General features: G+C 38.8%; 1 protein-coding gene across 2 annotated transcripts; it reads left to right on the top strand.

Moving 5' to 3' along the window:
* The first annotated feature begins 7,063 nt into the window (after window positions 1–7,063).
* SPECC1L (sperm antigen with calponin homology and coiled-coil domains 1 like) lies at window positions 7,064–57,816 on the top strand. 2 transcript variants are annotated; one of them, XM_086474117.1, is made up of 15 exons: window positions 7,064–7,246; window positions 13,625–13,787; window positions 14,774–16,407; window positions 18,271–18,478; window positions 25,394–25,467; window positions 26,002–26,177; window positions 28,052–28,215; window positions 29,899–29,990; window positions 35,885–35,975; window positions 37,884–37,967; window positions 39,616–39,772; window positions 43,252–43,354; window positions 54,481–54,597; window positions 55,518–55,577; window positions 57,698–57,816. In XM_086474117.1, the coding sequence occupies exons 1-15, from the start codon at window positions 7,094–7,096 to the stop codon at window positions 57,785–57,787; spliced, it is 3,366 nt and encodes a 1,121-aa protein (XP_086330243.1). In that variant the 5' UTR covers window positions 7,064–7,093; the 3' UTR covers window positions 57,788–57,816. The 2 variants fall into 2 exon arrangements, with proteins under 2 accessions (XP_086330243.1, XP_086330242.1); XM_086474116.1 differs by lacking the exon at window positions 54,481–54,597 and having other exon boundaries at window positions 7,094–7,246.
* The last annotated feature ends 14,273 nt before the right edge of the window (window positions 57,817–72,089 follow it).

Genomic DNA, 72,089 nt, shown 5'->3' on the forward strand with positions numbered 1-72,089 from the left:
TTGGTTGTATTTTATTGGAATATAAACCTAAGGGTTTTACAGAGAAGGTTGATATTTCTGCTAAGTTTGTTTAAGTCTTTAAAGGTGTAATTACAATCTAGGAAATAGGTATACATTACATCATCTGTTAGTGCACAGCTTAAAATTTGGATGCAACTGTGAAATTTACCAAAAGGTAAATACCGTAGCCAAAACCAGGTTTTAATGTCTGTCCATGTTTATCATGCTAATATTCTACATATTATATTCCCTCTTCTGTTTCCTTTATCATGTTCTGCCTGTTAAGGTTTATCTCAGCTTGCACTGTAAGGGACACGCAGACTGCCTTCACATAGAAGGATATTTTTCGTTGTGTGTATTATCAACACCAATGAAATGAAATGAAATGCAGTAACGTGGATGGTATTCTCATCTATAGAGTGGGCAGCCACAGTTAAGGGGTGTGCTATGGAGTACTTAGCCCTTAGAATAATTTTTTAATCAGCTCTAGGATGGATACCAATAAGGTGTAGATTTACCTCGTCTTTTGTTCTGGTTTCCAAAACTGCGATTCAAAAAAACCCCCCAAAATTCTGAAGGTGCAGTCAATGTAGAAGTTAGTGCTGAAACTGTGTTTTAGACAGTGCTCCCCTTGTGGAACAGATTCCCCACGCGAGGAAGAATCAGTTGGATTTAGCTGATGAACAGTTGCTTTCTCTTCCTCGGCAGTGTTTTGAAACCGGTTGTTTAAAGTAGGAGCTTGAAAACAAGACTACATTATTTAATTTTGTCATGAAAAGCCTTTTAGAGCACAGTTCATAAGTTTAGGAGTTCTTCTGTAAATGTTCCTGTCACTTGTCTGGAATGTTAAGTATTGCAACGGTTACACATTGCTCACAGCAGTTACAGCTCTGAAGTTTTCTCCAAAGAAGGAGTAGAGAAATTTAGGTGTATAACAGCCAATTCTTGCCGAAAGCTCTGGTCTTTCTTCCATTCTGCTTACAAGAGAAGTAGCAATAGCAAATTTGGCTTGAAAACAGTGGATGGATAAGATAACTTACAGGTAGAATTCCTATTTTTGTAATTCCACAACTTGCAATGGAAAACTGTGAAGGCCCTTTTGATTTTTTTTTTTTTTTCTTTTAATTTAAGAAAGTAATAGGAAAGTCTCCTCTCTAAATAACTACCTGCAGCAGTTGTTCCAAAGTTGCAGCACACATAAATCATTGACGTCTGTCTATTTTCCTCACAGCATAAGACCGTAGCAGACACCACCCTGGCTGGAGCAGGGATCCATCCCACCTGGTGCTCTGGGTCCAGCTGCGGCTGTGAGCAGAAGCCTCAAGAAAAAAACCTAAACCCGAAGTCTTCCTTCATACCCTGTCTGCTTTCTCACCCTGCAATTATTTTTGGCTCAGAGGGGTTTCTGAGCCCTTTGTGCTCAGCTATTTAGCATCCGTTGGGGAATTTCTCTACTTTGTGCATGTCCAGTCTCCCCTTCCACTCACAGCCACAGCATTCTTTCAATCTGCATTAAAAATATGGCTCATTTTTCTTACTTTGAACCTGGCTATAATTTCGTTGTTTGGTCCCTAGTTTCAGTACTGGAAGGGATGATTAACAGCCAGTTCCCGTCTGCCTTCTTGATGCCCTTCAAAATTTGATAGGCGTCATATTCCCTGGGAGATAGCTCATGGGAGCTATTATATACCTTTGATCTTATTTTTGCCCCTTGCTGAACCTTTTTCAGGTCTGTAAGAGATTAATTTTTTTGAGGTTGAGAGACCAGAACTGCACATACCAATTAAAGTGTGGGTAGATGGGCATAAAAATGATCTGTTGAGTGCGATATTTGTGGTTTATGGTTTGTTCTCTATTCCTTTCTTTAATAATTCCTGGAATTGCTTTGCTTTTTTTGCCTTGTTCCAAGTACTATACCAATAGTTTAATGAAGCTGTGAATCAAAACACTGAAGACTTGCTGAGCAACACTGATGAGTTGAGAGCACATATGTATATGTGAAGCTGAGGTTGCTTTTCCCCAAGAGATAAACTGCTTTGTGTTTACCTACAGTTAATTTGATTTGCTGTTTTTATTGTCCAGTTAGTCTCATAAGGGTCTTCTGTGATTCCGTGTAGTTTCCTGTTATCCTTGGTGTCTTAACCCTCTAGCACCAGCAAACTTTCAAGTCACTGGAACTGATGTCTTGATCCCAAGCAATAACACAAATGCACTGCTTGCTCGGGCTTCTGGAATCCTGTGGTTAATGGGTTATGGTTTTGGAATTATTAGGCAAGAGCCATCGTTTTAGAGTGCTTGTGCAGCTCGCGGGCTGAAAGTTTGAGCTGTGGACGTTATAAATGTAGAGAACGCCGTCGCTTAGTATGTGGCGTGTTTCACACACATCCCAGACGTTAAGTTGTTGGTGGCTGTGCTTACCGCCCTGCAGAGGCTTGGGGAGGTTCTGAATCTGTGTTTTACAGGGGGCTGAAGAGGCTGTATTTCATAATCTTGTCGTCACAGTTCTGCCTTGTGGGACTGTCAAAGTGACTCAGAAATGTCATTCCCTAATTATTTAAGCAAAAGTTGTCAGCCTAAATATGTCAAAACCAAAGAACTTGTATAAATAGAATGAAAGTGTACTGACTCTATTGCTCTTAGATGTGAATGTTTATATTTTTCCTCTGTATTTTGGGTATTTGATGTTTCAAAAATGTTCGGTGTCCTCGTATTTGAGGGATCAGTTGTTCCTATTTTTCTGGAACTCTTAAAAGAGAATTGTAAGATTACTTATAATTTTCTTAATTCACAATTTTTTAATTTATAAAACTGCTCGGTACTACTTGACAACTTTGTATTTTCAACCGAAGGCAAAAGGCCAATACCTTCTTTGCTGCTTAACCCTCTCACAGGCGCAGGAAACTGTTTTTTGTGCTCTTGTAATTGAGCCTTACTTTTGTGACAGCAATATTAGCATAAATAAGCGTATTAAATAATGGATGAGATGAAAATAATCACAGTAAGAAATCATACACACACGCCCTTCAGTTTTCAGGTTTCTAAAGAGCACGTAAGAGTAACCCTGAAAGCATTTCATGTTGGCTGGGAGGATGTATCATATCAGTTTACAGTAAAGAGCAGAGCCATGCTATTGGGCAAAACACTTTTAAATTATTATTTATGGAGTTGTGTTTGCAGTTGGTATAAAATGCAGGACTGGTTTCCCATGCCTCCACCAGAGCAAGGAGAGCACGCTCCTGAACAAGATTCCCTTTTGTTTCCTGTACTATGTGTGCTGTGGAGAGAGAGACGTCTGGGAAAGGGTACAGGTTAGAGCAAATAGTTACATTTTAGTTTAGGAATGCAGTCTTTCTATCTGATATTTTGGGCTCGTTTTGGCTTTTTTCCATCCTGATTAGTTTTATAATGGATGCTGTAGTGCTAGCATTAATCAAATGTTTTCCAGTAACAACTTGTGTCATCTGATAGATGAGTATTTTGTTTAGTAGAGTGATATGAGGAACCTCTGAAAGTCTCTCTTGACTGTTTTGTGGAGCTACAACTCTTAATTCCACTGCAAATTTTTAGTGTTAAGCTTCTACTTCACTTTTTTCCTTCTTTTTTTTTTCCTTTTTCTTTTTTTTTTTGTTTTTTGTTTTGAGGTAGAAGGTGGTGTGCGTAAAGGGAAAGGAAGTCTTCAGTAGTTCCTCATTCTCCCTAGGGCAAAATATAGGCTACAGTTTTATATGCAGTGTTTGGTTTTTAAAACAATAGTGAAATCATATTTCAGCTCTCATTTGAATTATTAGTGTTCTTTGTTAATCTTCAGAAACCTTCATTTGTCTTGTGAGCATTTTATTTCTTATTTTAAAATTTAGTGTTAGGCAGAGACAAATTTATTGTTGATTCGTAGTACTGTGCCTTGCTAAGGAATGTGCTGTTCTTTAGGAGCATAAAGGTAGTCTTTATCTGCTATACCTGCCTTTTGAGAAGCTGGGTGAGGTAGGGCTTATTCCACTCACAATTCAATGATATTGGTGTCTTCTGTTTTCAGTGCTGAAACACCATCATCCTCCTCCTCTTGCCTGGAGAAGGCAGGAGGGGAGAAATTGGCACTCAGAGGTCGTAAATTCACTTTAGGAGCCTGAGTGAGCGTCTGCTTTTAGAACCTGTAATGCTAGTTAATGTCTTGTCTAAGTTAAGTTGGACTAATTTGTATCTTTTTCTCAGTTTTTAAACTATAATTACACAATCTTCTCTCTGTAAGGAAGTAACTACTAGAGCTTAGTTTCTCTGGAAGAAAAACAGGAACAGCAGTACCTAATCCTCCCTGTCCTCTAAGTGTCTTTGAAGTTTCGGGAAAGGTGGTTCTACCTTTGAGTTTCAGTAAATCACAAATAGTGGTTTTCAATGTTGAATTTGTGGATATTTTAAAGTAATACTGTGATGAAACATGAGGATTATATTTAGTTACTTTGTTTAGTTTCAGTTATTTACATCGCTTTGCTGTGCAGTTGCTGTTCTTGAAGCAAATGCTGTTGCATGTTTTCAGGAACACTTCTAAAACATGCATTATGGATGAGGAACATTTGACTTCACAGTCTGTTGTCACTGATGACCTCTGTGATATATTCGTAGGAGTATAAATGGTTTGTACTGTAAAAGCTACTGTTATCCTGTATTTGTTTTTGAGGTTATACATCCAGTGGGTTATGTTACTGTATTTACTAGCTGTAATAAGCAGATCCCAAATGTACCGATCTTTTACTGTGCGTGCAAAGATCATGTGTGCAGTGTGTATCTGGCACGTTACAAGGTGTGTCAGACTTGATGAATGTGCTCTGTAGACTTGATAAATGTCTATTGCAAATGGCCATTGCTGGATGGCTGCAGGCCAGCTGGAGCTACCCCTTTATCTAGATTGCCAGGCACGGTTGTCAAGCTCTGCCCAAATGTATGCTAGTCAGATTGTTGCCAGTGCCCTAACCTTCGTTATGCACTGGTTTACTAGCTCTGTGAGCTGTCAAAAAGCCATGGTTCTGATTTACTGGGTTTGTTGCAAGAGTTTTTTCTTTGAGGTAATTTTTTTAAAAGTAGTCACCTCCCCACAAGCTGTGCGCTGGAATTTGTTTGATTGTTTCTCAAGCATGCTATGGACAACTTTTTTTATGTAGTCTGTAGACCATCAAGAATACCGTTCAACCTTAATGATGCCAGTCTTACTAAACAGCTCTATCCTCTTTGGTCTTCTTAGTTCTAGTTTTCAGTTGACTAAGATCAAAAGCACAAGTGTTCAACTCATAAACATGAAAAAGGCAAGAAGTGTAAGTGTGGCAACTTGGTCCTACGTGTAAACATTAGCGTCTGCTTCTGGAATCTAGTAGGCAGTTGTACCACTTAAAATTATGTGTGTATAGCAAACGTATTATCATCACGGGGCTTTTCTGGTTTAGGTTTTGGTTTTCTTAGGAGTGTCTCATTTCAAATTATCTCTCAGTTATTTAATCTTCTCTGAAGGCGTTCTGATTACTAGTAGCCGTATGGCAGGACTGGTGCATTTTTGACATTCTGATGATGAAACTGCAACAGTAAACAAAGTTTTCTGTGTCTGTTCATGCCAGCTTTCAGAGCTAAGGGGAATCTGGAAGCTATAAACAAATATTTTCAGTGTCTTAAAATGGAACTTCCTGTTGCTTCTGTTAACAGCACTTAGGGGTCTGAGGAGGCAAAATTCCTGGAGTTTTACTGACTTTTATCACAGTCAGACTTGAAGTATACTTGTGCTCAGCTGAGGTGGTGATGGGGAGAAAGGAGTGTATGTAAGTGTATGGTGTTAATTTTGTTAGCTAAAATGAATTAGTGTTCCTGGTCACTGTGGTTTTGTGTTGCACATCTCGTGCACTCGATCATCAGTCTGCTTTTTGTGCCTTTGAAATGCTTCACTTAAGAGATGGAAACAACTGGATGCGTTTCATGTTTCTAATCAGCCGCAGGATATTTGACTCAGATAAACCTGATCATTTACTTCCACCCAGAATCAGTAAGACTGAAAGGGGAGTGGAAGTTTCCTCCTCATAATCTTCCATCCTATGTCTTCTGACTCAGGGGAGGTGAAGAAAACAGCTGCCAACTATCTCACTCTTGCAAGAGGGAAGATCCTGATGTGTCTAGTCTTTCTGGTAGTCCACACTTCAAATTATGGCTCTTGGCTAGTCTGCCCTTTCTTAGGTTGTCTTCCAGAATTAGCAGTTCTTATAACTGCAGTGTTCGGGTCTGCTGCAGCTGTTCCTAGTTTGAGTAAAGTCAACTTTGTTTTCTGTGGTTTCATTTATTTGCTCGTGGTTGGAATGACAGTATTGACAGTTGTCTGCTGTTTGAGAAAACCTGAAGACAAGGTAAAGATGCTGAAGTGTCCTGACTGCAGACCGTGGAATGCAGTGGGTTACTTCTGGTTTCTTCTCAGAGATAATCCTCATAATCATATGATTAGTATTAAATTTTGTAAAATGTAAAATTAAATTTTGTAAATGTGTTTATTAACGTGATTTTTAATAATAAATGGTTTCAAGGAATCTGAATTTTTCAGCTGCTTTTAGTTTTTATAAAATACTTTTCTCTGCAACTGCTGTTACCCTCTCAGTACTTTAGTTACCAAACTGGTGGTAATCTTTTCTCAGATCCAGTGTTGTTGGTAGTCAGCCTGTTGCCTGAATACTCCCACGGTATTTTCCTTCCCACAGTCAGAAATAAAGAACATTGCTGCCCTAATAAGCCTCTCTTTTGCTAGCTAACGAGTGAGCTCAGCAACATGGGTCACTTATAAAATATCCTCAGTTCAGTGCCATTTGTGGAAAGAGAACTGAAAAAAATATTGCAATTGGTAAGTGCTTAGTTCTTTGTAAAAATTCCCTTTTAAAAAAAGCGAAAGCTATTCATCAGTCTCATGCATTCTGTTTGGTTCTAATTTGTGGTCTTTACTGCAGTTCTGGAGTTCTGGTCTTAAGTAGAGCATGATAAAACAAGACGTTGCTTTTTATTTCTATTTTATACTTAAAGTTTCTTCCTTTCTGCTTGTAGATTTGTTTGTAAATGCATCATAAACAGACAGCCCAGAATGAAGAAAGCAAGCAGGAGTGTTGGCTCAGTGCCCAAAGTGCCTGGAGTAAATAAAACTCAAACAACTGAAAAAGTCAAACCAGAAAACGGCTCCTCTGTGTCGGCAGTAACAAAACTCTCCAAAACCGGGACATCATCATCTCTTTTGAAGGTAATAACCAATAGAACATTCTGATAATTTATATTTTTTACAATAAAGCTTTAAAAAGAATTTTAAGACAGGTCTTTAACGCAGCTTAGAGGTTTGTTATACAGGTAACTAAAGGGAATTTGTGTAGTTACATAGCACTGGGCAGGGTGATAGGACCTTGCGTGGCATTTGTGCTATGTTTTTCATATATTTTCAACGTGTGATGTGATGGAAAGCAATATACTTTGCAGAACTTGGTGGTTCTATAAAAGGAGCAGAGTGGAAGTTGCATTCTGATGAATGTTATTAGTAGTGTCGTGTTATGCTTGAATGGCCTGTCAGTGACTAATGGGATTTGATAAGAGTTATTTACTGATTCTGAAAAAAGAACTAATGAGGTGTCTAACATGAGAAAATTTTGATATCAGTGATCCGTGTCAGGTCAGTGCAGCTGCATTCTTCTAGCTGTTTTGGCCTTTGCTTTGTGTGAAGTATTGCTTGAGCTGAATTTTCACAAGTTGATTCTTGCTCCTAGAACAAGTTCAAAGGTAGAGGTTTTCTCTTATATTAGCAAAACAGGGCAGTAGATTTAGGAGCATATGGTTTTCAACAACCAAGAAAAATAAGATGTACAGAGGTGTGCTGGTGTGGAGTTTTCACCTGGAAGCGAACATGTCTGGGTTAGGTGGATGGTATGAGCCTGCCTGGTCTGCCCCCTCTCCTGGCTGGACCCACCTCCTTTTGCCTTTCTGCAGCACGGTATGCAGAGCTGTGGCATTGCTGCTGCTGCCCTGGAGCAAATAAATAGATTGAGGAAGAGGGCTGGTGTCTGCAACTGGGACCTGAACCACTGTTACCCACAGGAAGCCAGATAGGCCATTTAAATAACTGGCAAATAAAGACATAAAATTAAAGAAGTGGTAAGGGTTGAGGTCTCTCTGTAATAGCTATGCAGGATTACTAAAGTCATAGAATCGTAGAATGGTTTGGGTTGGAAGGGAACTTAAAGACCATTTAGTTCCAACCCCTGGCCATGGGCAGGGACACCTTCCACCAGACCAGGTTGCTCCAAGCCCCATCCAACCTGGCCTTGAACACTGCCGGGGAGGGGGCAGCCACAGCTTCTCTGGACAACCTGTCCAAGTGCTTCACCACCCTCACCATAAAGAATTTCTTCCTAATATCTAATCTAAATCTTCCCTCTTTCAGTTTGTAAACGTTACCCCTCATCCCATCAATACCCTCCCTGATCACAAGTCCCTCCCGACCTTTCCCGTAGGCCCCCTTTCAGCCCTGCAAGGCCGCTGTAAGGTCTCCCTGGAGCTTTCTCTTCTCCAGGCTGAACAACCCCAACTCTCTCAGCCTGTCCTCACAGGGGAGCTGCTCCAGCCTTCTTTGTGATCCTCCTCTGTGCTTACTTGAGCAGGTCCATGTCTGTCTTGTGCTGGGATCCCCAGAGCTGAACACAGCCCTGCAGGTGGGGTCTCACCAGAGCGGAGCAGAGGAGGAGAATCCCCTCCCTGGACCTGCTGGCCACGCTGCTCTGGATGCAGCCCAGGATGCCATTGGCTTTCTGGGCCATGAGCAGAAAGTGACCCAGCACGTTGCTGGATCATATGTGTTTTTTCACCCACCAACACCCCCAAGTCCTCCTCCCCAGGGCTGCTCTCGATCCACTCATCGCCCAGCCTGTATCTGTGCTTGGGATGGCCTTGACCCAGGTGCAGGACTTTGCACTTGGCCTTGTCGAACTCTATGAGATTCACACAGGCCCACCTCTCCAGCCTGTCAAAGTCCCTCTGGATGGCCTCCCTTCCCTCCAGTGTGTTGACCACACCACACAGCTTGGTGTTGTTGGCAAATGACAAAGTCAAAAGGTGTGTTCCTTTTCTCTCTTCTTGCTTTTGTTATATGGAAGAATGGTTAATTCTTTTGCTGATGAACTTGCAAGCCAGGTTTCCGCTAGCTTTTCTCATGGTGCTCCCCCTTTCCTCTGCCACCAAACGTATCTTGAAGTTTTCTTAACTTTAAATAATCTTTTGATGCTTGTTGACACCACTTATTTTGTATTTCTAGAAACCTCTCAAAGAATATGGAAACAAAAGTCCTTTGTAGTTTACTTATCAAGTCTCTTATGTCATACTTCTCGGTGAGATAAAGAAGGATGATCTAACACTGAAGAAATTCGACCCAGTATGCTTTCACAATTTTACTTATATTAGTAACACTTCTGGGTGTTTGGGTGTAGGATTAGAATTTAACAGTTGTGTGTTTGAGGCACAAGTGAAAGTTTTTCTCTTGATTGCTAAGACTTACCTTTATGTTACAGCCAGGCTTACTCATACACTTGGATGCCTTTTACTTGTTGAGCTGCTGTTTTGCCAACTGTGTGACTTAGTAATAATGACGAATCTTATCTTCTTTGAGTGTTCCATACTTATAGTTGTTTGCATTTTTTAGACTTACTGATACTGGCAAACCACACTTAGAATTACTGGCTTGAAGGAAGTCTCTGTAATAAGCTGTATTTTTTTATAAATAATTTCTTGTATAGTTTTATGTTTGATCTTGTTGAAGCATTTGGCACATTGTTTTCCTTGTAGTAGGATCTTCTCTTAGACTTGATGAATTGGTGTGTGTATTAAGAATTTTATTTAATATTCTTTGACCCCCTCCCCCCCAAAAAAAAAGCTGGCATTAAACAGCTTTCATTGCAACAGCTGACTAATTTATTTAATCCTCAAAGTAAGTATGCATATAGATCAGAAAACTTTGAGTTGGCTATTGAATGAAAGGCCGCTATTAAGGAGCAGAAATACACACTTGCGGTACTGTACTAATCTTAATTCAGTCAGTAATAATGTTGCAAAACTGAAAATTACTTTGTAATTATAGTACTTTTTTTTTTTTTTTTTTTTTCCTGTCCCCTTGATGATATAACCACAGGCCAGTGTTCGGCTTTGGGTGGGCTTCTTTCACTATGCATTGTTCCTTAGACTTGTCCTTTTTTGTGGAGTTTTCAAAGTGTGTGGACAGTGAGCACAGGAAGAAACTGAGAGACCCGCCCTTCTGTACAGCTGAACACTGTTCCAGAGGTCGGTTTGTCCGTCTGCTTCAGAACACCCTTTTGTTGGTTACTTCTTTGTAGGTTTTTTGGCTCCCAGTTTGCCCAGGAATTTGGTAAGTGTTCAGCACCTACCACCACCCCACACATGTTATTACAGCAGAAGTTAACTGCCAGCCACTTCTAGTTTTTAATCTGTCCAAAAATACTCTGCAAATAACAATATGTTCTTATTTTTAAGGTCATTATTTTTCGACTTCTTTAGCTAATGAGCTTGTGATCATGCTAACGCTCACAACTGTAATTAGGTGGCAGCTGTACTTCATACAAATGAATTGCAAAATCTAGTGTCCCTGAAAAGCCAGGACTTGGACACCAATATTTGAATATTAAAAATTAGAATGTGTTTTCGGTACTCATGTGTCTAGGCTTCAGTATGCTGTTTGCAAAATGCAGTAACTTAATTACAGATCGTTGTGAAGTTTGATGTTTGAAGTGCTCAAATGTAGCGACAGCGAGCATCAAAGAAAATCCCAGGTAGGAATAATCAGATATATATATAAAAAGGGATTTGAATGAGGTGCGGTAAATAGGATATACATGTTGAGAAACAAAGATGAAATGAATTGTAGAGGTGATCATTCAAGTTTCATTGCACTGAAAGAAAGATGTGAGGCAAGACGGAATATGAATTGTATAATTATATAGTGGTTTTTTAATATAGCAAATCAAAATAGGTCTGGATGATCGTTTCTAATGATGATATTTTCAGTTTTTCATATTTTAATGTAGGGTTTTAATGCTAAGCAGGATTGCACTGTTCTCAGTAAATGGAAGAACCTGTTCCTCTCTGAGGAAAAAGCTGTTTAATAAACATTCAACATTGATTTTTGCTTCCATTTAAAATATACGCTACAAAAATACTATGATTGTTAAAGTCAAGAATGATTGCCATTGTGAAGCATTAAGAAAAGAGAGCTGCTGGTTTGTAATTTTTCCAAAGCTTTGCTAAATAGTTTTCTTTGCCAGGAGTATAGTGTTACAGTTTTGAGAAACTGTTTACTAATTGGCTGCAGAGGAGGCAGTACCTTCCAACCTAGACTAGAAATAGTTTATGGGTAAGTCAGAAGAAGACTGCCTGTCTTAAATTCCTTTGTTCAGCAAGGACTGGAGATGACTAATGTCAGAAAGTGTGTATTTTACTTAGCTCTTTTTTTTTTTTTTTTCAAGCTGAGTCACATCTTGACCTATTTGGCTTGATAACATGTACTTGTACTAAGTGTCTTAATGCTTAATCTAATTTCCCCACTCTTTCAACGGGGTAAAAATGCTGACAGCTAATAGTCTGTTTAAACTACTGACTGATTAGCAGATTCAGCAGCAGAACAGAAAAGCACTGTTACACGCCTTTTTGTAATACCTTGTTTAGGTGATTGTTGCATCACAAGGTTGTTTCCCTCCCCATCTACCCCCATGCCCACAAAATTAGTTTAGATTAGATATGAAATCTGATTAGATTACAGGTTAATGGAGGATTGTCATACAGTAGTAGTTTGTGCTCAGCTTTCCCCCCCACCCCCCCGCACAAGTAGCGTGGGCTTTATTGAGTTTGTAGCCCTCCAACATTTTTATTTTCCCGTTGGTACTTACATTGCGTCCGCTGTTCTGCGCGGCTGTGTGCCACAGCAGGTCAAGGAACTGGTGTGGCTCCTGGGAGGAAGGAGCCCTTTGGAAAGGTTTCGGTTTACACAGCACAGTGCGTCAGCGCATGGAGAAGAGCGGGGTGGAACAATGGTGGCTTTTTCATAGCAGAAAAGGCAGCTTAGATGCGCATCAAACTAGAGCCTCAGAGTAATGTGTTTTCTTCCAGCCTTTTGTACATCTTTTTAGAAGGGTGTACCATTTCCTACGTGATTCAGTTAAAACATTCTTGTCCTAGAGGATTTTGCCCTTACAAATCATCTGTGTTGCTAACAACTGCGTGCAGAACAAGTATGTTCTCTTCCCAAGCTCCCTTTTGTTTTGCAGCTGCTCTTTGTAAATGGCACAAATCCCACTGATGGCCTTCCCACAGTACCATGATCAGTGTTCCTAACAGTTCTGAAATTCACACTTGCAAAAAGAAACTATATAGAATGAAGTGAGAGGCAAGGGTTTTTTAATTAAGCAAGTGCACCTTCATTCTTAATGTATAGAATTGTAAGGTCTGGCATATAGTTTTTAACAGGAAAATGTGTGGAAGCTAGAAGTTACAAACCTGCAGAATTTGAAAGTCGTGATGTAAAGCATCTGGTTAATTCCTAAGCACTGCCTTTTAGCTGGGACGCTGGTTGAGACTTCAAATGTGTTATCCAGCTGAATAATACGGTTACTCAAGGAATGCTGCTAACACAGCTGTTTTCTTTTACTTTTTCTTGCCCTTATAATGGAAAAAATGTTTAGCATATTTTGATTGTTTCACCGTTTGAAAAAAATGTATTTTAAGGAGCTGTAAAGTCTGCCAATTAATATTTAATAACTTAGCATTTCTAGACTTTGTTTTATTGTGAAAGATGTATTCTCTATTTGGAAATCTGGTTCTTGAGACTCCCGTGCTTACTGCCTTGTCCCATTCCAAGCAGCTTTTGTGGCTAACAGTAGTTTCACGAGTGATTTTTACGAGGTCAGGCAGTCCACCAAACGAATATCACATCTCTGAGAGTGCCTAGTAAAGAGCATAAAAACAGGGCAAGGATGTATGGTGAGGGGAGCTTTTTTTCCCCGCACTGAATATTGTCTTAGTCTCTAGTGATTTGCAGCTTAGTATTTTGAGCTAGAAAGATTATTTTATTAATGTTGGATTGATTTTTTTTTTTTTGGTTGTTGTTTCGTTTGATCTTTGTGGTGAACTTGTCCACCAGAAAATGCTTGATCATATTCTGCTGAAGGGTGTTATGCAAAATTCCTAGGATTTGGTGGTTTAGTTGTCTTAAGAATTGTCTGCAATTTTATGCTTAAGCAAACTTTGAATCAAAATTGGGTAGTGTGACACTGATTGTGTTACTGTGCTTTCCTTAATTTTACTTTTTTTTCTCTTTGGTATTGAGATGTCATTCATTTTGTTTGGGAGAGAGAAGACTCAGTTTCTATGCTCGATCCTACATGAGGAGTTGAAGTTCACTTTCAACTTACCAGCTCTGCAGTGTAGTGCATTTAGACTTTTCAGCTTTCTTGCATAGACATATGACTAGTCAAATATGTACTTTTTAAACCGATGGAATCTTTCACAGAAGAAATGTTGACTATGCAGACTTCTCAGCCAGCTGTCTTAAAGCTGCTTCTCCCCTTGCTTTCAGACCAAGAGTAATGATGACCTCTTAGCGGGGATGGCTGGTGGCGGTGGAGTGGCAATGACCAATGGTGTCAAGGCAAAGAAGAGCACTTGTGTATCATCAACAGCATCTTCAGCTTCAGGGACAGCCATGAATAGTCTGGAAAATAAACCCAAAACTATTGCAGGTAAATGGATATATTGATCCTTAAAGATAATAGTTGGGTGGCTTTTTATTTTCCTGTTGTGTATTGAGGATCCAGGCTGCCTAATGAAGTGGTCAGTAAGGCCACAGTCATGTCAAACACCTCCTGTGCTCTTTTCCTGTTTTATAATAATGTAATTGTCTTTTCAGAGGGTGTTCCTTTTAATCTTTTCCATACTGATTATGCAACTACTATGTAAAACTAGATAATGTAATTAATCTAGAGAATCGTCAATTTGTCTAAAAAAAAATTTAATTTGTCAAAAAAAAATCCATGCCACAAGCACCACATTTTTAAGAAGTGGTCACTTGTTGCAGTCAACATTTTTGGCATGCTGTACTGCTTTATAGAAATAAAGTAAGAGACTTCCAGAAACTGTTCAGAAAAGTGAAATTATTTAGTGTTTTATCAGTATGGATGGAAATATGTCTTGCCTTCCGCTGCTGTATTTTGGATTCAGTAATGCTTGCAAAGCTGTAAAGCATCTGGAAATATAGTAGTAATAATCTGTCCTCATCTTTATGAAATGAAATTAAAATACAGAAAAACTTAACTTTCATTTTGGGGAATCATAATACACAATTCATCACTTAAAAGCCTGCATTCATATCTACTGAAAAGAGACACCAGTTTGAACTTGTAGGAATAGCACAGCTGCAGTTTTTGTATAATTTATCAGAAGCTGTTGAAGACAAAAAAAGAAACTTGCAAATGTTAAACTTTAAGGTCTAACTCATTTTCAAAATACTGATAAAGCATAGCAATTGGTAAAACATGTGTCAATTAAAATGTAACTGCACTGATTCATGATTAAGATTGTATAAAAGTTTACTCTAAATGTGTTTTATGAAATATATTTACCACTGTGATTCAGAAAATCAGCCACTGTATTGCTGATACAAAATACACGGTCTTCTGTTTAAGATACTGTATTTTAAATTAATGTTCCTAACTTTCAAAAAACATAGGTACAAGTTCCACAACTAAGCGTAGCACATCAGCTGGAAATAAAGAGTCAAGCTCTTCTAGAGAAAGAATACGCGATCGTTCTCGTTTAAGCCAGAGCAAAAAGCTGCCTTTGGCTGGACAGGGGACCAACGATACGGTACTGGCAAAACGCTCCCGTAGTCGCACCAATCCGGAATCGGATATTCGGATGAGCAAGTCCAAATCGGATAATCAAATCAGCGACAAAGCTGCATTGGAAGCAAAGGTGAACGATCTTTTGACATTAGCAAAAACTAAAGATGTGGAAATCTTGCATCTGAGGAATGAACTAAGGGATATGCGTGCTCAGCTGGGACTCAATGAAGATCAGCTTGAAGGTGACGAAAAATCTGAGGAAAAAGAGGCTGTTGTTGTCCATCAGCCAACTGATGTAGAGTCTACGTTGCTACAGTTACAGGAGCAGAACACTGCCATCCGAGAGGAGCTCAACCAGCTGAAGAATGAGAATCGAATGTTAAAAGACAGACTAAATGCATTAGGCTTTTCTTTGGAACAAAGGCTGGACAACTCTGAAAAACTCTTTGGCTATCAGTCTTTGAGTCCAGAGATAACAGCTGGCAACCACAGTGATGGTGGTGGCACTCTGACATCTTCAGTGGAAGGTTCTGCTCCGGGATCAATGGAAGACTTGTTAAGTCAGGATGAAAACACTTTGATGGACAACCAACATAGTAATTCCATGGATAATTTAGACAGTGAGTGCAGTGAAGTTTATCAGCCGCTGACATCAAGCGATGATGCCTTAGATGCTCCGTCATCTTCGGAATCTGAAGGTGTACCAAGTATAGAAAGATCTAGGAAGGGAAGCAGTGGCAATGCAAGTGAAGTGTCTGTAGCTTGTCTGACAGAACGGATACATCAGATGGAAGAAAATCAACACAGTACGGCTGAAGAGCTCCAAGCCACACTTCAAGAGCTTGCAGATTTGCAACAAATAACACAAGAGCTAAACAGTGAGAATGAAAGACTTGGAGAGGAAAAAGTAATCCTTATGGAATCTTTGTGCCAGCAAAGTGACAAGTTAGAACACTTCAGCCGTCAGATTGAGTATTTTCGGTCCCTTTTAGATGAACACCATATTTCATATGTTATTGATGAGGATATGAAAAGTGGTCGCTACATGGAGTTAGAGCAACGCTATATGGACCTTGCAGAGAACGCTCGGTTTGAGCGAGAGCAGCTGTTAGGTGTTCAGCAGCACTTGAGCAACACTTTGAAGATGGCAGAGCAAGACAACAAGGAGGCCCAAGAAATGATAGGGGCATTAAAAGAACGAAATCACCACATGGAACGGATTATTGAGTCAGAGCAGAAAAGCAAAACAGCGATAGCATCTACCTTAGAGGAGTACAAAGCCACAGTAGCCAGTGACCAGATTGAGATGAACAGACTGAAAGCTCAGTTAGAGCATGAAAAGCAGAAAGTGGCTGAGCTGTATTCTATACACAACTCTGGAGATAAATCAGATATACAAGATTTGCTGGAGAGTGTCAGGCTGGATAAAGAAAAAGCGGAGACGTTGGCCAGCGGTCTGCAAGAAGAGCTGGCACACACTCGCAATGATGCCAATCGTCTGCAGGATGCCATTGCTAAGGTAGCATTTAAAACAAACTGTTGTATTTTAACATCCCATATACACCATGACTTCCTGTTGGAAGCAGAGGATTAATTGTGAGGTTCATCAGATTGCAGTAGTGTTAGGACTGACTGCTTCCGCTTAACCTTGGTTATGAAAGCGATGGAGGCCTTTGTAAAAATTACAGGGGTAACTGTCGTGTTACTTTTAAAAAATACTGGTATTTAACCTCTGCAGCTTATTTCAGGGGCCAAACTCAAACAGTGTTTAAGATACTGTATGAATTTTGTGCTCGAATTGCATGCCTTCTGCCAGAGTTTCAAGGAGTTAGTGCCAAACGGGTGGCAGAGAGATGTCTCTGAGCCAGTACTGGAAGTCAGAGTTCGGAGTGATAACCCGGCTGTTGATGACTTGTAGGACCTTTCACAGGTGTTGAGAGAATATTTTGAAGTTTCAACTTATTCAGTTTGGTTCAGTTAACTTAGAATAAACTAATGATAAAGAAAACGGAAAAGTGTCGTCTTTCTCCAATCAAGAAATGACTAATTTTGAGGTAGACAGGGATTTTTACCAAATGTAATCTACTGAATGTCTATTTTTAGTTTTAAATGAAAAAAAAATTAAGCTTTTAAATTATTTTTAAAATTTTAAATTATTTTAAAAAATAATTTAACAATTATTTTTAAATATGGCAAATACACGTAGGTTTTTTTTACTAATGATCCATCAAGGAGCAGCTTGTGTGTTGACTGAGTTTTGGATCGAAACGTATATTTCTAGTTTTAGAACAGCTATTTTGACTCATATAACTAATTTGTCTAGTAAACACGTCTAGTAAAAGTGTCCATCATAATTTAATATAAAATAAGAATAATAACATTTGTTTAAAAATTTTAAGTATGCTCTTAAAGGTTTATCTTCCTGATGAAAAAATGTATGCCAGATTTAATGTCTGATCTATATTTCAGTTGCAAATCAACATGTTAGTCATCATCACCAGTATCAACTTTAATTTGGGAGGGAAAAAAAAAAAAAAAATTAATAATTAAAGTTGGCTAGTGCTATTAAAATAAAAAATACTGAAAGAGACTATTTAAAGCAGGGCATTTTGTCTATTAAAATCAGTGCCTGACTGTGTTGACCCACCCTGAGCCATGACCTAATTTCTCTTGGTTTTCTGACACCCTATTTTTGCTGTTGGGTTAATGTTACTGTGCCTCTGATCCCAGCTTGTTACTTGCATTGCAGTTTCATGAGGCAGGATAGAATAGCCTCACTGCTCCTGAAAGGCAGACATCTACTAATTCTTCCTTTCCCTGTTTTTTTTTGTTTTTTTTTTTTTTCATTCAGTTTGGTAGCTTGTAAGACTCCTCTGGGAACTACTTCAACCCACTAACCCATCTCACACACAAATGTGAATCCTGCTACTTGGTTAAGGAAATGAATCATCCCACAGGCCCACCAAGCACTAAAACTGATGCACAGAAGAGGGTAGGCTTGGGTTTTGGCAAGAGAAAGGAGGAGTAAAGAGTTTCCCCCCCACCTCCTCCCTTTTCCATGGCAGCTAGATGTAAATGGGATCATCTGCTCATGAAATCACAGCCTTGGTACTGTGGTGTCGTTGGTTCACTTGAATACAGGATACTGCTGTTAGAGTAGCTGGGGAATGCTCGTGTATTCAGCTTGGGAATAAAAGAGTTTAGCTCTGGCTCAGGAAAATCATTGCACTAGAACTGTATGTTTTTAATGGCTTACACTTGCCTTCTTGTCCCATACTTTTTTATTGTTGCAGAAATATATTGTAAGTATGGTAGTTAGGAAACTAAAAGTGTGTTTCAAGATGCAAGCGGTTTAGTTATGATAAGATACGTTCTTTTACAGGTTGAAGACGAATATCGAGTGTTCCAAGAAGAAGCCAAGAAACAAATTGAGGATCTCAATGTGACTCTAGAGAAACTTCGGGCAGAACTAGATGAAAAAGAGACTGAGAGAAGTGACATGAAAGAAACTATCTTTGAGTTGGAGGATGAAGTAGAGCAGCATCGTGCTGTGAAGCTTCATGACAATCTCATCATATCGGACTTGGAGAGTAAGTGTTACAAGTTTCTCTTGTGAGAGAAATGATAATTTAAGAACAGTTGAAGTAGAATGTTGTAACAGTGAAAATATTGTCACTTGTCTTTTGTATGTCTGAATTCAAGTCACACTGGGCTTTGCAGAACCCTTTTACACTACGGGAAAAAAATCAAGTTTGCTTTGCTTTTCCAGTCCCAGTAGTAGCTGCTGTGGGAATTTGGAATAAATATCACATCTGATAATGCTGTTTTCAAGTTGTTTTTCAAAGTAGAAGAACATATAATTATAGACTTAATAATACTGTGTGCTCCTTGTGTATTTTGGAGACTGGATGATTGATTTAGTGTTTTGGTGGTGGTGTTTTTTTAAGAATGCTCTCTTTCAAGTGTCCAGATATTAGGAGTTACCAGGTAGCTTGAGAATGTTTATAATTCATGATTTCTTCCACCTGAAGAAACGTGTTTTTAGTGGAGAAATGTGTGAATGGGGGCCCCAGAAGTTACGAATGTTAGAGTTGACTTGGCAGTATGGACGTATTCCGTATCTCTTTCTGTGTAGATTTGCTGAAGCCATGAAACTGATCTGTGAACCTAAAAATGAACCTGACAAACTTCAAGCAAGTTAGAATAAAACTTTATCTGGTGATTCTTGCCACTGAACAAGAAATGGTTGGGGCTTATAATGAAATTCATAATGAAATTTACTGTATAACTTGTCTAGCTCTCTGTGCCTTAGGTCCCTCTCTGATCTCCAAGACCTGCTCAGACATTCCTACCACAGGCTGGAATTCTGCAATTAGTCTCCATCTAAATAAGGACTTGAGCAACTATGCTCTGGCAAGCTGTATTTGCACAGTGCTACTTACAGACTTCAAATACTTGCTATTCTTCCATGGTATAAAAAGACCAAACAAGGTAGCAAAAAACCCAAAGCATGATCCCTTTTAGCAGCAAGAGAAATAGTCACAGAATCACAGAATGTTAGGGGTTGGAAGGGACCTCTGGAGATCATCTGGTCCAACCCCCCTGCTAGAGCAGGTTCACCCAGAGCAGGTCACACAGGATCGCGTCCAGGCGGGTTTTGAATGCCTCCAGGGAAGGAGACTCCGCAGCCTCCCTGGGCAGCCTGTTCCAGGAGGCTGTTCACAGAAGGGCTTTTAAATTGGTCTGCTATCAAGAAGAAGGTAGTATCTTAAGCAGGCTGAATTGTTTATTCAACTGAAGCTCGGTGTTTTCAGACATGTGGCGGTCAGCTTAGCTTCCCTAAGCAACCCTTCTTTTTCTTGAAAGGCGGTCACTGTTTCTCTTTACAAAATTGCTTCAGGTTTTTATTCTGCAATTTTTTTTGCTTTTTCTATTCCAAACCCAAAGATGGATGTTTACTTGGGAGCTGGAGCTGAGGCACATGGTCAGTAGCTCTGACTTGTTTCCTGAAGTAATTTTGTAGCAAAGTCTTTACAAAGTTGAACCCTTTTCAGCTTGCGTTGTTTTGTCCGTTAGCTGAAAGACATTCATACAGAAATCAGCACCGTAGTCCAGTAAACATTTAGATATCTGCCTAGTAATACCTGATAACAACACAGCTCTAATTTTTAGATGCTTCTGCTTTGGGGATACAAACCAGCTGTCAGATATTTCACTTACACTGGTAAAAATTCTGGCAGACAAACCTCTGCCTGGGCAGGCGTTTTCAACAGAAAATGTGACAGTCTTTGTTACTCGTCACTCTTGAAATGGTTTGGAAAATTCAACTATAGTGGCTGATGGCCTGGTGTGATCCTTTAGGGAAGAAAAGCAGTATTTTAGTTCTAGGCAGGAAGGAGAGTGGCATCTAGTGGCGGTAAGAAAGGATGGCACCCGAAGAATAGTATAAACTTAGATACTTTTCTTTGACCGCTAAACCCCCGTTCATTATGGGTTCTTAATTAAACCTCGTACAGGAGTTTCTTGGTGGTAGGCTCTGAGTAGTGACAGCAAAGAACAGCATCTCATAAAATCTGGGACTTGGAGGTAGTACATACAATGTATAAAAGAGAGAATTTTAATAATTTGTATTATGGGGAGAAAAGCACATCTTAGTAGTAGTAAGTTATGCTGATCAGACTTTTGGTGACTTCTGTTATTCTGTCAGCCGAATGTATAATGCCTGGGCTTTTAAATGTGGAGAATTTAGTGTAGGTTTAGGTATTACAGAGCACTTCTTAGAAGGATGGTGGTTTTTCAGCCTAAACAACCAAGTATAATAAAGATCCGTAAAAGTTTTCTTTGGTGAACTTTTATTTTAGATTTTAAAACATGAGGATATCTAACCCACCCCTTAAGGAGAGAATTTGCCTAATGGCAAAGTTACTGGGTGAATGACAGTGATGGCAAGACAACTGATAAATGGCAAGTGATAAGTGATGGGAAATTAAAGAGTTCACAAAAGACAGGCTTTACAGTTAGGAGAAAGATGCTTCATAGATGAGGTGGTGAGTGTTCGTTCCATGTAGTGGTGAGCCGCCACTAAGCAGTGCCGTAGGCGTGTGAATGCTCTGGCACTGGTACTCGGGGCACGCTTCGCTGTGGGCTTTCCAAACACCCAAAAGAGCACAACGAACGTCCGACGGAACGTTTCTCACAGCGATCTGAAGGCCGAGCTGTCACGGTTGAGCTGTTATGTCTGCCTGCAAGAACCGGGGTGTCCGTGATGCGGGCGGTGGGGTGTCGGTGGCGCCGATTCAAAGCGTGCCCTGTGCTCCTGGGCCCGGCCGGGGCGGGGGGACAGCAGCTGGGGGCACTGGGGAGGTGGGGGGGTTTGGAGCGGAGCGCCCCTCTGTTGTCCCTGTGTGTCCGAGACACGTGGGAACGGGTTTTGTCCCCGCCGCGGGTTTTGTCCCCACCGCGAGCCTGAGGGTGCCGGAGCGGGGGCCGGGCCGGGGCGGTGCCGGCGGGGTGCGCTAGGGGGCGCCATCGCGGCGCTTCCCGCGGGGCCGCGGTGGGAGCGGGCCCGGGCTGTGCGGGCGCGGGGAGACGGCGGCGCCCGGCGGGTCCGAGCGCTCGCGGGGGGTGCGGGCACTCGGGGTGCGGGCACTCGGGGTGCGGGCACTCGGGGTGCGGGCACTCGGGGTGCGGGCCTGCGGGCGGCGGGTGTTCCGCCGGTGGCGCGTTCTTTCGCACAGGGCGCCCGTGCCCGGCACACCGGCGCGCTCAGCCCCCGGCCACTTCAGCCGGTCAGCTTTTGGGGCGAAGGTAGGGGAGCAGGAAGGTTGAAGGTTGATGTATCTGATGTTCAGTGAATAAATAGTTCTGTTATGGAGCTGACAGCATTAGTCTTAATTCTGCTGTATCTCATTTTGGAAAGGATCTTGACAGCGGTTGTGAAACTAAATTTTTACATTACCGTATTTAGGCCTTTTCTACCATAGTGCTGAAAAAGTCAATTGGATGTTAGTTTTCTAATTATTAGTACCTTTTTTTTTTTTTTTTTTTTGCTAATGTTGGGCCCTTAAAGAATTCTGCTTTCCTGCTGTATAGACCTGTTGTCTGGCAGCGAGGAGCTCAGGCGCAAGGCTGAGATGCAAGTCGCCCGAGCTTTGGTGTATTTGTAACCAGTGTCTCTTCCTTATATAAGGAAGCTATAATTCGTAGATTAATTGTAATGCTGGCACTACTCTGTGTAGATGTGGTTATACTGCTGTAGCCATTTCTATGCTGGAAAATTGAAATGCTGTCCTAGTGTAAGGCAAACCAACATAACTCGTACAAAAACTGCTAGAATGCCCATTGTGGATTTGCCTGTGTCAGGATTACTTGATTTAGTGTGGCTTATCAGGAATTGTAATGTCATGTTTTGAAACTACTATGCATATCTGAATATTTTAAGTCTTCCCCCCCCCCCCCCCCCCCGACACTATTGAAACTAAACAATTTCTTTTTGTTACTCGTTTTTATTTCATAGTGATAAATTCTAACTGCTAATTATAATTAGTAAGAGGTACAGATACAGCATACAGTGATACTTTTTCTCTGGCAGCCTTACAAAATTCAGGTGATATCTTAGTTTCTTCATCCCATCTCCAGCCCTAGTTGTAATGTTTTTCTTTACCATTTGTAGTCTGCATTTCCCATAATTTATTTTTCTACTTTTTAAAAAGATTTGCCTTGTCAAACTGACTTAAATCAGTATCGTTTTGTAAAATGTCGACATAATTGAATCCTGCAGTAAAACACAAGCAGCTTGCTGATTTGCCATTTTTTATTATCCTGTTAATCCATTAGACTGGTCTCCTTGTTCTTCACTTACCCTAAAAAAATAGTTACTTTTCCTTCTATCTCAGTCCTCTTTCTTGTCTCTGCTTCTTAAAAGGAGGAGTCTGGGTAATGGTAGAAGAGCAGTACCTGTGCTACCATACTGAAAACTGCAGCATGTACAGGTGGAAAGGATTTCTGTGTGTTAGAGAAGAACTGTGAAGGTTGTGAGGATGCAGAAAGGAAGGATAGCACAAGGCAGCTGTACAGAGAATTGCTGCCTGTGTACCTGTTCTGACTGCTTGAATTTTCAGCCTGCAATTGGTGACGCACTGTGAAGAATGGAGTTCAGGCTGTAAGCAGTGAAATCACTTAGCTTAGGCTTAATTTCTCACTACCTTTCAAATTCAGTTGCAATTTGGTAGTTCTTTTCAGTTCTTTTTTTAAATCTCTTCAATTGATTGGGGGAGAAGACTGTTTCCAATAACTGCTGTAAAGTGCTCTGTATTGTTGATAGTAACTGCAGAATATTCAGACCATTGTGTTTTACTTCAAAGCATAAATATACTAAAACTTAATGGTGCGTTTCATATCTCACAAAAGCTCGAAACAATGGCATTACATGAGTTTTGACTCTGGATGCATTTATAGTTTCTAGTTTGTGGCTATTTTTAGATGAACTATAGCTTGCTTTTAGTAGCAGAACAAATTTTATTTTTAAAAACACATTTTCTTTGAACTGTCTTTAAAGAGAAAATCATCATCCACTAGTTTTTGTTTCAAAATGCTACTGGAAGCTCTTTAGGGCACGTTGACTTGCTTATTCAAAGTTACCTAATTTGCAGCAGATTTTTTTAGCACATGTTTACAGGAGAAAAGGGAGGGGAGGGGGAGCTACTTTGACCTAAAGCTGGCATCTCAGTGCTGACTTTGGCTCAAATAAGTTGTGTGTACAGAGAGAAGCTAAAAATTGGAGGGCTTTGCTTTGATATCATGGTAGCATGAGATTTGAGTGGCACGCTCTGTTAGGCTTATCTTCAGAGCTTAAAGATCCGTTGGATGCATCTTAAAATGTGCTGTCCTGTGGGGAGGAGATAGATACAGAAATATCTGTGTAATTTTAGTGTTTCAACTTTTCTAAGCCTGAAAGGTTGTCATGTTTTCAGGCCGGCTGAGGTTTATATCATCCTTGTAAATAAATTAGCATTAAAAGCCTCTTTGCTTGGGACTGTTGAGGCAAAACTCAAGAATTTCTTCTGATGAAGAAACCAAAAGGAATTCTATGGCTTAAAATTTGAAATATTCTTATAAGTATAGTTGAGGCTCCTGAATGTACACATCAGCATAAACCTCCTTAAATCTGTTCTTAGTCTTCATTGTGTCTGATTTAAGCGTTTTGAAATACTTACTATTTTCCAATTAGGCTGCTGTAGCCTCATTTTTATGGTCAAGACCAGGAGTACTGAAGCTATAGGCTTTCTTGGGAAGACACTGGTAGGTATTGACAGAGCAATAACTTTGAACAAACACTGGTGTACTGCTTTTCCTGAGGCTTGATACCCAAATAAAAGCACTGGAAAGTTTTTAGTGTTAGAAAAAGAGAGCCGCAAAACTCTACTATAGCAATCTGTTTGTATGAATGTATATATCTATTTTCTGACTATTCAAACATTCATTATGCAGTTCCACAGATTTTTGCCAAGGTTTTGTATTTTGAACAGTCCAAATTTATTCGGCACCTTCAATCTTTTTGTGGAAAGAGCATTGCTAATATACAGGAAAAATAATTGTTTTCAGCAGATGTTCAGCTGAACAAAAAAATGCATTCAGTCAGTTGGCCCAACGTTTCTACAGTTTGGAAATAGCTACACGATGCCATAGAAATAAAATCGTCCTACAAAGATCAGTGAAGTGACACACTTCATAAATTAGGAATTTATGCTGTTCTTCCTCATTAGTTGCTTAGTTATAAGAATGGAGTGATCAATCACGTTGTCCTTGTGTATTGAATAAAGTAACAAATGAGTAATAATTGCAGTAGCCAGTCTGTCAGACGCCACATGAGGAGTTGGTGGTGATCAAGCTGCATAACCTTTTGTATAGCTGCTGACAGATTTAAGGGACCATCTCTTTCATAACATGATCTGTAGACTGTTTGTCCCTTTGCTGTAAATATAGCTTGTTTCAACTTCAAATAGCAGCTTGATAGACAGGAATGTAAGATTCTTGAGGACGTGAGTAGAATTTTATCCCCGTTGAAGATATGGCTGTGAGTGTTATATCAGCTGCTCTGTGGCAGGGAGTAAATTGTGAATTGAAAGGCTTCGTGTAGCTGCAGCTGACGTTTGAGGAGGGAAAACCCCCAGTCATCCATGTTTTTAGGATCCTTTGCCGACCTTGTTTATCTGCTCTTTGTAATTGCTTTGTCATTTTAATATTGTGAAAGGGAAGAGACTGGAATTTGTATAAGAATTGAGTTTACTTATGCTGTTCCCTTCACCAGTTGTAGAGAAGTGTGTACCTATGGACGCTTTCAATCAAATTATTTCTGCTCATTCTATTTTTCTCCAGATAGCTTTGGCTATAAAAATGTATTCTCTGAATGAGATTGTAAAAGCATTTTCAAGTTGTTTCAGTTACTCTATTTTAAGTAGATAGATCCCTGACTAAGATCTTAGATAATTTGATTTTCTTTCCAGATACAGTTAAAAAACTTCAGGACCAAAAGCATGACATGGAACGAGAGATAAAGAATCTTCACAGGAGGCTCCGGGTAGGTCAAAGTCTGAAAACTCAGTAAATTGTAAACTGGGAATGTCATAAGACCTACATGTGAAATTGTGAAAAGGTAATATGATGAGATGTAATACCATTAAAGTAAATATTTCTGTGGGATAGGCATCGTACGGGAATATAGTTATTAACGTACAACACTAAAGAATTAACTTCTGAAAAATTCTCAGTGTCACAAACATATAGTGATGGGCTTGGGAGAAAATGTTCCTGTGTCTTCTGATGCACAGTTTAATATCCACCCCCCCACACCCCCCACCCCCCGCCTTTAAACACTTTCTTTATTACTAGAAAAGAAATTCATGACCTTGGAAGTCTAGTTATTTTCAGCAAAAATTCTTCGATTTATCTTGTAAGTTAGGTTGTGCCTAATGCTGGAGATGAGGGCCTTTATCATTCCTGTTAATTGTTTCCTGTAACAGCATAGGGAAGCTATGAATAATAAGGATAACTTTTATTTTTAACTTCAAAATTCTTGCTGTTGCTTTAAATTTAAAGTTTTATTTACTTGTAGGAGGAGTCAGCAGAATGGCGTCAGTTCCAAGCTGATCTACAGACTGCAGTGGTTATAGCAAATGATATAAAGTCTGAGGCCCAGGAAGAGATAGGAGACCTGAAGCGTAGATTACATGAAGCTCAGGAGAAAAATGAGAAGCTTACTAAAGAGTTGGAGGAAATAAAGTCACGCAAGTATGCAAAAGACAACAGGGATATTGTCTCTTTTGTAGGGGGGGTACAATTTTGGAAATCCAGTATCTTGACTATTATTGAGACTCTGGAAGTTCATAAATCCTCTCACTGTAAGGATCTGTATTTCAACAAGCTGCTTTACACATTTTTTCATGGGTTGAAATAGGTAAACTTACAAGAACCTTGTTAGTTTCTTCATACTGTATACTTAACCCATCCAAGAATATTCAGTTTGGCGCTTTTGCAAAACCAGGTTGAAGTGGAGGATTTTTCCTATTTAACAGCTGGATGTGATTTAACTTCCCTCACCGTGAAAAACAAGCAGTGTTGGCTTTTCTGTGCCATCATTAGTACCTCTTATTAGCAGCCAAGGCTTTTGATATGGTTAAAAATACAGCTGGATTTTCACCTGAGAAGAAACCTTCCTCTAATTCTGCATACATCTTGTACTGTTTTCTTTCCACTGATAATTGTTTCTGGCAATAATTAGAGATGCTTTGTGTGTGTTTTTAATAAAAACAATTCAAACTGTGATGTATTGTGGCTTGAATTAGGTGCTACAGTTATTTAGAAGCTGAGTTATAGGTCTTTCAGAAGTATGGAAGTCCTCAAAACCATGGGGTAGGAACATCTTGGACAGCAGCATTTGAATCCTGACTACATTGTCTCTAGGGATTGAATACATGTATTGCTTACAATTACGGTAATGATGTTTGTGATGTGTATGTACTGAACAGTTTTTTCCACATGGATGGGCATTTGGAACTAGATGATCTTTAAGGTCCCTTCCAACCCAAACCATTCTATGATCCTATGGTTTTATAGAATACATGACGCTTAACCCAGCATCCAGTAGGATATGAGATAATGCAGGCTATGGATTTGGGGAAAAGCTGATGGTAAGAAGAGCAGACTGGTTACACTGAAGATGGAAAATTATCTGGATGAATGAGTGGTGGGTGTAAGGCATCTTATCTGAAGTAAGAACACCAAACTAAGTAATATGAACAATTCTTACTAATACATTTCAGCCAGAATTGTAATTGTTCGATTACTGCTTGCAAGTGAACCTTTGAGGTTACAGCTGCACTTTTGAAGGCAGAATTTGCTTGCTGATTCTGGTCAGTATATTCATTATTACCTATAAACAAGCATCTTTTGTTGTTTGATTCACTGCAGACAAAGAGACAACTGAATCAGATTCCTTGGAAGTGGTATAGCTGCTGTATGGGAGGGAAGGTGGTCGGAAAGTGTATTACAGTGTCTGAAGCAAAAATCAGTCAATGTTTAATTATTGCAGACTGAAGAAAATAGGTTGATTTAAACAATTCTTGTCTTATGAGTGACACTGAATACAATAACCACCATAAATATTCTGTACTAAAAATCTAATTTTTTTTTTCAAAACTGATCCGTATGCTGCCTAAAAGAGTATGCCAGAAATGTATTCTTACCTCCTTAGTATTCAGTTAAATTGTTTTCTGTTTTTGCAGATGGAAAATAAGTTTTCCCTTCTGAGCTGACTATTTTCATGTTAAATGGTGAAATACTTAAGGTTCCATTTTTTTCCATCCATGTGTATGGGTGTGTGTTTGAGAGATAGGAGCGGAAATTAAGCCTTAAATCAAGTATGGATTTCCTAGAATTTTCACCTGGTGCTCAAGCTCTCTTGCTGACAGATAGTAAGAAGTTACAGTGATAATTTAGGTTGATAATCTATTTCTAAATTACAGTGGGAAGAAAACTAGGTTAACGTAATGACCGATTCAGACCATAGATTTTCATTTGGCTTTAAATTTGTGTTGATTTTTTTAAGACTTTGCATTTCAAAATGTTTTTTAAATGCCTTAAATGGGGCTGCATATTGATTTCAGGCAGGAAGAGGAACGTGGTCGAGTGTACAATTACATGAATGCTGTAGAGAGAGATTTGGCAGCTCTGAGACAAGGAATGGGCCTGAGTCGCAGATCATCCACCTCCTCAGAGCCAACTCCTACTGTAAAAACGCTCATCAAGTCATTTGACAGTGCCTCCCAAGGTAATTATTTGCAACCAGTGTGGTGGCTGTAGCAAGTTAAGGTTTTGCCTATGTTGACACAGACACTTCTAATGGCTTACCTAATTCAAAGGTAAGTTGCTTTATTGTACTGTCACGACCTATAAGTGGTGGCTGAAACAAACCAACCTAAACAAGACTGCACAATAGGTCATTCACTGCGGTTAAGTGCAAGCATCCTTTTTTTTGTCTTGTCTTTATTTTTTCCTCACTGTTGTGTTGCCAATGACTCATATGCTAGATGCTTTGATTCAACGCTCCTGTATATTAGGAATACATAAACACGTATTACACACATAATTGTAGCTGGGAGCACAGCTGTTTTCAGCCTGACTATTAAAACGTGAGCTTAATGTGCCAAATTAAGCATTCTAAAAGCAATGTAATAGCTAGAGCTGAGTTTATTTCTTTTAATAACTTACATTCTTATAGTCAAAAGTGCTGATGAAAGTTAAAAATAAATCCAGCCAGTACCACCTATTAAAAGATACAGGGAATATTTTCTAAAATTAAAAGGATCTCACTGTTGAGACAGTGGATTTTACTGTAATTCTCTGATTGGGGAAACAGGTGCTGTTGTCCTTCTCTGTAGATGAACAGAATAAGGAATCCAAGTAATTACCCTGAAAGGAGAAACACTTAAGTTTTAGCTTTGACTGCATATGAGACTTTTGTATAGATTAAAATATTTCCATGACCAGGCTTTTTGGCTTTGAATTTCATTTACAATAATGTCACTGTAAGTCTCTTATGTAAAAAGGCTTGGCTGGAAGTAGGCTGTATTACCAGGGAGACTTAAAGTACTGTACTGTGCATGGCAAACTGTTTTTAATTGCTTATAACATGAAAATTTGTTAAGGTATAGAAACAGCTCCGTATTATTTGGTGACTCTGTAAATGGTTCTATTTCCACACTAGTTCTCTTTGTTCATAGATGTTTACAAATTTTTGCTTTCCTAGTGTTAATTTGGGAAGTTTTTTTATCTGTTATTAGATAAAGGTACTTTCTTGCCAGAGTTAGTTTGGTAAAATGGTAAATCACCTCTCTCTTCTTTTTAATCTTTTATTCCAAACTTCTATTTGCCTTCTTCCTCAGCATTGATGTCTAATCATGCTGTTAAATAATCAGATGACTGATTCACCAACTCAGTATTTTTCTGCTTTCAGAGATTTCTAGACATGTCATTTGTTTAATCCCAAACTTTCAGCAACTGTCATATAATATGTAGTACCTATGGACTTTGACTGGAAATGAGAAAGGAGAAGGAGGTGGTGTATGTTATCTAGCTTGTGTTACTAGCAGACCCAAGAGCCTGCTACCATCTCTTTAATTATCTGGATATCAGAGAACTAGTAATGCCATCATTTACATCTGCCAGGATAATAGTATCCTGCACCTTAGCCTTGTCCACCCCCAGTAGACTTACTTTTTACTGTGGATGATATGTTGAAGACAGCAAATGAACGTAATTACAGAGGAGTAAGTGTGTAGGCATACTTTTAAATGGTTTTGCAGTGAGTTACTAATTGAAATTCTGAAAGATGTGATCTGGTAAAACTAGTAATGTAAAGTACAAGGCGAGAGTTTGCTGTAACAGCCAGTCTCTAGTTCCACTGCAAAACAGTGCAGTGCTCATGATGGCTTCCTTTCTGTGTTTCTACTAGTTCCAAGCCCTGCTGCTGCCACAATTCCTCGCACTCCCCTGAGCCCAAGTCCCATGAAAACTCCCCCGGCTGCTGCTGTATCCCCTATGCAGGTAGGTGGTTTACGACTGCACTTAAACCTTCTTTGTAAAGAAGAGCAAGTGAAACTACAGGTGCTAATATACAAAAATTGGCTGACTTTGTGGGGACATAATGGTAAAATGTTGCCTCAAGTAATTAATTGCTGAAATGTTCAGTCTAACAAAAGAGTCTTTCACTGAGAACCATGTTGTAAATACAAGATTTGTCGTAATTTGGTATTTCTTGTTAAATATTCCCAACCCATACTATTCCTGTGCTGCTGAGAGGCGTTGGAGGAAAACTTCATCTGCGTTGCTTAGTTCTAGAGTTGCTGTTTGTCAGTTTAGCCCTGTGCATGGCGTGGAAACAGCAGTAATCGCCTTCGGGCGATGGACTGAGATCTGTGCAGGTTCTGTCAGCAATCATCAGTATAAACGTATCCCTCGTTGCAAGGGCTTTCGAGAGCAGACCTGACCAGTGAGGAATGAAATTGTTGTGATTTAATTGTCTTTGTTCATTTTGTACTGACTGAGAGTTAGGCCAGTTGGTGATGGTGACCTCAATTATGTAAATTTCATTTAAAGACTATTTTCTGCTCAAGAGAGAAGGGGTTCGGGTTCAGAAACAATTTTAATCATCATTATTTTCATATTACTACCTTGTTTTCTACTGTTGTGTTCTATGCAATTTTTGTATATTTTTTTGTCAGTGGTTTTTGCTCTCTTGCAACTGAAAAACAAGATTTTAATAAGTGGTCACTATGTGAGTTGACCTGTCGGCTCCCACCTTATAGAAGTGATCCATGGTTTAAGACCTTGAGTAAGGGTGGAAGGATTGATCTCTGTACGGGTGTTGCAGTGTTTATTATCATGATCATGCTTTTAAATGCTGTCAGTGAGGAAATACTAACATGGGCACCTCCTGGGAACCTGGCACAATTGTGGTATTATAAGATGGATTGGTTGCAAAAAAGTTTATCCAAGTACAGAAGCATCAACGTGTGCCCTCTCTGAATTTATGCATGACACTTTCATTTTTGTGTTGGACTGTGTCATGAATTTCCTCAATCTTGGGGAATTTTTGTTTGCTTTGTTTGTTTTTCTTTACAGTAATATGTGTGTGTATAAGGCCATGCATTCTTGGATACATTTTTGCAACTGAAAACAAACAAACCAACCAACAACCTCTTTCTGGCTTCAGGTCCAAGCCCCTAGTGGAACATAGCTGTTATTTACCCTAGCGCTTAGCAATACTGCAAAACACTTTAGGAAAAGGAGTATGAAGAGAATGCTCTTCAGAATGTAAAAACAGCCCTTCTGGGTTAGCCCAAAGCTTGGCTGGCCTGGTATGCCACTGAGAGTGACTGGAGCAGATGCCTAGGGAGGAATATAAGGACAAGGAAGCGTATCTGCTGCTTTCCCCGAGTACTTTCTTTTTCTGTTTTGTAGCTGGAGGACTGAAGTAGACATGGTTTTGGATTTACTGGTCACCACTGAACGTCCTGCTTTACTTTAAGCATCTAAACTTCCAGGCTTCAAGCAGTTCAGTGACAAAGACTTCCATATCTTAACTACTTAGTATGTGGAGAACTGGATTTGTTCTGAAATTGCCATGTGTAGGTGCATTGGCATGAAGTACTTGCTGAAGTGCAAAGTGATCAGGAATAGGTACCTGGATAGTGGTTGAAGGTCACGTTTCCTTGCATAACCAACACCAGACACTGACTCTGAAGAGTCAGAAGCAAAATACTTGGAGTTTAAGGGTTTAGTTCATCCTGCCATAGTTCTGTCTCAAATTTGAAGTGTCAGGTGTTTGTTCTCCTTTACTTTTTTTTGTCTCACCTGTGCACTGGTTCCTCTTCTGGAGTTGTTACTCACCTTATTAAAAAAAAATATAAATCTGAAAAGTCATAGGTAGCTAGCAGAACCTTTATCTTCAAACTAGGAATGGCTGTGAGAAAGTAATTGTTGATGAGCTTAGCATCGTTATCTGTTACTGTAATTATGTTGTACAAAGGCTACTGTGTTGAAACACATTATTTAACTGTGAACAATTTTCTTCATACATCACATCAAAACTAGTCCTTGGAGCTTCTACCATATTCTTCTGCTAGTCATCAGTGTAGGATGAATAAGAAGAGGATCATGGATTGCAAAGCATCTTCAGTAATTTCTGTCCCATTAGTATCCTCCATGGATAGCCTCAAAAGCATGTGATTCCTCCAAACTTTTGATCCTTTCATTTAGTGTTGAGGAGCTTGACACTAGTGTAAAGGACAAATGGTCTTTAGCAGTTAAGTGAGAGTAGAAATACATTCTAGTTGAAGAAAAGAAGGTGTTTATAGAGGGACTGGTAGGATCTGTATGTGTTTGATTGCACATCAGATGTGTTTTGTTTTATAAGTGAAATGAGGAATGGCTGATCTGCAAATTCAGCGGCAGCTCAGTCAAGCAGAAAAGTTTCTAACACTTGTAAACTGTTTCAGGAAAAATTATTCTCCAAGAGGTTTGTGCGCTACTAGTACTCCATAGATGATGTCAAGTGGAACTAGATAAACATTAGTTGGTCCGTTTTCCTCTAATTTGCAGTGTATTAGTCACTATGTTACTACTGGTAGTTGTAATAGTAAGATATGTAATAAGGAACTAGCAACAGTGAAAGTAAGCCCTGTCTGCAGTGTCAACGGGAGCAAAAAGGCAAACGGTTCATTTTATAACAAGGAGACAAGACCAGTACACAGCAAGTTATCAGTTGAGTAATACGGCCACTTTCTGACAATATCCGTAAAGGATGTTTGTTTTTAAGTGATATCCGGAAGCTGAGAAAGTGATAAAGGTACATGGTTATCCAGCACTGTGCCTGCTCTCTACATACCTTTGCTTCCTGGCTGAGGTTCTGTCTTTATAATGACAATCCCAAAGCTAAGCAAAATGAAATCTTTTTCTTTTAACCTCATTATCTAATTATTGTAGCTGTTTCCTTGTGTGTGGGGAGTGGGGAGGTGGAACAAAGTGGCTCTCACTTTGATATAGTCTTTTTTAAGGAAATTTTATTTATTTTTTTTAAGTGGGTGAATTGAACTTTAAAGGTAATGCAAGTTTTAAGTACTAGCTTTTATGGGATGCTGTTGTAGGCACTTCTGTGCATGGCTCACACTTGCAGTCACTTTCATCTGCACATTTAAAGGAATAATTTTTGATGCAGGACTTTTGGTATGTAAAGTGATGAAATTCTTCATGCTATATGTTGGCAGTTGTTTTCTCCATTTGATATCTATCACAAAAGCTCTAGTTTGACTCTAAATGATGAATGTTGCTCTGTAATCCTGCTTGTGCTATACTGTTAACTATTTTTAATGACAATTTTCTATTTGTCTGTCTTGCCTACATGATTTGGTGTGAGAAACATCTGACCTTTATCATCTTATACAGATAAGGCTCATTTAACCTTCACATCTAATCTTGGGCCAGATGGAGAGCTGAAAGCGTTTTCAGGATAAACACATTACTGGACTGATTGTGATTGAATATTGGAATCTAATACAAAGGACAGGGTGAATAAAGAATGTACCGTAATTTGCAATAGACTCTTTGAAAGGATGAATTTAAAAAAAATAATTGTGGACAGTCTTCCCTGAGTCTTCAGCAACTGAATATGAGTTTCGGTAACTGTAAGAGTAATTATTGCATTGCACAGCTCATTTGTTTGATACTAAAATGCTTATTTTGATGCTATCCAGTGGTACTACGTTGTTACGTGCAAGACTTAACACATCTGTGATCGTGTACTTGCACTTTGAGCTAACAGAAGCCATGCATCTGGGTCGGGGCCATCGCAAGCACAGATACAGGCTGGGCGATGAGTGGATCGAAAGCAGCCCTGGGGAGAAGGACTTGGGGAATGAAAACTTGGTGGATGAAAAACTGAACATGACCCAGCAACGTGCGCGCTCAGCCCAGAAAGCCAATGGCATCCTGGGCTGCATCCAGAGCAGCGTGGCCAGCAGGTCCAGGGAGGGGATTCTCCTCCTCTGCTCTGCTCTGGTGAGACCCCACCTGCAGGGCTGTGTTCAGCTCTGGGGATCCCAGCACAAGAAAGACATGGACCCGCTCGAGCGGGTCCAGAGGAGGATCAGGAAGACGATGAGGGGGCTGGAGCACCTCCCCTGTGAGGACAGGCTGAGAGAGTTGGGGGTGTTCAGCCTGGTGAAGAGAAGGCTCTGGGGAGACCTTACAGCGGCCTTCAGTGCTGAAAGGGGGCCTACGGGAGAGGTGGGGAGGGACTCTTGGTCAGGGAGTGTAGTGATAGGGTGAGGGGTAACGGTTTCAAACTGAAAAAGGAGAGATTTAAGTTAGATGTAAGGAAGAAATTCTTTATGGTGAGGGCGGTGAGGCACAGGTTGCCCAGGGAAGCTGTGGCTGCCCCCTCCCTGGCAGTGTTCAGGCCAGGTTGGATGGGGCTTTCACAGAATCACAGACTGGTAGGGATTGGAAGGGACCTCTGGAGATCATCTAGTCCAACCCCCCTGCTAGAGCAGGTTCACCCAGAGCAGGTTGCACAGGACTGCATCCAGGCGGGTTTTGGATATCTCCAGGGAAGGAGACTCCACAACCCCTCTGTGACCCTCAGAGTAAAGAAGTTTTTCCTCATGTTGAGGTGGAACTTCCTGTGCTCCAGTTTGTGGCCGTTGCCCCTTGTCCTGTCACTGGGCACCACTGGAAAGAGCCTGGCCCCATCCTCTGACACCCACCCTTTAGATATTTATAAGCATTAATAAGGTCCCCTCTCAGCCTTCTCTTCTCCAGGCTAAGCAGACCCAGGTCTCTCTGCGTTTCCTCATGAGAGAGGTGCTCCAGTCCCCTAATAATCCTCCGTAGCCCTCACGGGACTCTCTCCAGTAGTTCCTTGTCTCTCTTGAACTGGGGGGCCCAGAACTGGACACAGCACTCCAGATGTGGCCTCACCAGGGCCAAGTAGAGGGGGAGGAGAACCTTCCTCGACCTGCTGGCCACACTTCTTAATGCACCGCAGGATACCACTGGCCTTCTTGGCCACAAGGGCACATTGCTGGCTCATGGGTTCCTCTTGGAGCAACCCGGTCTAGTGGAAGGTGTCCCTGCCTGTGGCAGGGAGTTGGAACTAGGTGGTCTTTAATGTCCCTTCCAACCCAAACCATTCTGTGATTCTATGATTGTTACACATTTTACATAAAACTTCAACAGAAAAAAATCAATTTGTAGCTAGTTTAGAGCAGAATAGAAATCAAAGTGACCTGAGAAAGAAAAAATAATTAATTTGTGTTTTATTACGTATTTGACAATTACTTCCCAAAATGCCTCTCTACAGTTGTTCACAGAGCATCTCAGTTAAAGGAGATTGTTAGCTGACATTCTGAATTAAAAATAGCTTTTCCGATAGGGTTTTTCTTAGCAAAGGGCCGTTTGTGTTGCTACACCCAATACACCATTATTCTGATTTTCCAGGAAAAGACACAAATCTGTAAACGCATACATTAATAACACAAATTAAGTACTGAAATCTTGGCTGCATATAGGGAGTTGTATTAGTTTGAATAAACCCATCAAGTTTAACCAGAACAGCTTTGTACAAACAAAATAAAATGAATGTGAAAATTAATACAAAAGCTGCAAGAGAAATTGCATCCTTTGAGGAACAGGTTTCAGTTTAAAGTAAGCATTGCAGTATCAATGCATAGTGTGTGAGTATGTACGTACAGACTGGCAAAAGCAACTGGTAAAGAGGACACACCCTTTTTCACCAAGTATTTTTAAAGGTTCCTTTATTTTTTTTAGTTCTTTCAAATCAGTAATAACGTCATATCTGAGTTTCTAAAACTGATTCTGCAATTCTATATTTGGTTCCTTACCTTCAAATTATGTCTGACACAAGTATTTTTCCATTTCAGAGGCATTCTATAAGCGGACCAATCACAGCTTCAAAACCCCTTGCTACGCTGACAGACAAAAGACCAAGCTATGCTGAAATCCCTGTTCAAGGTATTGATTCGAGTTCATTCAAACTTTGTCTTTAGCAATGCTATTAGTACTTTTTAAATTTTTTTTTAATATCATTTAGTATCCAGAACATTACCATATTACATACTTTTCATTATCAAAATATATTCATAGTATCATAGAATATCTTGTGTTCAAGTTGTTTATGACATGTGTTTCATCAAACGTCATGACATAAAGATGCTTTTTTGAATTTTCAACAAAACTATGATTGCATGCTGATAGCTCGGCATTATTCTGACATTTTTAATGTGTGCATAAACCAAGATCACTTGCAAAATCAAGATAAGATGATTTCAGGGAGATGTCTTGCAGCTGTCTTCCAGCTATTAAAAATACACACCTCTGGGGTTACATTATGTATTGTGTGGTTGCTGGAGGTTTTTTTCATTGGGGTGGGGGGGGAAAGGATGATGGTTGGCATTGCATTGCATTGCATGTGAATAACAAAATAAACTTAGTGAGTACTGAATCTTCAGGAGCCAGATGAAAATTTGAATGGAATTAAATTGAGTGTTGATTTATCTGTTTCTCAATATTTCCCTGTTCTGTGAACTTTGTTTTGTCTCTCAAAACACTGTTCACAATGTGCTCTTCCTGTGAGAATGAATGGCTATCATGTGTTGGGTGTAGCTCTCTGATTTATGCATGCTTTAGGGTTTTTTTTTTTGGGGTAGATGTTTCTCAAGATAATCCCCATATGACTTCAGGCTGAATATTTCCTCTCAATTTGGTATTCTTGAGGTCTGATGCTTTCTAAAGGGTTGGGTTTTTTTTTTTGTAGCACTTCATAATAGTCTGTATGTGCCAGATTTCCTTCTTGCTTTTGTTGAATGCATATTGAGGTTATTTGTACAATGCAGCTGGAGTTTTAATTTTAGAAACTTTGATATTTTTAGGAATATTGAAATGCCTTTCCAAGAAGATAGTTTAGGATTCTTTAATTGTTACAGGGTTCATGCGCAGACATAAGCTTAAACACAAAATGAGTGCTATGCTTTAGATAGTTTTGGTGTTTTCTCTGTAGTCAGTTAATGCATGAGCAGGACTGCATTCCAGTAGAGTGTGCCAGACAGAATTCCTGTTTACAGCCATATATATTTTTTAAGTGTCTCTGTAGCAATGTATGTTTGTCACGTTTTCAACTGATGAATGAGGTTACACTTTTTTTAATCTTTGTTCTTAATTTTCATGGTTTTTTATATTCAACTTACTGCCTTCTGAGTGTTTCTACATAGGAGCATGTAAACCTTTTGTTCAGAGTCTAAAGGTTTTATGTGAAGGACCATTTCTTCAATAATAGGAAATAGTTTTGAATTGATGCTACAGAAAATGAATTTTATTGTAGTTTGATATCATTTATGCATTGGCAGTAGGCAAAACTAATCTTTCCGTACAATAGGTAAAAGCACCTTTTAGACTCCACTGCATGGAGGAGGAAAAAAAACCTGCAAAAGCATGTTTTTATTTAAAAAATAAAAAACCCCAACCCAACAAACCAAAGGGAAAAAGAAAATCACGAGGGATAGAGTAATCTGCTTTACCAATCCACATTGTGAGTGGCATGTTGAATATTTTTGGCCGTGTGCTAAATGGGGATTCCTTGCACAGCCTTTTGGTTTAACAATTCATTTTTTTATAGACCATGGCAAGTGGATTAGTAAGAGGCCTTAGGGAAAAAGGATTAAGAAGGTCATGGTGTATTCATAGTGAACTTCATTGCTGATGAGCAAATTTAGGCCTTCACTTTCATACAGATAAAATCAGTTGCTCTCACTAAAACAGACAAACTGAGGCCCTGGTAGACAATATTCATGACTCGTACCCAAATGAGATACATTTAACTTGGATCTTCGTTAATGATGTTCTCTCTTCTGTTTCTTTGTCCAGAACATTTGTTGAGAACATCTTCTACAAGCAGGCCAGCATCTTTGCCAAGAGTACCCGCTATGGAAAGTGCCAAATCTATTTCTGGTAATACACGTTTTTTTAGATGATGAGTAAAACTAGGAACTCTCATTTCAACACTGTACTTACAGATCTACTTTTATTTTTTCAAGAGAGAACTTTGGTCTTCAGACCATCAAGCTTTTGTCAAAAAATTGTATTTGGATATTTGGAATAGCTTATTTTTCAGTGTTCAAGTTTTCTTTTGAAGTATTTGGGGAAAGAAACTGAAGTGGTCAAATATTCCATTTTATTGCTTCAAGTGGAACTGAAGAGGTATTTTTTTTAAGTGAGGCAGAGAAGCATCTTATCCTTCCCTAGTTAAGCAATTCCATTTTTATTTGTGGAAAGAATTGTTGTCAATGATTTAAAATAGGAGGATTGTTCTTTTTAGGTAACAAATGCATTATTATATGTTATCTAATGCATATGTATCTTTTAGCATATTAACTAGCAAAACTTCTAGCCATTCTGTAGGACAAAAGGATGTTTGCAGTGCATCATTTTTAAATAGTCCATTTTGTGACTGGCATAACCTAGAAGTATTCTTTAGTATTACTCATAGTGGTTGCTGCACATTTGGTGTTAACTCTGGAGTTCTAAAAAGTAGACTTGCTAAGCAGAAGTTTATGTAGAGCGTTAGGAGTGTTAGTTTGCTATCAAGCTGACATCTCAGTATCAACAGGGGCTTCTAAAAACAAATCTTTAGGATTTATAGCCCAAATAGTGTGATACTGTGAAAACGATACTTTCTATAAACTAAGCATAACTAATTTGAGAGAAATATTTTTAAAAAACTTGTATTTGAGTAAATGGTTTCAGGAAGAAAATCTGGTTTAAATCACTTTGATTTGTTCTAAAAAATCACATGCAAAAGTGTTTTTTCCCAACTTCTTGTGTCTGTCATTTATAGATCAGTGTACTTGCCCCAAGTCATTAGAAGATAAGTCTCTGGTATATGTAGAGGGTTGTATCTTTGGTTTGCACAAACATAAACAGTGGTAACTATTTTTAGGTATAAAAGGCAAACCTCATACTTTTAACTGGAAACTCTTCCATGTAGAGAAAACATAACCATTCCAATTTGGTTTTACAGATAATGCTTGTGCTTTCATTTGAAAGAAAAAATGTTTGTCCTTTGATAAAATGAGCAAGCTCTGTGGAATGTGGCTGAATGGTCTCAGGTCAATCTTTGATATACTTCTTGATAGTATTTAATTAATGTCCACAGCATCATGTACATGCCAGTTCTTGATTAAAATTAAGTGGAAATAAAGCAGCTGTCATCTCTAAATTGTTCTGGGTTTAGTTTTTCTTTTTTCTTAACTACTTGAAGCTTAGCAAGATAACTACATAGACTAGAGAAAATTAAATGGTTTGGTGTTAAAATTCCTTCTCATTCATGAAATCCTTCAAATGGAAGTAGCGATATTCCATTAAGATACATTTAGCCAGTTTTCTTTGCTTCAGGATACAGGGGTGATCATAAAAGTTGGTAGTACAGTCTAAATCCTTGGTATTTCTGAAGTGGAAAGTATCAAGAAAAATGTTGAAGCCTAACGCTGGATATAGGTTTCTGTGTATGGTTTCTGAACTAATGCTTGTCAGAGAGCAAGAATAGGTTTGAAAGTTTTTTATGTTTGCAAGTGATAAATATATGGGCTTTTTCCCGTAGTCTCTCGAAGAAGTAGTGAAGAAATCAAGCGGGATATCAGTGCACCTGATGGAGCATCTCCAGCATCTCTCATGGCAATGGGTACCACCTCACCACAGCTGTCACTCTCCTCTTCTCCTACAGCATCGGTCACCCCTACGACCAGAAGTCGAATAAGGTAAAAACCATTTTTTATGGTGCACTGAAATGTGTTCGTTTCATAACTGTCTGTCTGCGTGGGTCTAGTGTATAATACTGTCACTGAGACTGCAGACTCTCCTGCCACCCGTACAATAACAATCTTCAGTAATCTTTGAGAGCTTCACAAAGTGTTTTCAGCAGCTCCGTATATATATTAAAAGTTAGACCAGAAGTTAGGCTTTTTAGAGCCTATGAGGTTAATAGCAAAACTTTATGCTCCACTAGAAAGCCAAGCTAAATAACAGCGTCATATCAGTTTGAAATACCATGAAGCCAAATTCAAGAAATGAGCTTACAGCATGTTGAACAAGTCTTTCAGAGTGGCTTGGACCCAGGGAAACCGCATGACAGACCTTAACTTTTGTAATCGCAGCTGAAGATAAAGGTCTTAATTCCAGACACTGACAGGTCTTCTAAATAGCCATGAGTGAATGGGCCTGGGTTGTTTGTCCCATAGACGAAATCGTAATGCGAGTCTAAGTGACAAATGGCCAGGCAACCCCCTTTCATTAGTAAGATAAAAAGTTAAGTCCGTGATAAATTTAAAACTTTTCCTATCTGTATTGTTGTTAGTCAAAGGGCTTTGAAGTATTTAAGCCTCATGTTATGCAAGTGAAGTATGTGCTTAGCTCTGCTTCATAGATTGGGAAACTGGCAGACAAAGGTTAAATGACTTTCTCAAGACCATTTAACACAGAGCTTCCTGACAAAGCTTTTGTACAGCAGAAATAGTAAACTCCTGATGTTCTGAGGCACTTGCAATATGTAATAATTACATTATAAAATTGTGAAGTGCTATTGAAAATGATTTCCCTGAAATCAGCTGAGGCATGCCTCGGTGCTGCTCTCCTTTCACTGTGCAGAAATTAAATTGGATCTGTGGGTACTTTACCAGCAGCAATTAATATTGTGTGTGTTAGTGCCTAAATTTAGACTGAGTACATCCAGAAATAAAAAAGACACACCTGTGTGTGAACTTTGAACTGGTACCGTATAAAACTGTATTGATGGCAGACTGTAGCAAATAGCGTGGTATTTATTGGTAAAACTGCACGGTTATAATTATGACATCATTACTGTGCGGCCTGAGCATTGACTGCAATGCTCAGCACTACAAGAAGACTTGGCGGTGGAATCTGCAGCAGTGGGGGTGTGGTGATGAGCACGCTCTTTGGAACCGTCCTCAGAATGTCACTGCTGGGCTTCAGTGTGTTATGTGGTCAGATTTCTCTTTTTTTCCTCTACCTTTTTCTGAAAGTTGTTGTAAAATAAAGAGTTATTGCTATAGTTCACTAAAACAAATACTTGCCGTTTACTGTTCCCTGTTCTAGTTGAAACTTTGCTGGCTCTTTGATTTGGAATACGGTTGACCTAACATACTAACTTGCAAGATTTATATGTCAAACCGTTTCTCATTGTCTCCATACAACTTACGCTAATTTATTTTCTTCAGCAGTGTTTTCATAACTGTGAGAACCTGATATAAACCATGTGCTCTTACTGGAATTTGAGAACAGGCTGTACAGCTCTCTTATGGCTAAACAGTATGTTTAGCGTAAAGAGAGGGAGCTTTTAATTTGAGTTCTCCTATGTTGTCCCAAATCTCTGTTCTAAAGTCCTCGTAGTGTTGCGTAATCTTTGTTGTAGACTGAATATACAACCCCGTTGTTACTTGTTTCAATCACCAATGGAAAAAATACACCAGTTTGAGTTGCTGAAATCTGTACAGATTTTCTTGAAGTATCATTCTGGCTGTGGTGCTCATGAAGTTTAGATACAGTAACCAGTTCCGATAATTTATTTCATCTTTAAAATACACAATTAACAACTTCCTTGTCGTGTTAAATCTCTCTGAGATTAGCAGTTAGGTTTGAAGGCTCATATTGCTATCTTTCATGCTGAAAGGCACTTAGTGTTTCCTGTTTATTGTTCTGCTGTGCTTGTATTCTCATGGATGTTTCAAATGTTATCTCTTTCTAAGCAACTTTGAGATCTTGCCATCTGTATTTCAGGGAAGACTGGCCAAGCAAATTGCAATACATATACTTAAGATTAGTGCCTTAGAACATTTCATGACATGTTGGCACATGTTCTTTTCTTTTATGTGTTGAGTGACGGATGCTGATACGTGGAACAGCCTCTGGTGTGTTCTGTTGGTGGCACACAGGCAGGAAGAAATCCGCTCTCCCTGGATGCTTTCATGTCCCCTAACAGGACCTGGAGAATTGCTACCTGTAAACCTGCAGCAGAGAATCTGCTGAAAACACTATGTATTTCCACATCCCACCCCTCTTTCCAGTCACCAAATGGGTTGTACAGAGCAAAGAGTTGAAGATTTGAAAGTGAATCTATATAAACTGTATGCCTTTTTGGAAATATCCAAAAGGAGTAACTTAGGGTAACTTCTTTGTGGATGTTGTGAGAATCTTGCTTACATCTGTATAGAACTCTTTAAAAAATGGCAGATGAGGAAATCTTTGCAGTTTGTATTCACTAGTAGCTATCTTATTTTAATTTTCTGAATGGAAATTATTAAAAATAAGAACAGCTGGCATACTCTACATCCCGTAACTTAGCTCCATAATGGTGTAATAACTAGCCTTTTTATCAAAGACTCTTCACTAGAGTATCTACAGAAGTACTGAGTCAGGTAACTAGGCCACTACAAAAGTATTAACCTCTATAATATATATATTTTTTTTAATCTCATCACTCATTTCTAAAGCCTAGTAAAGAAATGCTTGTAATGTAAGACTCGTGAAAAAGTGGCCAACTCGGATATGATCGTTCTTTTCTTCCCAATCTTTCCTTAAAGAAAAAATTTCTTAGGATAGCTTCACAGACTGGAAGTGAAATTAATTGACAATAATATTGTGCCATTATTAACTGGCACAATAAAAGCACAATATACTGCCTTTTATTGTGCCAGTATATCAAATGGCAGATCAGCCTAGTTAGATCTCCCCGCTTTTTTTTGAGAGCTCCAGATCTCAGGGAAATGTTGTGTTAATAACGCCGTGTTACTAATATGCAAACTTGTTGTTTCAAGGTGACATTTGTAATCAGCCAGGAGATGCAAAAGAGATAGCATCAGTTTATTTTCTTTCTAAAAACAAAATAAAGTCATTTGAGTTAGCTTAATGGTTTGAGCTCGAACTTACCATGTTGGGAGTTTAATTTTCTGAACCCTTAGAAAAAATATCATTGAGGTTGAAAGACTAGGAAAAAAAATTTAAATTAAAGGGAAAGGAAGGATGATTTGCTAATGAAAGAATTACTCCAAAATAAGTCCCTGCAGGTATTTCTGTGTATTCTGTTTTTCAGTCAGTAGTGCTATACCCTACTACTTTCACTGTGACAATAATTTGTCCTTTTTTAAAGCTTTTTTTTTACGTGGCATTTCTGTTGCAAAAGATACGTTACGAGCTCTAAGTTGCGCTTCTGCCTTGTTCCTAGGGAAGAGCGGAAAGATCCCTTGTCTGCCCTAGCAAGAGAATATGGAGGGTCCAAGAGAAACGCCTTGCTGAAGTGGTGCCAGAAAAAAACAGAAGGCTATCAGGTAACTGTAGAGCTGTTTAACGTAGCGTGCTTCTAGCTGCAGCTCGTCAGAAGCTGCCAATGGCATAAACCGGCCTGCTCCACAGTTGACTGCATAGATTGCAATGGCACTGGTATGTACTGTACTCTCTTCCTGGAACACATGCTACGAGTCCTAACCTAACTGACATTAATAGCTCTTTAGCCACTCTGCTCCATGTCGATAATAGCTTTTCTCTTAAGGGGGCAGCTGACCTCCTGTTGAGGCACTTGAAAACAGCCTTTTACAGACTGCACTTTTGAAACTGTAACTGAAACTTTAGCAACTTAAGGTTTAAATTAATGTTTCCCAAATGCAGTTAGAGTACCATTTCTCGGATTTCAGAGATTATTTTTTTTTATAGGTAATTAGGGTAGGGTTTTTTCGATCTTTCAGTGTGCTCCCATTTAGTCTCTATTTAGGGCAGTTTGTTTTGTGAAGGTCTCATTGTCTTGCATTTTGAACTTGGCTTTCTGCTGCGGTTCCAGACTTTTTTTTCAGTTAGTCCAAATGTTATCAGAAGCCAAAAGAACTAACAAGATAACTGTCCAGAGTTCTCCTGATTACATTATTTTTTCAAAAGAATAGTGGCTTCAGCAAACTAAACCAGGATGTTAATAGTCTGACCATGATGTATTTGTTTGGTTAACTTGTATTGAAAATGTTTGGAGTTCCCAACACAATCCTCAGTTTAAGAACTTTACTCTTTCCATGACTTGAGACTCACAATGCAGGAGGAAGTTGAGAGCCGCATAACAGGATGATCGCCCATCCATAGGAAAAGTCATCTTTCAGTACAATGGACAGGCTTGTGATATAAGCCCTCCCCCCTCTTCCTGTGGCACGTCTAGCACTAAACTGTGCTATTTCTGAGGATAAGCTGCTTTGTGGAAAGCGCCTTTCTCCTTCCCCACATTTTAAAAAAAGGCAGGATGTTATATTTCCTTATAAATCCTCTAAAACTGAGTGCAAAAATATTTTCCCGTATTGTCTTGAAATGAAATCTGACAGCTTCCTTATCTGGTTAGGAAAACTAATAGAAAGTATTCCAAACTTTTCATTCTATAGTTGTGTGCACATGCAAGAACATGCTTTTGTTTATATAGATTGCTGCTTATAATTACTTGAGTTTTAGAAACATTAGTAGAAGAATAGATTTTGAGACTTACTGTACTCGCTAGACTGTGATAGGGCTCTGTGCTGGTGTTGCTGCAAAGAAACCATAGCGTATAGCACCTGTAGGACTGATGCGTGCCTTCTTTTGAAGGAGTAAGGTAGTATCAGGAGATTATATTAAGTTAGGTTTTGGAGAGGAATGTCATTTGCTTTAGGCACACTCATTTTTCATTTCTTTGTTGTACAGAATTTGATTATTTTCAGCATCCCCTGCAATTGAATTGTGGTTGAGCACCATGTTAGTGGTGTTATAGTGTTTTGAAAATACTTAGCATTGTATTCATTGTGAACAGTGCTTATTCGTCTTTCTGGCATCTCAACAGCGTTATCAATACCAGATAAGGATCTTTTTTTTTTTCTTTCTTTTTTTTCAAATTGAAGCTTCACTTAGTTTTATTTTAAAACTAGATGGATTCAAAACTGACAAGCAGTAAACAAGCATCAGAATAATGAACATATCCATTCCACATCCAGTCCTACTTAAGGCACTTTAGCTCTCTTCATCCTTCCCTGTCACCCAAATATTGACAGGGTACCTTTTCTTACCTCCAGCTCCTCCTAGTGTCTTACACTGTGCCACAGTTCCCTTTTATCCCCAGCATTTCCCGTCGTTATAACTTCTGCTTTTCTTCTATACCACCATTTGCTTTTGTTTGGTTTCGCATCTGGGCAAGAGCCAGCAGATGCTTTTTAAAGCTACCTTCATGCTCATCAGCCATCTTCTGTCTCTGAGCTGCTGCACGAGCCACACAGAACAGAGGAGTCCTAAATATCCCAGCCTTTTCCTCTGTAGGAGTAGCGGTAGGTCCACTTTCTATCTAGTCACCAATTTCTACCCTGTTACCAGTTTAAGTCAATGTTAGCTATTATTTAGTTAGTTACAAATATAACAGATTAAAGGAAGAGTACTTCCAAATGGAGTCTGTAACCTGGAAGAGTTTAACCATGATTTGGAAACAAGGAAAAGAAAAACGAAGTCTTAGAAGGCTTTTACTTCAGAATAATTCTTTGTTAATTTTGTGCTATCCATATTATATCAATTCGTTTCTAATGCAAATCTAAGAAAACTACCAATATTTAAGTAAAACTCAGCCCTGTAAGTCAGTATTTTTCAAGTAAATCTTTGCCAATGTGCAAAGTTGTGTTTACTTCTTCATCAGTTGGCAACAACAGTCACTTTTTTCATCTTGTTTTCTCCCTCTCACCCGGAGGTGATATCTCAAGATGTAGTTTTTTACACATACATGTATCTAAAATATTTATAGAAAATTATTTCAGCTGTTGGTGTTTCATAGAGAAGATGGGACCATGCACACTGAGTTAAGGCCCCATTTCTAACAGAGCCATGTTTGCTCCTGGCGTTGTTTTACCTTTCATTTCTGGGATTTTATTTTGCACTGGATATTGGAGAATAGTTGAATTTCTGGTTTATATGTGGACTAATAAATGGTAATCATGCAAATAGCGAGATACAAAACTTAATTTCAGAAGTTTTGTTTAAAGTGTACGGAGTTATAGGTGAGCTGCCAGTGGCTTAAAATGTTAAAACCAAGGTATGATGTAGTTGGCTTACCCTTACTAATGAGCAGCACCATACGGTTGAACTCTGTTCTCTTTGTAGGCCAGCTGTAGTTCTTGAGCTGCTTTTTATTCCTTGTGTTTAAAATACTAAAGGAGAAAAAAACCCAAACACAACACACTAAAGTCTGTTCTGTTTCACAGAGAGAAGGTTTCCTTTATTCACAAGATACTTGTGGAGAATACAGTACTACTTAATTGCTTGGTATAACTAGTATTGGTTTTGTCTGCTTAAGTAAAATGGAAGACCAATAACTTCTATCCCCTCTATAAAATTACTTTCAAGCTTTTGTTAAGTATCTCTGTTTTAGAAGCTTGACATGTTGTGAATGCTAAATAATTCAAAGATGTCAGTGTGGCAAAGCTCTAATTTCAGCTCAGAACAGCAGAAGGGGCCCTTCACACGTGTTCGCAGACATTTACACCAAACTGTGCTTTCCACCTCTGACAATACATAGTTTGACATAGCAGAATTTTTAAAGGAATCTTAAGACTTTCTTTTTTGTGAATGATGCATTATGATAAACAAGCTAATACCTAACCCTGTTAAAAAAACTATAATAAATTACTTCATTGTGCAGTTTTCTTGGTTTATTCAAGCAAGTTTGGAAGGGAATATATGAACAGATTTCGTGAAATGTAGTTGTTAAATAATATTTAACGGTGTTCCAAATCTGACATCTTTTTAAGACTACCTCAATAAAAATGTAAGGTTAAAGTAGCCAATGAAAATAAGATAAATTCTTTCTGGTGTAAGAAAATTATATGGCTTTTTCTCTTACTATATTTTTGCTTTTGATTTCATGCTGTCTGAATGTTGTTTGTAAGCAGAATTTCTCCTTGAAGCTTAGGTTTGGAGAATGGTGATCTGCAGAAGGTCATTGCAGAAGTAACAGCAGGCAGGTTCTGTATTAACTTCCATCTAGAGCCTGTTCAGTCTAGACAGTGTTGCACTCACTAAGTTACTGAGTTTAATTATATTCAGGGCCGAACAGATCCCTAAGCCATGAAAGAGGAGAGTGGCTCTCTTAGGATAAGGGTGGGGTTTTTTAAGCATCTAGATAAAGGAGGAGCGAATCACCTTTAGTTGTCAGATAAGCAGGCACAAAATACTTGACACTTGATCATGTGTTAGCTTTGCTCAGGATCTGACATACTGATTCAGCGTACGGTGCCAAGTGCTGCATTTTCCAGAGAGAGGAGAATCCTCTTGGCTCCTCTAAAATATGTGCAGTGTCATAAAACTGTCATAAATTCCAGATATCTTCAAAGCATAAAGTAATCCCGTCCAGCTGTTATGGAGCATTTACCCTAGCTGGAACACAGCTACTTTCATTTTGAGTACGTAACTAATAAAAGTCAAAAAAAGGATGTGAGCATGCATGTTTCATATTAAGAAGGGGACCAGTAAACAGGATACACATATCCTTACCCATTCTTATCTACAGCAATATTTCAATTTATTTTCCTTTTTCTGTCAGCATTCTGAGAGATAATTCACTTCCAGAAGCCTGACACCAAAAAAATAAGCGATTGTCACAAGACAGCAGCAAGAATAGACTAAATTTTTTTTAAACTTTCTCTAATTTTTTCCAAGCCTCCTAATTACAGATACATTGGAAGACCTCCTTAATGTACCCTTGTAATAACTGCCCTCTAATTCATGCAATGCTGCCTTTTTTTTTCCGGAAAAACCACCTGATTTCTACCTCCTAAAGCTACATGTCATACAAAAAATTTAAAACATTATCTACATGGCAGCAATAAAAAATAAAATTGTTTAGTGATTGAGCAATGTGACTGAGTATGAATGTCTGTGTACCTCATGCTGTGCTGAGTGCAGCGTGAAATCAAGCAATGCTTTCATTTCTACTCAAGTAATAATAGGTGCAGAGTTACAAAGCTAAAGGTAAAAAATTGATTTGGGTTACATTTTTTTAAACCTGGTCTTATATACACGTCTTTATCAACATTAAGCTAGATTATATTCTAGTCAAAGTATTATATTGATTTTTAAAAAAGCACAAGAAGAGGACAAGACTGTGTGCTTGTGTAAGCCTGTGTTCAAATAATGATTCCAGGGTGTGCATGCTTTCCCTGGTGCTGTCTAGTTGATTCATCGAGTAGTCAGGCTGCCAAAACACTTCTCTCCTTGGTTTAAGCTGTGAAGCTTTAGCCAAAATTTGTTGAGTTAAGGAAGGATATGCTTCCTTTTTCTGTTTGGATTGGATTCTGATACAAGAGAAATGTCAATTGTTAGACTTAATTACGACAAAATTTAGAATAAATTGTGAAGCTGTCTGTATCTCTCTAAGTGCTTCAAATGTTAGTGTCTGAAGCTATTATTGGGGTGTTTTGAGAATGACTGCTCCTTTTATGGTTCTTTTTTGTGCCAAAACTGAAAAATAACACGTATGGTATGGAAAGAAACATTTAACAGTCAATATTTAGGGGTTTTGGTGGTTTATATTTGCCATTTATGGCATTTTCAGAAGCTGGGATTGAATAGGCAGTAGTTGGGACTGCTGTTAAGTCTATTCCAGAAAGACTTTTATGTTCTCACCTACCACCTGAAGTACTCATAGCTTCAGCTTTAATCAGTGATTTCAGAATCAGTGAATCCTGATTCAATAGAGCGTGGATAGCAATTATTTTGTAGTTTACCTTTCTAATTTTTTTAATGGATGCTCTCTTCTTTTGTGTGTATGTGTCTTTAAAAGCTTTTAAAAGCTTTTTCATAGTAATTTTCTGCCATGGGAAGAAGCCTGCCAAGGTCTGTACACTTAAACCTCAAATCTTGTTTTAATGGTTTAATATATTATAGTACAGAATCATATTAATGTTTTTGCTTTCTCAGCCCACTTATTTCATTAACTAATACAACAGAGACATAGACACATGTTTTTATTTTGTCCGTGTCCTAACTCATTTGAGAGCCAAACTGAGTTAGGATGTGGGAAGCTCTCCTCCTTGTGCAGAGCAAGGGATGAAGTAGCTGCTATGCAGTCTGCTTCTCTGCTCAAATTGTAATAATCATAGTTCAGGGAGATTGAAGACAGCTGTGGGTATGTCCGCTGAAGAGGTAGTTAAAGTAAATTTGTTCTTAGTTTGTAACTATGTTAGAAACCGTGTTTTCTATAGTTGGTGGGGGTTTTGGTGTTTGCCAGGTTTTTTAGCTGTGGAGTTTTCGGGGGGCGGACAGTTGAATCACTGGGTTATAATAGTTAATATCTGTTTCTTGCTTTTTTAAAAAGGTATTCTCAGTGATTATAGAAGACCCACAATTAATTTAGGATTATTGCAAAAAGCAGTGGAGACAGTTTCAAAATTGGCACTACACTGGTTAAAAACACTTTAAAAGTGTGAATTCTAGAGAAGTCATAGGTTGGGAGAAACCTTAGGCTGATGTTATGCATAGCCCTGTTAAGCAGTCTGGAATGTTTCTAGTGAGGGAGATTCCTCCACTTCTCTGGGCAACGTGTTCCAATGCTTAATTGTTTCATGGTGAAGACTTTTTTCTTTTCTTATATCCAGACAGAATTTCTCTGGAAGGAAATTGTGCCTGCTGTGTCTTGTCCTGTTACCATGTGTCCTTGTGAAGAGAGTACCTCCAATTGCCTTTTAGGCATTGGAAGACTGATTACATCTCTCCTGAATCTTCTTTAGGCTGAATAAACCAAATTCCTTCAACCTTTCTTCACCTCTCAAGTTCTCTAACCATCTTACCATCTTGGTGACTCTCTGCTGGACCCTCTTTTATTTTTCAATGACTCTTTTGAACTGGGGGGACCAAAACTCCTTACAGCATTTCAGGTATAGACTGACAGGGGCCCAGTAGAGTGTAAGAATCCTATCCCCTGATCTGCTGGCTGTACTCCAGTGATGCAGCTCAGGATACAGTTTGCCTCCTTTACTGCAAGGATGCCTTTCTGGTTCATTTTCAAATCCAGTTCAGTTACTGTTTAACCACTATTGTATTTCAGCCTAAGCCAATGGGTCGCTTTACACCCAATTACATTTCAACCTTGTTTCAGAAAGAAACTTCTTACTCCTTTTTTTTTTTTTTTTCCCCCTCCCCTCTGTGAGCGTAAGGGAATACTTATTTTGTGGTGACTGCTCCTACTCTGCACTTTGCAGTTTAATACGAGCTTGAGTCATGCTTGAAATGTTTTTTGCTTGTGGATCCACCAGGGTGTTCCCCTGCCATCTTTTTTTCCTCTCTTTGTCACGGCTGTAGAATGGACTGTAGAATTTGGTCTGTTTGATTATGTAAAATGTTGTATTCTTATGCTCTGTCTCTAGAAAAGTCTTTCAAATTTTTAACTCCGTTTTTTTATTCCTGGTTGGAAAGTGTCTTCCACAGATCTTTTTATGACAGCAGCCTGTTGCTGAACAACTTTTGTTAAATTACCTTTTTAAAAAAATCTCTCCCAAGTACTAGAAGTGACTTCATTCCCATCCTAAGTATTAAACATTAATAGACAAGGACTGACAAATCTCCTTCTAGTCCACTTATCTCTAGAAAGGCTTATTCCTCATTTGACGATTTATCTGAAAGTATGTTCTTCAATTGCTTTAATACTTTGTGGTCTGAAATGGCTTGAAGAAAAATTCCAGATTAGATTCCAGCAGAATTCCCTTAATAGAGCCGATTACTTAATAAAAGCAGTAACAAAGAAGAAATAATGTCAGAGATTTTAGGCTGATGCTCTGTTTACCGTCAGTTCTTTGAGAAATAAGAGCTTAATGCGAATTGATTTCATTATACTGACCAAGCTTTTTCAAAAAACCACAAGTAGTTAAAAGCATTGGGGAAATAAAATTGTGCTGTATTTAAATGTGCCAGTTATGTGCTCAAAGCCCTACATAAAAAATTAAAATTTCAGTTTAAATTACAGTCTGTCCGGTTTCTAGACTTGGTTTTTGGTGTCCAAAAACAATATTATACTTTTTTAGTCTGAGAGGTAATAATAATAATTCATAATGCTCAGAGCAATTGGAAACAGAAACCAGTCCCTTTTAATTGTTTCCTTCCGTTGTGTTTAATTCAGCTTCTCTGGATACATTAAGATTCTTGGATGATGGGTTTTGTTTTCTGCTTGTTGTCTTAATAATAAAACCTGGACCCTACAGGAAGATTTAGAAAAATAGGATTTTCCAAATTCTTCTTGTGAACCAATCAAACTTGTAGGAGAACTTTTTTAAGTGGCCCTTTTTCCCAATGTTTATATTCAAAATTCAACATTCTATGGGTGCCACTAATATTTAAAGTGAAATTTTTGGTTTATACAGGTATAGTGTTTAAGGGAAGATGACTTTTTCTTGGTTTAGTTTCGTTTGCCATTTTCAGCACAGCTTCATCCTGTTTTTTTTGCTCACATTTTGGGGTGAGGGAATATGCTTATAAAACTATGAAAAATGTCTCTAGATTTTGGAGGTGAGCACTTGTTTTTTAAGTCACGTGAAGAGTTCTGTCTTCAGCCCCAGTTGTTCTTCAGGCCTATTTTCTACTGCATCCAGACTGTTTTGATACTTGCAATTTCTTTCTTCATATATTCTGAGCACAAGTCTTCCCTCTTCATCCACAGGGTCAGACCTCAGGTGAGGTTCTGATGATCTCATACACATCACTGCAGCATCCTATTTTCTACTTTTGATGAATGTATTCTTGCCTGTTGATGTCTGTCCTGACTGTAATAAGATCGCTATTCCAGCTCGTTGCTTTTGACAGTATTACATTGTTTGCTTCTCCTTTCTCTGAGCTCCCTCATTTCCAGTATAAGCTACTGTTCTCATTTTGAAGGCTGTGTGGCCTTCCTTCCCTCCTTCAGTACTGAGATCTCATCTGTTCTTCAGTGATGCTAGTGTTTAGGCTCCAACTCTTAAATTTTCAAATAAATATTGCTGTGCTTCCTCTGAAATGTGTGGAGCAACTCAGGAGAGAAAAAAGACATTGGAAACTCAGTGAGACAAGGTACTATCAAACTTTATTTTATTGTACAGTGACTGGCTTTAATGGACTCCTGGTCTATGGTAAATAGAGTATATTCTGCAATAAGACCCATTCGACAGGTACTTGTTGAAATATGTGCAGCATTAAGTCACTAGATTGGAAGCTGGTGTGTTAGAAACTGTTAATCAGATTCAGCAATGCTTCAGCATTCCTCCTTACTTTAATAAGGAATGTCATATCTATCCTTGTAGTACTGAGAGCTAAAAATTTGCTAATGCTCTTCAGTAGCTTTAACTAGTATGATTTCTTTGGTTTAATAGTTTGATGCATGCATGTATATCTGAGCAAATCTGTGTTTAACTTAACTGTGACAATGCCAGTGTGCATCTTTCTCCTCCCCTTCCCACATCACTTGGCTGCCCTGGGGAAGGAGGGAGAATATTTCACTCCGCCAAGGGGTGAAAACCAGGACCGAGTTTTTCTCCCTCAGGAGACTGTGTAGCAAAGGAAACATGATCATTCACATTTGATTTTTAGAACTAGCTTGCCACAGATGACTGTGACAAGAAAAAGCCTCTCTCCCTACCTTTATCCATCTTACTGATAGAGATGTGATCTGAGACATTACTGGTTACAGGGTAGGGAAAGAACTTTTCAAAAAGTACCTCTGTAAACAGACACAAGTAGCAATTTATGGGCTTTAACAATCGGCTATTTTTTTCCTTCTTTTCCTTAAAGCCTTGTACTGTGTGTTGCATTTGTTTGCCTAATTTAAGTAACATTGAAAAAGTTTTAACCAAGCATTAATTTAAATCCAATTTCCTGTCTCTCTCGAGGAGAAAGGAGGGAGCGCTTCAGTTTTTTTTTTTTTTTTTTCTTTTGCTTTTAAATTTTCCCACCCCTGTGGCTTGAGGAAGCTGTGTGAAGAACATGTTCCCACAGACTGGGGGTCTCCAACAATGACATTTCCGTTTGCGAGCAGGCAGCAGGACGGCAGGCCAGGCTCAGACCACCGCCTTGGGCATTGTGAGCCTGAGCACGTACGCTTACGTCACCAGAGTTTGAACCTGCATTTGGGGGACTTTGTATAAAAAGTGCTAAAGTTGAGCAGGAAACGGAGATTTCCCTCGCATTCTTCTAGAAACTGCCTCTAGTTTTGTTTTTTCCCCTCTGTTGGAGGGGATTGCAGTTGTTTTCCATTTGTAATCCAAATCATTGGTTGACAAGAAATACAACTGCCTTCGCTCTCAGCCTGCGTGGCGCAGTAACACTGGTTCTGGGTGGAGTTTGCTGCATTAGGAATGACAAGTTTTAGTGTCTTGTCAAAGATGGGTGATGACTATCAGATTGCTGTCAGGTGAAAGGTTGACTTGTGTGATTGTGTTTCTGCAGTTCTGTGGCTGGAGGTTATAGTTCCTGCTACATGAAAATTTTAAGAACTAAGTAGGGGAGCTGGTTAGCTTTGGCTTAAGCCCAGTTGAGTGAGTTAAAGCCTATTTATATTTCTTCATAAAGGTCTAAAAGATAAACTGTGAGTTGTTGTTACTGATTGTTTCTCAATTAAAGTTTCAACTGACTGCTATCCCCTTAGCCTCTTTACCGTTGTTTGACTGCCAACAGCCAAGTATGTCGTAATTCAGAAGGTCACTGAGGCATCTTGTTCATAATTCTTTTGGACTGGGCTGACTCTTTTTACGGTAATGTATTACAGTCTCAGAGGATGCTTTTACCAGTGCCACTGATCAAAAGTGCAAGACTGCAGTTTTCAATTTCAGTTTCAGTCCCAAAGGTAAAGATTCCCTGCTACTGTCAGTGTTAAATCTGTTGGAACATCTTTATTTCCAAATGAAACTTAATTTTTGTTTGCGATCTTGTTTGCCTGAGTTTCTGTATAGAAATGGTTTGTTTAGAAGAGAAAATACTTGTCCTCAATAGTTAGAATGGATATTAATGCAGTAGAAGCAGATAAGTAAAATATTAGAGTAACAGAGATACTAGCACATTGTTTCGGGGATTTTAAGAATGCATCTCTAACTTGTTTGCTTTTCTGTCTTGGTGTGTATCTCTAGCACAAACATTTTACACCTTTTAACACGCACATTTTGGTCTTTTTGTAGGGGAGAGCTTAATGTTATGTGGAATTAATATATAAGATAAATGACTTTCTTATCACTGAATTTTTTTGTTCTGTAGTAGTGCGTTTCAGTTTCTTATCACAGAACGTTAGTATTAGGCTGTGCACTTTCTCTGCTGATTTCTTCAAAGGTATTAAAAAAAATAAAACACGAAAAACAAAACAAACACCCAAAAAACCCCCCAGCCTACAAATATTGGTGGATTGGTGGAACTAACACTTACTAGATGATTATTTTATTTTGATTATTTTTTTTTCTCCTTTAAGAATATCGACATAACAAACTTCAGCAGTAGCTGGAATGATGGCTTGGCTTTCTGTGCAGTCCTCCATACTTACCTCCCAGCCCATATTCCCTATCAAGAACTAAACAGCCAGGACAAGGTAAGGCATTAAAAATTCCATTCCTGGGACTGCGAGACTATAGAATTAATACGAGTTAATAAAGAAAAATGAACAGATTTGAGTTCTAAACCCACCATTTCTAGGAATCATAATTGAAACACTTCAAGCTACCTTGCTTGTTATTCTCATTACGACCTTTTAGTATTATGAGATCATTGGGTTAAACAGAACTTTGGAACAGATGTAAGAGGGGAAAAAAAATACTGTAAGTTTATAAATTTAAGTCTGAGACATTTTATTTAACCCAAACAGTTGGGAAGTGTTTTCAGTTCGGGTTTTGGAAGAAGGAGTGTTTAAGCAGAAAGATTTTTAAATCCATGAAACTTGTATCTTCACATTTTTTGTTCGTCTCTCTCAATATCGCAAGGATGTTGTTTCATCCTACTTTCTGATACCGATAAGTGACTGTGATACTCTTCTCAAGTGATGTGTATCAAATAAAGGTAAACTAGAAGGTGCCAAGACTGCAGAGTAGTCTGTGTGTATTCTAGTGTGCTACAGTTAATAGCTACTGCTGTGTTGTCTGGAGATGTGTTATTAATGATAATACATCCTAAAAAATATAAGAATACTTCATTAACACATGAAGAGATTTTTTTATTTATGCTTTTAAAAGAATAAATAATTACAGTTTAGCATTTTATAACTCAGTCATTCTTCACTGACAATGATTTTTCAGCATTATCTTTTGAATGAGGAATTAATAAAAAAATTCCATAAATTTTTGGATGACAGTAGGACATGTTCATTCCTGTGGCTCTCTTTTAAATTACTGTAGTCAAATTACAGACTCATTTGAAGCAAAAGTAGCAGCATTGCTATGAACATTCTTAACACCACTTTGTTATGTTTGAAGTAGTATTTCCTTGGTTTCTAACATGTTTTTATATCTCATGCAGAGAAGAAATTTCACTTTGGCTTTTCAGGCAGCTGAAAGTGTTGGCATCAAATCTACTCTGGTAAGCTTTAAATGTGTTCTGAATGAATTATCGCACACTTGTAAAAATCAAATTATTCTATTTTGTACTTTTGACAGATTTTCATGCTTTATACTTAAAAATAGGAGCAGATGAGCTCACCTGGAGGTTATTGCCCCTGTATCATACATGACTGAAAAACATAAAAGATACTCCCTACCTCAGTGGCTTCGTTTAAGAAACCACTGTCATCAACAACTGAAGCTTGCATGTTTTTTTGCGTTAGTCCAGCAGCTGCAGCAAAGGCAACAGCGTGATAGCCTATAGCAGATAAAATCTTAAGCTATAAACAGAAGATTCACCAAAACTCGTGTCTTAATATCATAAGAAATACAATGACAGTAACGAATTTGTTTGAGAATAATTTGATAGTTATGTGATACAGTCTTTGAGAATTCATTAATTTTCTCCTGTCTCTGACCTGCTCTCAAATTATTTGGGTTTTTTGGAATTCTGGAGGTACAAATCAAGCTATGTAATTTGTTCTTTTGCTCAGTGTGAGAATCAAGATTTACCTCCTAACTTTAGACTTAATTTGTCATCCTTGTAAATAATTGTAAGGTTTTTTTTTTCAATTATTGTTTATAATAAGCTTTCTTATACAAATTTTAGCTTAGAAGAATTAGTTTTCAGTAGTATAGTGTTTACTAGAAAAAGAAGATTTCTGAAGGCATGGAATTGGGAATTTCCCGAGCCCTTGGGAATAATCACAAAAATTCAGCTAAAATTGCCAGTATCAGAAATTATACTTAAGTGATACTTTTGTAACCTAAATTCTAACAAAGCTGCCATAGTTAGCAACTAATAATAGGGCAAAGTCAGGCTTACTTTTAAAAATAGCATTTTCCTTGATCCTTATCAGCATTTTTACCCCCCCAGCATTGTATTTGCCGACAATGGCAGTGCAACGATTGGGCTTTCGTACTTTGACTTTGTCCGTGATTTGAAACGTGGAAGTTTCTTACCGAGTGCTGATGTAAGAACTAGATTGTGGAAAATCACCGCAGTAATTCTTACATAATTCAGCTTTAGTCTAAATGGTCTGTCCTTTCTTTTTGTAATGTACTTAATTAAAGATACTCTAAAGGCAAATTGAATGGAATTAGATCTTCTAAGTGCAAATTGTATCCATCTTAAGGTTTTAGTGTCTATTTACATACCTACAGATGCAGTGTGTATGATGTGTATGTGGATTTTTTTCCTTGCCCATATTACATGGGTGGAGGGTGAAAAAGGGTGTGAAAATTACTGTATGTAAATAGTAGTGGTAATGTAAGGGGAAGTTGTTTGTTCCCTGAATAAGAAAGTGTTCAGCTACTTTCATGTGGGAAACTAAAAAAATTAGTTTCTCTTTTGAGTTCTGGGTGTTCCTGGATCTAAAGCTTTCAAAATCGACCTTTACAGTAAACAAAAAATTTATTAGAAACTACATCACAGTGTTTTCCTTTGTACATGTGCTGAAAAGGGTAGATCAGGCTTTGTTTACCCTGCTTATTCACTGACAATCTGGTATACTGCTACTATGAAACACGTATCAGACACAAACTGATCGGTTTGTCTCTTGGGTATACCCAAATCGTTAGTAAAGTCACTCGCCTCTTGCTTGCCTCTTTACTCAAAAATACGTATAACGTAATCTCAAGTTCAGTAGTCTACTGTAAAATGGGATTCAATTATTTCTTGACGCTTGACTCTTACCCTGATACGAATTTTGAACTTTAGCTTCAGTCAATATCTGGGCCTTGATTCTGTGACTCATAGTTCCTAGGTAGATTGCATTGACTTGTGAGGCTGCTGTAGGGGTACGTGAACACCAAAGTCTGGACTACTATGCTAATTGTACCAAGTGGGGGACGACTCAAGCATGCACAGCATTAGACATTTCTTAAGTCAACAAAATAACTATCTACAGATATGCTATTCATAGCCGTTCACGTTCTGTAAGTCATACAGAGATAGGGAAGAAAACAGAGCTTTCTTCATCAGTGCTTTAAATTGTGGAAACGTTACAGATTTACCGTTCCCAGGAGTCTGTAAAAACACTACCATGTTACTCACAAGGTTATCATTCCTAATTTTGACCAATCTGTTTTCTGTGACAGGACATCAATGAAATGGTGCGAACTGAGCGTCCGGACTGGCAGAATGTCATGCTGTATGTTACAGCAATTTACAAATACTTTGAAACCTGAAACCCTAATAATTCAACAGATCCATGGGATAGAACCTACACAAGCTACCAGATGGAAATCTTACTGAAATGCTAATCCCCATTTCACTGAAAACTGGCAACATTTGAGTCCCCTCAAACTTCAGTGGCACTATCCTGGATTGCCTCAGATTGCTTCAGCTACTAAGCCTGGAAACAACTGTTTAAAAGCACGAACTTGTTGCCACAGTGCTTGGAATAACCCAAGTTATTAAGCTATCCAGATTAATTATGTAGCCTAAAGAGCCTGGACTACTTATGTGCTGCCTTTCCAGCCAGAATTCCTGAAGCTTTCTTTTCTAGGAGAGCGAGATGGATGGATCCTCAAGCATATAGGAGACGAAATGTACAGATAAAGCTTTGAGAAGGAAAAGGATAACATGGCATCATATTACTGAACTTTCTGTAGCATCTTGATACCACAGAGTCTGAATATTCTACCCACAGCATATGGCACTCCAATACAGTAGAGTTCTTAATGGTAATTTAGTTACTGCCTTTACAGCTATTTTCCCTCCTTTAAAATGTGCACAATATTCTAGGAAAAGAAGCTTTTATTCCATAATGACAAATTGGGTGGAAAAGTGCTCTTGATACCTCGAAAAATTTGGCACAGAAGAACTCTTCATTCTAAAGCTTCATTATAAGCCTACCTCTGTCACAGTCATGTGGCTTCCAACTTTATCTCACGGATTGTAAAGACTAGCACATACAGCTCCTGGTGTTCAGGGGACGCTGTGCTTCAAGGAATCTGTCCAAACTCCCTGTGCTTCCATTATAACAGAAATGAATCAATAATCAACCCTTGTATGGCTTTTTCTTTCCCCTCTTCTTCCCTTTCCTGTATAGCGCACACAGCTACCCCAGGCTTTACTCTACAGCAATACGAGCATACGTCATGGATTTCTGTGGTAGAATTTTGGAACTGGGATAGCATTTCCTCTACAGAGAAGGTATTTTCAATAAGGTGTAACAATGAAGTAATTTGTCTCAAAATCCAGCTTTGCCATGTTTTCTGTGTGTTTGTCATTGATCTTGCACATCCTCATCTGACTGACACAAGGTGAGACGTTCTCTGAAGAGAACTATGGAGGAACTGATGTAATGTGTATACGCCCAGTAGTCTTGAATATGGTGTGGAAATGACTCACTGTCACAAGGAAGGAACTGAGAAACTTTAGTTGCTCAACTTCTGTTTTCCTAAAATGTACCTGAATTCATGTAACGGCTCTCGGGCAAAAGAGTTCAAGTGCGTGCCTTAGCGATCATGGACTCGATACATCCTGGCACTTCAGGGCCTCGTGCAGAATGTTAATGGCTCAGAATGATTTCATATATCCATTGGTCATATGCTGGTTATTGTAATCTTGCTTGTCAAATCAAGGAAAGACTTCACTCTACCATTGCTTCTGCCTCTTATTTTTCTGAATACTTACACAGTTTAACATCTCCCATTAATATTAAGCAGAAGCCTATTTTAGAAGTGAGTTCTGTAACGACTGCTATTTATAAGCACATGCTCTGTCAACACAGTAACCCTGTTATAAAGAAAATTAATCTGCCATTCCTATGGTGCTCTTATGACTGTTAAGGACAGTTTGAATGTCATAGATGTTAACCCAGTGAATGCGACTGTGCTTGGCATCTGTGAAACTTCATCATGATATAAAAGCACAGATTTAACTCAAAATTATTGCCAAATCCTAAAACCTGTCATGTGAAGAACATAGCCCATGTGAAGAGTAATAATTCAGCATGTCACTAGCAGCTAGCATTGTATAAAAATATATGCTTACACTGATATGTGCCTGTGAAAATTACAAAAATTTGCAAAGTAACTGCTTAATCCATGCTGAGGGCCTTTGGAGAAGTTTTCAGAGCAGCAGTGTCTCATATATTCTTACAGTTCTTTAGAACCCTAAAAGTAGCTAATACGCTCAGATTATTAATTGGTGCATTTGAAGAGCCAACGTAATCTAAAGACAATTGTTGCAAGAGAGGATTCAAGTGAAAAATCTTCATTAATGGATTTTAATAAAAGTCTGAAATACAATTTCCTCTCCCATATATATATCTTCAAAAATTTTTGTTCACTTCATTTCTTCAAGTAAGTTTCAATAAGAATAGCCTTATTGAAAATGCACATTGTTGCTCTCGCATTCTGTCTCCTACTACTGAATTCCAGGTTTTGCCAATTTGTGTTTAAAAAAAACCCCTTGTCTTCATCCTCTGAATGGACATTCTTATCTATGATTGTCTTATTCATTGCCTTAGAATCTAAGAACGAAGATTTCTAGTGAAAAGGATAGCATTTCTTGGTCTAAATTCACTCATGACCTTTTTTGTTAAGGTAATTTGAGCTTTAAGCTGATTTTTTTCCTGTCCAATGGTCAACTTCATTTACCTGGAATGTTGTATTAGTCCTAAACTGAAATAACACTAGTAGTATAAATAGTATAAAAATTTGTAAAGGGTGAAATCACATTTTCCAGATACTTTCTGTTAAAAAGATGAGCTGCTAGTCTTCAGAGAGAGAGAGAGCGAAAAGTTATTAGTAATTATAAAAATGATCTTATTTTGAACTTCAGAGCTCTGTAAACTTCTTGTTGGTCTGATAAACCTCTGCTGAATTCATATCTGTAAAGGCATATTAGGCTTCATGTAGGGGTTTTCTAATAATGATGTATCTGAGCCTTTACGTACAAGATGCTGCACAGCTGTCAGAGTGGAAGTAATGAAGCAGTGGAAGATCTAAACCAAACAGTGCCCTGCTGCACTGTACGGTGTGTTTTCTCTGGAGGTTCAAACCGCCTGCAGCTTTTCAAGAGGAAGGATAGCTGTAGCCCTTCTGGACGTGGGCGATACTCTTCCGTTTGGTTCCTACTCGTAGCTAATCCTGAAACAACCTGGGGTTTTGTACGTACAAAGTGCAAGTTTATGCTGATTCACTTTCCTTTCCTTTTAATCCAGAAAATATTTCTGAATGTACTGAAAAAAGGAGAAATATTTTATCGTCAATTTATATTATTGCATTTTAATATGTGCCTTGCGAATACTTGTGCTGTAGTCTATCAGGGTTACTCATTGCCAGCTGTAGGGGTGGGGTGGGCAACAACATGGAGCTGTTGAACGCATTGATGCAGATAGAGCTGTGTCATCTTCTGGGTCCTGTTTACTGAAACACCTCAGGAGATTAGAGAGGTCAGTTCAGAGCCAGATGTGGGTTCGGTTTGGCCAGTTACCATCCTGATGCAAGATCATTGTCAATGACCTGGATGAAGAGTTGTGGGGTTTTCTTTAGCAAAAAAGAAGGGATGGGAGGAAAAATTTAATTTTGATTATTCAGGAAAGTTCTGTCAGGGAGGATTTGATACGGAGTACCTAACAATAACAGAACTGAGGTGACTTCATTACATGTGGTGGATTACATGTGATTTGGTTTTCAGTTGGGTTTGTGTGATCCAGTTTGGTTTGGTTGTCTTGTATATCTTGATAGAAACACTGACTTAGTATCTCTGGTGTGAATCTCTGCCCCTTACAAAAACCTCATTCTCATGCCTCTGAAAAATTGTGAGTGAAATTTTCCCTTTTAAAATTGTGTTTGTGGATAGGATATCCAGAATATGGTATTTAATTACAGCATATTCTGATTTAAAATTAAATTTTTGTCTCTTTTGCATAAAATACATTCCTCAAGTTACATGTAGCATTTTGGATAATTTTTTTCCTCCAATTTTGTAAAATATGTCCACTGTTTGTGTTTTTCTGTAAAGTCCGTCCCTTAATTTGCCAGAGCTAAATGAACTCGGCTTTAATGTATTGGTATAAACTCCTATTAATATCACTGGCAGCAGTCCTACTCTGGTTTTACATGCATCAGGAAAAATAAATCTGGCCCCTGCTCTAATGATGCAGTACAGTGGTTTAAACTGCTGGGGGTCTGCCTTAAGAATTTTGTAGCTGTGACAAAAAATAGTCATTGGCATCTCATTTCTGTTAATGATCTTAACGTTAAGTTCTGACCGATTCTTTTCAGTTCCCTGATTCAACACTTCAGACATTTGGATTGTGTTGTATCTTTTGCATCACCAAAAAATTACTTTTACTTGATTCTTTCTATTTCTGTACAGTTTTGGCCCAGGGTACAAATTTTATTATAGCCTAGTTTTAAACAAGATTTTTTTGGAAGTTGGAGATACGGAGAACTTCTGGGTGTTTTTCTTACTTTCTGTGTTCTGCTCATGACTGGTTTGGGAACGCCGTCAGGTTTTCAGGTGATATGTGACGGTATCTTCTGAAGCTGCCCCCTCTGGATGGCTGGTGTGAAGCTATGCATAAGCTAAAGTTAAGCCTTTAAAACTGTGTTCATGTGACTCGTGTGGTGACTTTACTTCTTATTTGCCTCTTGCAACTAGTACAATCACAGCTTAACTGCAGGCAGCATCAAGCAGGAGCTATCAAGGGGCAGAATTCTTCTGGGAGGAAGGAATTCAGCTGTACACCTTTACACTATTTTTTGCCTATTGTGAGTAATACTCTTGCTGAGGTGGTCTAAGAAAGAGGATTTTAAAATGGTAGTGTTCCTGTACAGGCTGATTTCACTATATAGTTTTTGTGGTCCTTCCTTGGCTTGGTAAATATTTATTTCTGATTTATGTTTTGCAGAGCTCTATTTCTGCAACTCCTTTCTTTAAGCTAGCCTTAGTGTATGAATACTCAGTAATATTAACCAGTTTGAGAAATGATTTGGTGAGAAGTGGTATTAAAGTGTCATCATCATCCACGAGTTCTGGACATGCCACTGTGCTTTCCCAAGTTGGTGAGTGTGGATTGGCGAAACCTGTTAGAGCTGCTTAACTCTCCCAGGGCTTCCTTATCTCCCGTATAGCCTGCATCACCCCAGGGTGTCCATCAGGTATGCTTGTCCCCAAATTATTAGATGAGTTAAGGGTTCAGAGACATCTCTTAATATGTAATTGTCCTTATTTAGAAAGGTATCTCTAATAGTGTTTCTGCTTTCAAAGAAGAGTGGCTGGATGGGTTTTTAATGACTGTCTTCTTGCTGAGCTTTCCCAGTCCTTCATTCATCTAAGGGTTTTTTTGGTTTTTTTTTTTTTTTCCTGTTGATTTCCCTGATTTCAGTATCAGTGTTGGAGTACACTTTGTAACTGTCAAAGATGAGAGGTTAAGCATCTGGAATATGTAGCAAGTATGCTTTTGATAATTAATGCTAAATAACATAAAAGATCAAAGTTTGTACAGTTTGTGCAGTTCTGATTTCTGTTAGTGGTGATACAAATGTCTTATTTTTCCGTATGTATTTGCTCTTGCCAGTTTTTGGGATGCAACACCCTTGAACTCAGTTTGACAAGGCCACTATCCTTAAGCTAATTCATTCTGCGATAATAGAATTATTTCCTCACACTTAAACTTCAGTAAGACGTATGAATACCAGATGATTTCCTTCCAACTGACATTAGCTTTTACTTGGAATATTCCTTACCCTTAGGCCACTGTCTGCCACAGAGTTGCACATAGAGTTCCCATCAGTTCCAGCAGGACTTGTGGATGCAAAATGTAAACTTTTGGCAGAATATTATGGCAGCCTGATGGAATTAAGCTGGTTTCATTTTAATCCTCTATTTTCAGGGGGTTTCAGTTTAGCCAAAATCACTTACTCAAAGCTGAAATGTGGCACATTTGTTCTCCACTGGGAAGTATGCTTCTGTTTAATAATATTTTTATGAGATTGTATTTATGGAAATGGAAAGAAAAATATCATGAAGCTAGTTTTGTTGCACTTTTCTAAGGCTTTTGTATTTTGCATAGAGTTCTAGAATATGAACAAGTTGTTTGGGGAAGTCAAGGCTTAAAACCTACTCTGCCCCAGCATAGCAATCTATTACGTGCATTTTTGTTCTAGTGGTATATGTATTATTTTAATTGCATGTAACTAGTGTATTTATATGGTAGTTAGGAAGCCCAGTGGACATTTCCTGCTGCAGAGGAGCCGTTGGCAGTCCTGGTGCCACAGTTCATGAACTGACCTGTTTTGACAGTAGACTGCGTTTGCAATAATGGAATAGTCAATTTTGGTTTCTGAACTCTGTTTCAACAAATGGGGAGAAAGAGGCTCTTTTATTTTGAGTTCCATTGTTGAAATTTCTCTAGAGGCTTTTACTGGTTTCCAGTCATTGCATATGTTCAATCAGGGTGGTTCCTTGGGAATCAGTTCCATAAAGAGGGCACAAGTACACATAACATAAGTAACTAATCCTTGTAACACAACATTTCAGTTTGTTAGAAACTTTTGGTTTTACTTGTATTGTAAGATCAATTTTACTGTTTTTAAGTAGTACATTTCTACAAGGGGTTTTTTGAGCAGAAATGTTTTTTCTGTATGCTATCTAACGGGAAGTATAACACTACTAAACAAAGCATAGGCTAGTTGGCCTCCAGACTGTAAGTTCACTTTAGGTCAGTAATGATCAAGAGTTGTTCAATGGATATGAAATAAATCAGCAGTCCCATTTAATATTGGACAACAACTCTGCAGATCAAAGTCAGAAGGGCATTAATTGGTACCCTCCAACTCGTAGATGAGGGTACTTTCAGTTCAGGTGTGAGGTAGAATTGACAGAACAGCGTGATGAACTTTGGACTTCATGAAAGAACAGAATTTTATTGATGTCTCAGTCTAACTTCACAGCACTATATTGGATAAGGACTAACCTTGTTTGAGATGACACTGCAGCCAGTAATAGTATCTCCTAAATAGCTAATTTAAAGCTCGTTTTCCATGGCCTTTAAAGATGATGTAAAAACCAGTGATTCTTAAAAGCTCTTCTCGTCCATCCAGCTTTTCTGATTGGTTTTGGGTTTATACTCACTTGGAACACAACTGTTAGACTGACCCAGCAGTGCATGTGTGGGTTTAGTAATTCTTGTTCTAGATGACAAACACTTTTCTTTTTTCCAGAACCCTTTCAGATGGTTTACACACACACATTGACGTATATGGACGTTTTACATCTAGAGAGAGGTTTTACATAAATGTATGTGTGTACATATATACACACACACATCTACATGTGTGTATGCGTGTATGTACATCTGCAGGTTCTTAACAAAACTGAACGTGTTTCAAGAAGTGCTTGCATCGAGTGCTTAGGGTGGTGTATTAGTGTATATATTGAAAAGACAAGGAGGAAAAAACCATCTTGTTTGCATCTCGTTAGAGCTGAGAAATATGGGTTTGAGGAAAATGTGGAAATATGTTCAAATTGTATTTCATCCTGTTTCTGATTTGAAAGGCACAAGCTGTTAATCATTGGAACTTAAAAGGTCAGCAAGCGTATTTTAAGCTAAACCTTTTGGAGGACCAATATGCTTTTAGTTTGCAAGGACCACTAAAGATCTGGGCATTTACTTTCTCCATAATGTATTCTGTATGAGTATTTAGTATGTATGCCTTCAATTTGCCAATGTTGCCATGTTTTCTTCTTAATTATTCATGAAATAAAGATTGCAAATAGCAAAATGTGTGCTTATGTTTTCTTCAGTGAAGCTGCTACAAAAGGGAATATTTTAACACTCTTTCTGGCACCGTGGTTTTTCAGGAGTAAATGTTACAAGAAGTAGTTTGTGGAGGTTCACACGCTGTGGCCGAGAACTGCATGCCAATGATTTCCGTGCACTCATGATTTTTTGGAAGTCATGTCTGTCTTGGTATTTACCCCGGAAAGGGTTTTAAATGATGAGATGGTGAATACCCTAGATAAAAGATACAGATTTAAGGCAGCTGCTTAGCCTGTATTGTCCTAGTCTTGAATATGAGTGACAGAGAAGGGAATTGCAGAGAATATGTTCAGTTTAGGCAACTTCTGTAATACATTGCAGGATTAAAATTATTTACATGATACTTAACCCAACCCAAGTAAGGCAGTGCATGTATGTGTGCTTGCTCATTCCCTCCCTCTCTCTCTCTCTCTCTCTGTAGTGAAATTTGGCTGGGGAGGAATTGGGGACTTAATCTCTAGAACAGTTCAGAGAATTTGAAGCAGACGCCTTAAAATAAAATTTCTGGGTGAAAATAAAGACTAGAACACCTTACATCTGATTTGGTCTCAGTTGTCCTGGATGGTAACTGTTTTCAAATGCTGGTTTAGAGCTTTAATTTCAAGCACTCTGGAATAAATTTGACCCAAAGAGTTGGATTGAGCTCCTATTTACTGCAAATGTTGTTCTTAAATGCACTGACTAGCATGGGTATTTTAATTCTACCTATTTCTTAGACTTTTATTTTTGAGATTTTGTGTGGTGTTTTTGGACCGTTCAGCAATCCAGACGTCTTCATCTCAGTAATGTCGTCATTCTGTGTGAAAATGTCTGGCTTCTCCTTTCTTGAGGTGACACACTCTCCCTGAGTTTGAGTGGTTTAAGAAAACTCTTCTTAGCTCTCAAAATGGATTTATATCCTGGTTTTAAGCATAGGTCTTCAGTTTTCATACTTCTTTTAAAAATATATGTTTTAAAAGTGTAGTGTAGTAAACTCATGTCAGAAAATAGATGTTTTTCTTTTCTGTAGCGAGTGGACGACAGCACTGTAGAAGTGACTTGTACGCCTGCAGTTGGCAATCTGAAGGTGCAGACAGAAGCCGCGAGCCGGACGCAGGCCAGGCCTAAGGTATGCCGAAACAGCAGTGTCTGCCCAGTCTGCAGAGCTGCGCCTTGTCTTTCCCACATCCACCGAAATAATATTTGCTAACCAAAGTTTTTGCATGGATGGTCTTCCAAGCCGTCACTAAAGAATTTTGCTAAAAATGTGAAACCAGCTCCATAAGTTGAATATCATAAAATCAGTTAAATAATTTTGAAGGTCTTACAGTGATAAAAAACTGCAGCTATACGAATTAGTAAAATAAAAACATCAGAAGCAACAGCAATATAATATTCCATTGTAATGAATCACAAAAGCTTAGGATGGAGTCATGGTTGTTCTGCAGTTAAATTCTGTATAGGAGCTAGGTTGGCATTACACAACTTTTAGCTAAAATTCTTATCATAAAAGGTTTCACAGTTGCTTTGATCAATCAAAGAGACTTGGATTATATCACATATGTTGCCAAGAGCTGTGTGTAGTTCCACAAAGCGTGTAGACCAGAGGGGCTCATGAAGATGTAAATTCTTCCCACACAAAACTCTTTTAAAACAGAGGCACTAATTGATCATAAAAAGTTAACTCCCTTCTCCAGATGGGAAGTTATTAACAGCCAGTAGCTATTGTTAAGACTTTAAAAAAAAAAAAAGCACTGAATTCTGTGACTTTCACATGGTTCACCCTCTCTCACCCTCTCTTAGCATCCTCACTTAGTGTTTTGTCTAATTATTTTTTTTCAGCACTATTTTTCCTTGCACCCAGCAAGGAAACGTTCTCCTTGTTTCTTAAACCGGTATGTTTTCTTTTTCATCCTCAATACTAGAGGTTGCGTGAGGTACAGAATTATTATTTGAATTTTCTGGAAAAGTAGTGGTGGTATTGTGGAAAGCTCCAGCACCTTCTGTATGAATTACTGCTTGGTGCTGCAACCCAACACCTTGAATGAGGAAGTTAGCTAGTTAGTGTCTCCATTCCTGGCAGCTCAAGATTAGAAGAGCACTTATGTCTAACTAATTGTTTTTATTGGCTTAATTTTTATTAGAAAAGTTGCTTCGAAACTTCTCCTATGCAAGCCTCTGTTTAAAAACTTTTGTTTAATAATTTAAAAAAAAAAAGTAGCTAAGGGACTGATGCCATCAATCCTAATCCAGGTTAAGGTTTTCTCTAGTCTTTGTCTGCCACTGCCCTCTGTATCACCGTGGTTTAACTGAACTTTGTTTGTAGAACTGAATTTCTGTATGTGACATGCCCTCTTTGAAAAATACAATGTCGACTTTTCTTAGATGTTCTTTGCCCTTCAGGATTTTCTGTTCTTTGGAGCCTCCTAAATCCCATTATGAAAACAGGGTTGAACACGGTAGTGTCTTATCACAGTATTTTTACTGCTAGACATTTGCATTGGTTATATAGTGTGAGGGAATATTTGTGCTTCTCTCCAGTGCTGTGCATAGCTCACTCCCCTGTTTATGCTTCCTTCTCTTGAACTGTTTTAGGCTCTTTCCTTTTAGGCCAGAAGCCTAAAAGTTAAGCTCCTAAAAATGAAAGCAACTTGAGAAGGAGACATAACAGTCTGGAGACAACTTCACTGAGCTGTTGACAATATCATATTTTTCAAAAATAAATATCCCACAGAGCACCGAAATGCCAGCGTGTTGAGTTAACACTGTGTGTCTCTGTGGGGCCACCTTCAGAGTCCATCAACTGTAATGGAGTGCAGCCCAGGGCAGAGCCTGCGGTGCGCATAACCAGTGCTATCTCTTGAAGAAAATCACAACATTGGATCCTGAGGGTGCTGAGCATCGGCAGTTTTGCAGTTCAGGAGCTAGGAGGTGTTCAGTCCTTCTGAAAAACCTTTCCCCAGAATGGCTGGTCTAACAAAATAATATAGCTGGACTATCGTCCTAGCAGAGAAGAAACGTAAAGGGAAGGCGTGCCGCAGTTTTCCTCTTGGCCAGAGGTACAGACGTTCTACAGGTACTGGAACAGGGTGCTGAAACACTAACTTAACTTTATAAACCTATGAAGTTCCATCATTTTGCACCAACATTTCCAGCACACGCTATTCCCTAGCAGGGAGTGGTGGGGAGCAGGGTCAGACTTGTCTCCAGTTTGTGTTGTGACAGAGCTTGGTTGTACACAATGCGTATTTTGTCGAGTTAAATAAAGGTTGCCCTCTCATTGCTCCTTAGAACAAAATGAGAATAGTGTAAGTGAAGAATCATCTGACAACTTCTGCTGGCCTTGCAACTCCAACAGTTAATTTATTGTATAAAGGTAACTTCTGTATATTACTATTGTAGAAAATAAATAGCTGTTGCTCTGGAGCTCCCACATGATGATTCATGCTACCAGTTTTTCTTCTATTAATAGTCTACAGAGAGTGCTTAAATTTAGATTGAACTCCATCTCATAGTCTGTCATGCTGAATAGCATTCAGAGAAGTGAAGCCACAGTCTGTTTGGGCAGTGCCTTTTATGGAGACTAGTCCAACTCTCGACACGAAGTCACTGAAAATCTTCCTGTCGTTCCTGACCTAAGTGCAAATGGCAGGGTTGGACAGTGTTGGGGTATGGTTTGCATTTCCCTGTGAGCACAAATCTTACCTTGACTTTAGCTTGTTTTCCTTACACCTAGGTAAATGTTGAACAGTTTGTAGGAAGGCTTCGATCTTTAACACAGAGGAGGGTCCTTCATTGAGTTGTTAGCCATGGGCATTTCCAGCAAAATTTGGTATGTATAACTTGGTTAAAGGACACTCTCCTCAGAAAATCTAGCTGCTTTTTTTTTTTTTTACGTGTTGATTTTAAAATTGCTAACAAATTTTTACTGTTGAACAATGTGAGAGAAATATATATACACACAGATGGATTCTTATCTATATATATCTGTCTTTAAAGCTGAAGGATTTGCTAGTGTTTCCAAAGGACCTCAACTAACCCTGCCTCCATCCCTTCTCTTAGACTAACACAAGTGCCTTTCACAGCTTTTGAGGAGGTTCAGGCAGTATTTGTGGGGATGGGATTACATACGAGTCAGAACACATAGTTTTGAGTGTCCTGTTTAACAACATTGCATAGACGTGCTAATGCAATACTCAGTTTGATGCTTCTTTGCAAAATATACATTTTTAAATGTAATTTTGTGTGTATCGGATGATTCAGTCTGGTTAGGAAAATTTCGCAACAGAGAAAAGCTCCAAAACTGCTAAAAGGTAACCTCTTTCTTACAGAGATAAATAATTTTTAATTTAAAAAAACATTAATTCTTCCAGATTCTCTTCTAGGCAAACTGATGGTCATTTCCAGTCCTTCACACAGAAGCCTCAATACGCAGGTATTTCCTGCTACCTCGCTGCCTACCAGGGTGGCAGCCTGGTTTTGGCTATAGTCATTACGTGAGTCTGTTTTGTGTCTCCAGTGGCACCACTGACGTGCCCGAGCAGACTGTCGCTTGTGCAGTATCAGCAAAGAGAAGGGTGAGTTTCATGATAGGTCTCAGGAGTGATGTTTTTATTTTGCTCTAATCTTTTTGAAAGAAGCATTTGAAGGTTTATTCTACAGTCTTTCTAGAGTTTACTACTTGAGCTCAGCTGCTAAGTCTGAGAAGTGCAAATAGTCTCATATCACTGCTTTCCAGCTGCCCAGAATTCAGGAGTTTGGCTTGTTCGCTTAGGGGGTAGTGCACAGCAGTGTGCAGCAGGGTGCAACTCTGCTTTTCAGGAATGAAAAAGCCCTTCTTGGCTGGACACAGGCGAATCAGAAATCTTCATTTCTTTCCTTGCAGTCCTGGACCTCTTTCAGCTCACAGCCTGAGCCAGCAGCCAGCTTTAAGCGTGTGGCAGTACCTTCCCCATGGCTGCTGGAAGCTTGTTTCCAGCTAGTTTCAGCCATCCTCTTCATGTAGTCCCCTCTCAAAGTGTATCTGGCCACAGCAGTTGTAGTGATGCTGTTTTTTCCCCTTCATGAGTGACTAAGAAGGGAAAGGAAGTTAGCAGGCTCTTGTACTGCTGCCCCTCCACGTATTATAAAAACAAAGAAAAAAATACAAAAGCTGACTGTATTCCTTACTGCCAATTTGCTGTCACTGTTGGACACTGGTAAGGGAGGGCATAAGGCGAAATATCTACAGGTAAGGACAGTACACCTTGAATATGTGCAAGAAGAAATATGATCTGAAGAACAGTGCAGTTCTGATACTTGACAGGGACAACGGCATAAAAATTGTAGAAAACCAATTAATTTCTTAATTCAAAAGAAAGGCAACAGATCTATTAAGATATTACTGTGGCAATGAAAGCGATCCTATCAACTGCTAAATAGGACATAAACCAGCAGCTGCTCATTATAAACACATTTGCTTGTGCAGAAGTGAGAAATGAGCATGCAAAAGTAATAGAGGAAGTGGCTCAGTTGCTCTGGGAGGTGTTAATACTGAATCTTAACGTCTTGAAATGCTGCAGAATTCCCAGCTGCACAGAGAAAATCGGTAGGTGGCAATGGGGACCTGATACGCCGTTCAAACTGGAGTGGACGGTGAAGTAAGGAACCAGTGGTTTGGTGGTTTTGGTAGTGGTATCAAAATGCTTTTATGAAAACAAAGTGATTTCTAAGAAACATTAGAAGCTTGGCACAATGCCATCATCAGCCAGCCCTGTGAAAGCCCTCGGACATTTGCTTTGGGTCTTCTTTGACTTGCTGACTTAAAAGAAAATCAACATATCTTAATCTTAAAACTGATTAGCTGCAAAAATCAAAGAAGAGTTCTAACTGGCAAAAGAAATACCCAAATGAGGCATTTCTGGCATCCTCCAAAGATGGGTTGATCAACATCTGTGACTTGGAGAACTTGTAAGATGATGTGTTGAGGATGGGACAATTGGAAGAAATCAGCCTGACAGCTTAATAAATGGAGCTGACTGCAACAACTTTGTTTTTAATGTATTCAGGAACAAAATCATATTTAGAAACTGCATCCCTGCTGCTTGAAAGTATTTTGATTCCCAGCTTTCATTGATTTCAGTGAGAGTCGTTTGGATGTCTTTTGAGGACCTGGGCCAAAGCTGAGAGGCAACCTCTACAACACAGGAGACACTACCCTGGAAAGGAGCAACGCTCAACAGGCGCAGCGGGTCCTGGCAGACAGCTAATTGCTACAGCCTGACACTTGCCCCTCTAATTCAAGTGCAACTGCACAGCATAAAATTTCATGGAGTGTCAACTAGGAGTGGGAAAGCACTACCTCTTGTGCAGGGCGAAAGTGAGACCATTGCACGGACAGTGCCCAATTCTAGTGTCAGCATTTTTCAAAAAGCTCTGGCAAACTTCACGTGGGCAGGCAGCATTTCTAAATTTGTCGTTACTGCAGCATGTTTTGATGAGGCTCCTAAATTTCTCATAGCCTCCCACTTTTTATCTTGACGTGGCTAGTCAATATATGCATCCCTTAAAATCATTACCGTGGGTACATTACTCCAGCCTTTTCTGTAACTTCCTGGGAAAAATGACTTTTTTTTTTTTCTTCTTCTTTTTTTCTCCCCACAGGATTCCCATTGTGTTTGGAGCAGCGCTCTGGCCTCCGCTCCACTCTGTAATTCGCAGCTGTGCGGCTGAGGCAGCCCGTGTACCAG

This window comes from Leptosomus discolor, chromosome 16, assembly GCF_034619465.1.
Source record: "Leptosomus discolor isolate bLepDis1 chromosome 16, bLepDis1.hap2, whole genome shotgun sequence".
Classification (NCBI taxonomy): Eukaryota; Metazoa; Chordata; class Aves; order Leptosomiformes; family Leptosomidae; genus Leptosomus; species Leptosomus discolor.

Coding starts and splice junctions, on each gene's coding strand:
- SPECC1L (XM_086474117.1), top strand. CDS start 7,094: ATGAAGAAAGCAAGCAGGAGTGTTGGCTCAGTGCCCAAAGTGCCTGGA. Junction 25,468..26,001: donor ATCTTCACAGGAGGCTCCGG/GTAGGTCAAAGT, acceptor ATTTACTTGTAG/GAGGAGTCAGCAGAATGGCG. Junction 37,968..39,615: donor AAGTGCCAAATCTATTTCTG/GTAATACACGTT, acceptor TTTTTCCCGTAG/TCTCTCGAAGAAGTAGTGAA.